Source organism: Bufo gargarizans, chromosome 2 (genome assembly GCF_014858855.1).
Source record: "Bufo gargarizans isolate SCDJY-AF-19 chromosome 2, ASM1485885v1, whole genome shotgun sequence".
NCBI lineage: Eukaryota > Metazoa > Chordata > Amphibia > Anura > Bufonidae > Bufo > Bufo gargarizans.
Window position 1 is genome coordinate 438747403 of NC_058081.1, and position 72089 is coordinate 438819491.

Genomic DNA, 72089 nt, shown 5'->3' on the forward strand with positions numbered 1-72089 from the left:
AGGTGGCTACTTTGAAGAACCTAGAATATAACATATTTTTTGTTGTTTCACACTTTTTTGTAATGTATATAATTCCACATGTGTTAATTCATAGTTTTGATGCCTTAAGTGTGAAGCTACAATTTTCATAGTCATGAAAATAAAGAAAACATTTGAATGAGAAGGTGTGTCCAAACCTTTGGTCTGTACTGTACCTATACCTTATTACTTACTCTACTTCTTTCACATACCTATTTATCCCTGTCTACCCTTCAAATGTTCTACCCATCTTTCCTCCACTTGCATCGGAGTATTACATTGTGGTGTATAGACCAGATTTGGTCTCTCCCGGAGACAAAAGATCTCCCATACTGCTACCTCCTATTGAGGATACTTTGTGATATTGTTCAGGGTTCTGTTCATATTGTTAAATATTGCCAGTTAATGTTTTTTGTTCTTCCCTTCGTCTTAGACATCCTATTCCAATTTAGACTCAGAGGCATCCATTCAGGTGACATGATTTACACTCTGCATCCACCACTTAGTCAATGGGGTAAGACTTGCTCTCGCACACATCAAATTTATATTGGCCAGTGAAAACGGAGATCTAGAATCATGGCCATTAAGCAACAGGATAACTCTGTTACCTCAGATGATGTCGGTATTGCTAAAGCATTCCACGCCTATTACTCTGACCTTAATAATATCAATAGTTCTGACACAGTAGCTATAAAAAATAAAAAGAAAGAACTCATGGCTTCCTTTTTGGATAAACTCAATCTCCCTTCTCTCTCAGCCGACCAGGCGTTATCTCTGTGCAGCCCTATCACAAAACCTGAACTAATGACAACCTTGAAGAACATGGCCAAAGAGAAAGCACCTGGCCCAAACGGCCTCCCTTTACTATATTATAATACTTTCTCAGAACTCCTGGTACCATATTTGCTAAATTCTTAAAACTGAGCAATTAGAGGCACACCTTTCCTACCCCAGACACTATTAGCACATATCTCATTGATACTCAAACCTAAGAAAGACCCCACTCTTTGCTCAAATTATCACCCCATCTCACTGTTGAACCTTGATGTGAAGAATTTTGCAAAAATATTAGCCTCTAGGATTAAACCACTTTTACAGTTACTTATACATCCCGATCAATGTGGTTTTGTCCCCAACAGGGAAGGAAGGGACAATACATATAAAGTAATTAATGACATCTCTCTTACCAAGAAAAGAAATTCCTCACTTGTCTTGTTAAGTAAAGATGCAGAGAAAGCCTTCAACAGGGTGTCCTGGTCCTTCCTACGGAGCACCCTGTCTAGGTTTGGTTTCCACACGATCTTCATAGATGCCATATTCGCTATGTATGCCTCGCCTGGTGCCCAAATAAAAGTAAATAACATGTTGTCACCAACGGTCCACATCAACAATGGCACCAGACAAGGTTGTCCCCTGTCGCCGATCATTTTCATACTGTCGCTGGAACCACTCCTCCAACATATACGCCAATCACCAGATATACTTGGTTTAAAATGTAAGGAAATCGAGATAAAACAAGCTGCTCACACAGATGACATTCTAATGATGATCTTGAACCCAATACGAGCTTTCCTAGTCCTGATACGAGCCTTTGACTCTTTTAGTTTTATTTCCAACTATAAAATAAATCCAACTAAATCTCAAGCTATGGGTATCAATGTACACACTACAGTAAATTACAAGCCACTGTCCCATTCATTTGGACAAAAGATTACATCAAATTTTTTGGGATCAATGTCACCCCCAATTTAGATTGATTATATAACGCAAATTACCAGCCTCTATTGAAAAGTATCCCTGATCTATTAAAATCCTGGCAGGAGAAATATATTTAACTCATTAGTGATACCGAAGTTCACCTACCTCCTACAAACACTGCCTATTAAACTGCCCAGAGAGTTTTTTGAACAATTCAGGAAGATAAGCTCTAGATATATAAGGGGAAATATTAAACCCAGGCTGGCATTTAAGATCTTACAATTGCCCCCGAATAAAGGCGGAATTGGATTACCTTCCATACAGAGGACATATAATGCCATTCATTTAGTCAGAGTACTGGATTGGGTAAGGAGACCTCCACATAAGCAATGGATTCTGTTGGAAGAGGAATTAGTAAACACACCTCTGAGATCTCTGGTCTTTTCAGACCCAAAAGACTTACATACACGCCTTACTCACTGGTAGTTTACAAATTTTACATGACAAGATCAGACAGTATTGTCTAGAATTCCCTTCCCCCTTGAAGTTAGTAACTGATTGCTTACACAGGGACAGGGAAATATCACAAACACTACCCGTCAACTAACTGAATGCAAATTGAGATTGGAAGATCTATTAGATGATAATGGGGTGTATTTAAGCAAAACGGACATATCTTCCAGGCTATCTATACCTGAATTGCATATTATGCAATATGAATACTTGAAAGCACAAGTTAAGTCTTTTCTTGCTCATCAAAGGTCCACAATTAACCTCTCCTGGTACGAAAAACTCTTAACTCAGATAAAACATCCCACAAAAATGATCGCCAATGTCACGAGACATCTCAGTACACTTGACGCACCTAACTCTCTATATTATATTAGAGAATGGGAAATTGATCTAAAATGGATATTCAGCTTCGATGTACTTTGTTCTGGAGGAAATAAAAGAAGATTTCCTCCAGTGAGGTGAGTGCCGCCTGTTTACTTTTTTGTCTATTTTTGGGATGAGCACCGCCAGGTTACTGTAGTTTGCACCCGATATGCAAATGTCACATTGCCTGTTGGCAGAGGAAGTTAATGTCATGGTGGGGAGTGGGGGAACTCCCCACCGTACAATGTAAAAGGAATAGGAGTAGCAGCTAGACAAGGCTACCAAGAAAAGGGAGCTAGTCACCTCCTATAGCATCCCTAAATCTGGCCCTGTTCTCCTAACTGTATGAGCCAACCCTTAAGGTAGGAGGGCCCATACACTGGAAACCCTGAAATCCCTGAATATCCCTGAGGTTAGGAGACAGGGACAAGAGACAACCAGGTTCATTCAAGACACGGATGAACCAGAGTCTCCACAGGCCTAGCTGCAGGGAAAAGTGGATGACTGAATACAGCAACAGAGTCGGCAGGCAAGAACACCAGAAACACACTTAACTGCCTCAGCCACCATGACTGGAACTCGTGCAAAAGTACAGGTGCCCACACACCAAATAGGACACCGTACAAACAACACCACACACAGGTATCCAGCACACCTGATACTGCCTGGTCCCCATACAGCAAGGTGCACGGCAGCCCCAGGCAGCACTGCATCCAGACTTATGGTTCACCCCTCTGGGAAACCAGCCCCCTTCTGGAGGTATCAACATACCGGGTGACGTATAGCATACATAGAAGCCACTTCACCACATTGGCCGGGGGCTCGGCGGAGCTGATGTTCTGTTTCATCCTAATGAGAAAGATTTCATAATAAGGATTTGGAGAAGGGGCAGAGGGATAGCAGAGCAGGGAGAGGCTGGTGCTGCTACTAGGGGGTCATACCATGGGGGAGTAATAAAGCCCACCATAATGCCCCCCCCCCCCGTAGAAATAATTCTCCCTATAATGTGACAGTGCAAAAAATACCCCCTTGTAATGCCCCAAGTTGAGCTAATGTCTCCCATAATGTGCCAGTATAAAATACCCCTATATAGGGCCCCCAGTAAATGCCCCCATAGTGCTCCTCTCCCCCCTTCCTCCTAGTGCCCCCCATAATGTACCAGTATAAAATGCCCCATATATAGTGCCCCAGTAGATGCCCTCAGTGTCCCCCATAATTTGCAAGTATAAAATACCCCTTCTTAGTGCCCCCGTAGATGACTCCATAGTACTCCTCTTCCCCCTTCCCCATAGTACCCACCATAATGTGTCCCAGTATAAAATGCTACTGTACAGAGCCCCCCATATAAAATACCCCTTCTTTGTGGCCTCAGTAGATGCCCCTATAGTGCCCACCAATAACGTGCCAGTAACAAGTGCCCCCATCACGCGCCAGTAACAAGAGCCCCCCATCACGTGCCAGTAACAAGAGCCCCCATCACGTGCCAGTAACAAGAGCCCCTATCACGTGCCAGTAACAACAGCCCCCCATCATGTGCCAGTAACAAGAGCCCCCATCACGTGCCAGTAACAAGAGCCCCCATCACGTGCCAGTAACAACAGCCCCCATCATGTGCCAGTAACAACAGCCCCCCATCACGTGCCAGTAACAAGAGCCCCCATCACGTGCCAGTAATAAGCCCCCATCACGTTCCAGTAATAAGCCCCCATCACATGCCAGTAATAAGCCCCCCATCACGTGCCAGTAATAAGCCCCCATCACATGCCAGTAATAAGCCCCCCCAATGTGCCAGTAATAAGCCGCCCCCCCAATGTGCCAGTAATAAGCTGGCCCCCCAATGTGCCAGTAATAAGCCGCCGCCCCCCCAATGTGCCAGTAATAAGCCGCCGCCCCCCCCAATGTGCCAGTAATAAGCCACCCCCCCAATGTGCCAGTAATAAGCCGCCGCCCCCCAATGTGCCAGTAATAAGCCGCCCCTCCAATGTGCCAGTAATAAGCCGCCCCCCCCCCCAAATTTGCCAGTAACACTGTTGTAAATGGAAGTGCTCATATCCCTGTGCCCGACTGCAGCGGCTCACTTGTGGGGGAAACGGGCATTTTAGTTGGGGCAGCACAGCATGATGTAGGGGGGCCGTGGCCCCCTCTGCCCCCCCCCGGCGATGCCACTGCTCATCTCCCTGTGCCCGACTGCGGCGGCTCACTTGTGGGGGGCACGGGCATTTTAGTTGGGGGGGCACAGCATGATGTAGGGGGGGCCGTGGCCCCCTCTGGCATCCCCTTGGCGACGCCACTGTTTGTGTAACTCTGAGCATACATTAATAGTGTCCCCATAAAGTGTTATTGTTTCTTCACAGTAGTTCTACATCCAGACTGCTCCAACACTGTAAGAATGCACCCTTAGTGCCTCCCACACTGTAAGAATACCCACTTAGTGCCCCCCATAACAGAACGATTACAGCAACACCACATATATATAGTTTTTCTCACCTTTTAATGCAAAAAAAAAAACTTATCTTGTCATTGCTGTATTCTGACCACCATCTACCAAGATGTGTGAAGGCTCATTAAAACGGATCTGATTTGCCTAAGCAGGTACCCTGCAGGATAACACTGATAGATATGAAATCCTTGCATCCGAAACGAAAATGACCAGGAGGAAAGTATTAGCACACCCGTAAACATATTAAAAGGTGCATTCAACAAACATATAGGGAAACTGGCAAAACAAAACTCTGACGGACAATGAACACAAGAGGGGGGGGGGGGGAGCACAGAAGAATACAAAGATTGAAACAACCAACTTATCACGACAATAGGCTCCGAAATTCCTGGGATTCCTGGAAGGAAAACCACGGGGCCCATGCATCAAGGAAAGCTTTGTGCTTAGCTCATAACTGCAAAGTAAGTTCCTCCATTCTCCGGATCTCCTCCACCTTTTGGATCCAGCAGCCAATTGTCAGAGGTAAATGGAGCTTCCACCTCGCAGGGATGCGCAACCTAGCCGCTATCACCCAGGAGCACAGACAAGTTTTACAAAATACTCTCATTGGCAGATCCGATAAGAATAATAAAAAGAAACCAGGTGTATTTGGTACCGTAAACTGAAAAATTGAGGACAGTGCTTTATGAATCGACTGCCAGAAAGGGCTGAGTTTTGGGCATTCCCAAAAAAAGTGAGTCACAGCTCCAGCAAATAGGGTACGCGGATGGGAACATTTTCTGTAATCTTACCGGAATATAGTACCATCTGGACATTATCTTATATCTCGCTTCCTGGAACCTACTCGCCATGGATGACCTGTAGAGCAGACAGAATAGTTTTGACCATTGGTCAGGGGGGACGTCTACTCCCAGTTCTTGAGACCACTTCAACACATATGGGGGCAGGTAGTCCTGTCGAGGAGCAACCAAGGTCTGGTAACACTCAGATAGGGAATGTCTATATGCGCCCGACCCAACACATGCTTTCTGAAAAGAGTGACCTGTCATACCCTGTGGAAGCCGGAATAGAGAATAGAAAAAAATGTGCAGGGATCTGTCAATTTCAATATCTCGTCATACGTAAGCCATCTGCCCGAGGTTTTAAAAATGCGCCATTGCAAAAACGGTCCTCCCCGACAACTCGCCGGGAAACTGGGATTTCCTAGAACGGGGAACAATGGTGAGGGTGAGATCAAGGAATTTTCTTTGACCTTATGAAATTGTGCAATGGTGGGACTGATTGTGGGGTGGTTAGAAAGAGCTGAAGGGAGTTTCATATCTACCCAGGGCAAGGAGGCCAGAGGAGAGCTTGAGCACAGTTGTTCGATCGAGACCCAAAGTTTGAACAGTGTGTATTGACACCAGTCCACTATCCTATGAAGCAAGGAGGCTGAGTAATATTTATGTAAGTCAGGTACTCCTAATCCTCCTTTGTCCCTTGGGATGTGTAAGAGAGGTCCAGCTAGTTTCGGGCTCCCCCTAGCCCAGATAAATCTGAATAAGTCCCCGTGGATCCTATCGAAGAAGCTAGAGGAGAGTCTAATGGGAGGGTCTGAAAGAGGTATAATACCCATGTAAGGATGTTCATTTTAAAAATAGCACATCTTCCAAACCACGTGTGTAGTCCCTTCGACTGCCTTTTAAGATCTTCCCTAATCCGATCTCGGTGAGGGATAAAATTCCTGTGGTACAGCTCCTTCAGATCCAAGGGGATATAAGTGCCCAAATATTTCACTGCTCCGGTAGCCCACTTAAATGGGAAGGAAGCGACTAGGTCAGAAACAAGAGTATCCGGTAGTGATATATTCAAGGCCTCTGATTTCTGAAAGTTAATCTTCAGATTAGTTCGGAAAATAAATCCTGGGGTTAGTAAGCGTGAACATTCGGTCATCCGCATAAGCTGCTATCTTAAATTCCTTGCCCTCAACCGAGAGTCCCAATATATTCTGATTCTGCCGGATTGACCTCAGGAGTGGTTCCAGAGTAAGAACAAAGATCGGTGGGGAGAGGGGGCACCCCTGGCGGGTCCCATTCCGTATCGCAAAAGACGAAGAGAGCACACCATTCACCTTTGTGGCTGCAGACGGAGATTCATATAGAGCTCGGATCCATGTCACCAAAGGACCGGTAATGCCTACATAGCGCAACACCGCAAACAACCAAGGCCACCCCACCCTGTCAAAGGCTTTTTCAGCATCTGTGGACAAAAGACAGAGTGGGGCATCTCGGATCTTGGCGTTATGAATCAGATTGAGTACTTTAGTGGTGTTATCTCTCACCTAACGCAACGGAATGAAACCCACCTGGTCATTGTGTATGAGTTTAGAGAGCAGCGGAACCAGACGTGTGGCCAGAATTTTAGCGAACAATTTAAGGTCCATGTTTAAAAGTGAAATGGGACGATAGTTGCCGCAGAGGGTGGGGTCCTTTCCTTCCTTAAGTATTACTGTGATATGAGCATGTGACATATCTGCAGGGAGTGAATGCCCTGTGCTGCGTACATTAAGTGCTTTTGCTAGTGGGGCCTGGAGAAGAGGTAAAAATCTCTTGTAGTAGGAGGCAGGGAGGCCATCAGGACCCGGGGTCTTACTGGGTTGCATAGTTTTTAAAGCCTCTGCTATTTCCTCGGCAGAGATCGGTCTGTCTAAGTCTAGGAGGGTGTCTGTAGATATCTTCAGCATACCTGAGTCAGCAAGATACTTGTCCATTGCCGAGCGCAGAGACCCATTAGTGGTGTTGGGCTGTGGAAGATTGTATAAGGATTGATAGTACTGAGCAAAGGATTCTGCAATAGCGACGGGGTCATTAAGAAGGGACCCTCGGGCAGTGGCTATACGGGGAACATAATACCTTGCTCTTTGCTCTCTGAGTAATCTGGCTAGCAATTTACAACTTTTGTTTCCGTACTCAAAAAAGTGCCTACGGCTCTTAGCTAGAAAGGTTTTCGTACGTACATCCAACTTCTCTTCGAGCTTACTTCTGGCCAAGAGGAGGAAAGTGCGCGCAGCCATCGCATGAGACTTTTTATGATCATTTCCGCTAAAATCTGAGAGATTTCAGCTGCCCTTTCTTGCTTACGTTTCGCTCCATGCTTGATGAATTCCCCACGGATTACACATTTGTGGGCTGCCCAAACCAAGACAGGTGACATATCATCAGTTTGATTGGTTTCAAAGTACTGAGAGATCGCCGTATGAACCTCCTGAGCAACCTCCAGATCCGGCAGTAAAGAATCATTGAATCGCCACTGCCAAGATTTCAGAGCAGGGTGAGGGGATTTCAAGGAAACATGGAGCATCACGTGGTCCGAAAAGGTCAGTGGGTCTATTACTGATGAATCTAAGAGGGATACCGCCGAGTGTCTCAGTAAAAAAAAGTCTAAACTGGAATAAGTTTCCCTCGCTGCTGAATAAAACGTGAAATCTTTGACCTCAGGGTTAAGTACCCGCCATGCGTCTACTAACTGATGGGTATGGAGAAGCTTTTTGATGCCCCGAAGCTATGAGTGGGAGAGGTCCCTCTAGAAACATCTACGACAGGGTCTAACGCCACATTGAGATCCCCCCGACCAACAGGGTGCCATCCGCAAAGTCATCCAGGCAAGACAAAATCCCATTTAGGGCCTTGAGTTGTTTGGTGTTGGGCAGGTATACATTTGCCAGGGTGTACAGTTGTCCTGCTAGCCGTCCCTTAAGAAATAGAAAGCGACCATTGTCGTCAGTGCGAGCATCAAAGAATTCCCATGGAACATATCTGGCAATGAGTATGCTTACTCCCCTCGACTTTGACCCAAAAAAACAGCTATTATAGGTATCCGGATACCTAGGGGATTTAAGCGATGGCAAAGCATCCCTACGGAAGTGGGTCTCTTGAATAAAAGCTACTTGTACCTTCTTGCTCCATAGTGCTTCTCAGGGGTAATTCAGCCCATTGGCGTTGATAGACGCAAACTGGACAATAGTCATGAATCTAATCTGCTGAGAAGGAGAGAGTGAAAAATACGAAATAACAGACAGAGAAGACAAAAGGGAAGGACAAGACAAACAGAGAAGACTTTACAATATAACCCTAACCGGCTAGTCCAGAGAGGGTAAAACAAAACCTGCAGAGTCAAACTCCCCAGAAAAAGGTGGGAAAAAACCCCACCATGCGTTTCTTGGAAGGCTCGGAAAGAGTCGATCAAGATTCGCTGACCTAGTTGGAGAGAGGAAGAGCAATCAGGGAATGTGTCCCAGTCCCCGGACCCAGGTCATATAAATCTGAGTGGCCATTAAGAGCAAGACAGCTAGTGGTGAACAATAACAGCATGCCCTCACAACATGGGTGAGAGAGTAGGATTCGGAAAATCCTTCACAGTGGCTCTGAGAGAGCCAATTACTGGCTATGACAAGAGAGGCCTTCAAGACCCATCACAGACTCGCTAATCTGAAACAGAGCGGGTAGTACGATCTCGTCCCCCCACTGGCACACCTTGAGGCAATGCCCGACTGTCATCAATACCCTGGAGACTAGATGAGTCAGAGACAAAAGAAGTAGGGATCAGGACGTCCCACCAGTTCGTTAGTAACACAAAAGGGACATCCAAAAAGCGGGACAAGTCCTCTGCATGGTCCGGTGAGAGAAGAGCAAATGTAGTTCCCATCGATACGTGGCCCCAGCCTCAGTGATAACTTGAAGGATCGGCTTCAGAGTACGCCTCATCATCAAGGTTCTTCTAGACACATCCGGTAAAGTGTGGATTTGGGAATTTAGAAAAGGCACCGGGCCTCATCTCCAGGCATTCTGTATCAAGTCCTCTTGATATGGACACGACATAGCGCGTCTCGTGGGTTGAAGGCACCTACACGTCGAGGGCCCATGACTCGGTGGACCCTGTCCAGTTCAATCTCGGACTCTTCCGGCCTGTCGAGGAGGGTGTTAAAAATAGCTTTCACTGTTTTACGCAATTCTGAAGATTAAATCTCTTTGGAAATCCCTTGCAGTTTAATATTGTTACGGCACCCTCTATTCTCCTGGTCATCAAGTTGAAGCAGCAAGTGTCTGTTTAGGGCTTTCTGAGAGGCCACGCCCACCTCAACCTGTGTCAGACATGAGTCCAGAGAGTTAGAAAGATGCTCCTGGGAGGTCAATTTGGTAGAAATGGCGTTAACGTCAGCTTTGACTGAGGCAATGGCTTTGTCTTGTTTAGATTCGAGCTTCAATAACATCGCCTCTAAGTCCATTTTAGTGGGAAGAGTACTAAGCAGCGACCAAATATCTTGTAATTTAAGCCTTTTAGAGCGTTTACTAGGCGAAGAGGAGGCTGAGGATGCTGAATCAGAGGCATCTGCGGCTGACTGGGTATGGAAGATGTCAGGGGTAACTGGCAAATCCTGCGGCAATATCTGCTCAATTGTGGGGGATTGGAGATGGTGGTAGATTGGAGATGCCTTCAGGGGCAAAGGATGGCAAGGTTTCTGTTGGGGCCATGGGTGGTGTCCCTGTAATATTGGTCTGTAGGAGCGTTAACTGGAGGCCTACTGTATCTAGCGCAATTGTCTTATGGGGGTTTCCCCCCACAGTCTCTGTGTAATTAGAGGGCGATGAGGGCATCTGCGCTCGTCGCATCGCATGGCAGGGACAGTCTGGCGGCAGTCTCACCTCAATTCCTACGCTCCCTGGAGTCGTTACAGGGGGCGAGGAGGCCGATTGTAGCATGGTCCATGTGCCTGGCGTGAAGGTGAAAGAGGCCACTGCGGGCACCGTCAGAGCCCCATTGGAGTTCTGGTCAGTAGTGGCAGGAGAGCCGGAGAGCAGGGGAGCTGGGACTTGAGTAGAATGGTGCCACGCCAGAACAGTTCTGGCGTGGCCGGCCCTTTTGCTTCCTTCGGCGCCATCTTGGTGGAAAAATACACCGCTATCTGCGGTTCCGACGGCACAAAGTGGGTCCCTCTGCGTCCAGAGTGTCTCACCATGCCCATGAGAGGAGAAAAGGGCCACTAAGAGAACTGTAAAAGGTATTTAAGAGGGCCCAGGGTCTGGGAGCTCTGTACACAGGCTGCTCACACGTCCATGCTCAAGCCACGCTATTATGCACACACGTATGCACGAACGCACTATTAGCTAGTAAGTGAAGTGATGAAAATGGTTGGAAGCAACTTTCGAGATGGTGAGGAAAAGGTCCTGATCACGGTAATTGTACATTACAGCACTGTTTTAGATTAAAATTCCATGCATGTCATAACAATAGCTTTATATGCAGATAGAGTTTTTCAAAGTATTCGAGATCATGCAAATCGCCACTATAGACCCAAATATTTTAGTGTAATACATACAACTTCACCTTTAATCAGGTCTGACAACATAATATTGATGGTTGAACTTAGTATTGTTGGGACATCACAGCACTATTTCTGTAGCATGTATGTATTGTGAGGGATTAGCTCTTTTTCGGGGGTCATTCTCACAATTATCTTCGCCGTATTACAGGTCTAAACATGATGTTTATCTTCACAACAACAAAACATAAAGTAACACCTTGCCCGTCTGGGCTCGAACTAAACATGAAATATCCCTACCTCACTTATAGCACCGTTGACACACGGTAATTACATGCGGCTTTTCCAGCCAATAGTCCAGCTCCCTTACAGGCTGTAATAAAGTCAATCCACTACCTTTGGGGATATGGGGTCTAGCTGTACTGCCGACTCTGACCTTGCGACCGTCGTTTCCAAGACCTCACAGAGTCCCCAAAAGTTCAGGCTATCACCTAGCCCTGTGGCCCCTCAGCCAGCCTGGCTGAGACCACTCTTATTGAGCTTCCAGCAGGACTCTGTTGCCCAAAGAATCTCTCCCTCTGACTGACAGTCTGGGCTGGGCTCTTATTCCAGACTTATTGTGTCACCTGGTGCTGCCTCAGACCTGATGACTGACGGGGAAGGCATGGAAACTCCTTATCACGATCGGCGTAACTGTCACATACGTGACACGGAGGGAGGAAAAGAGGGAGGCCCTGCCCTAGTGAGAGGGAAGGTGGTGACCCCTGACTCACCTTGCGGCTGGCGCCTGGCTGCCCTGTCGTCCCTAGACGGGTTCCTCACCCGTACGCCGATCACGTGCCTAAAACCCTGGCTTTCCCTAGGATGAGCCCTAGATAGTGAACAGGGCGGTGGGAACACTAGTCCACACCACTAGCTCTAAAGGAAAACACCAAGGGGAGGACAGACAATACAAACTAAACATATAATCCCAGGTGGGCAACAACAGGAGACAACAAAAGCCCAACAGGGATCCGGAGGGTAGCACTCTGGAACAACAACCAGATTCTCAGCTCCAGTGGGTCAGCATAGATGTCCAGGCAGGAAGCTCTATAACTGGCAACAAGAGAAGTGTGAGAGGAGAATATAAGGAGTTTGGGAGTGGCAGACAAGAAACAGCTGAGGAGGAGAAGCTACGGATCCCTGAGTGAGACAAAAAGGATAGCAAGGCAAACACAGAAAACAAACACTAAGAAACACCGTGATCTTTAGACATAGAGCGCGCAGCCACCCGCTGTGACTTCCTGACCCCGGGTATAACGAAGTCAGACGTGGCTCTTGACACCCTCGTGACAGTACCCCCCCTTTCACGAGGGGCCTCCGGACACTCAGGACCAGGTCTCTCCGGATGAGAGACATGGAAAGCCTGAATCAACCTGTTGGCGTTTACCTCTGACGCTGGAACCCACATTCTTTCCTCGGGACCGTAACCCCTCCAATGCACCAGATACTGAAGAGAGCGGCGGACCCGACGAGAATCAACAATTCTGGATATTTGAAACTCCAGATTACCATCCACAACAACAGGAGGAGGTGGCAGCGGTGATGGTTCTAGAGGTGGAACATACTTCTTGAGCAACGACTTATGGAAGACGTTATGGATCTTAAAAGTCTGAGGTAGCTCCAGGCGAAAAGCCACAGGGTTAATGACGGCTACAATTTTATAAGGACCAATGAACCTAGGACACAGTTTCCAAGAGGGAACCTTCAACTTAATATTCCTAGTAGACAACCACACATAGTCATTCACTCCTAGGTCCGGACCTGGCGACCGTTTCTTATCGGCCATGCATTTGTATTTACCACTCATATTTTTCAAGTTAGCTTGCACCTTGTGCCATACCGATGAAAGAGATGAAGAAAACCGTTCCTCTTCGGGAACCCCAGAAGCCCCCCCCTCTTTGAAAGTACAAAATTGGGGATGAAAACCGTATGCACCAAGAAATGGTGACTTGCCAGTGGATTCCTGACGGCGATTATTTATGGCAAACTCGGCTAACGGTAAATATGATGACCACACCTCTTGGTTTTCAGACGCAAAACACCTTAAATATGTTTCTAGGTTTTGGTTGGTACGCTCAGTCTGTCCATTCGACTGAGGATGGAAAGCTGAGGAAAAGGATAAGTGTACCCCTAAACGGGTACAAAAAGCTTTCCAAAACTTAGAAATAAACTGGGTTCCCCGATCCGAAACCACATCGGAAGGGACCCCGTGAAGCTTCACGATTTCACTGATAAACACCTGAGCAAGAGTCTTAGCATTAGGAAGTGCGGGTAGCGCAATAAAGTGTACCATTTTGCTAAACCTGTCTACTACTACCAAGATAACTGTTTTACCCGCAGACAAAGGTAAGTCAGTGATGAAATCCATTGATAGATGTGTCCATGGTCTATTGGGGATGAAAAGTGGCAATAAAGACCCTGCTGGACGTGTATGAGAGACTTTCGCGCGTGCACAAGTAGAACAAGTAGACACGAAATCTATTACATCCTGACGCAACCTTGGCCACCAAAAACGACGAGACAATAGCTCTAAGGTTGCTTTACTACCCGGGTGCCCAGCAAGTGCCGAATTATGATGTTCCTTCAATAACTCAAGACGCAGGTTTAACGGTACAAACAATTTCTCTGAGGGGCAAGAGGCCGGGGCGTCCCCCTGGGCCTCTAACACCTTTCCCTCTAGAACAGAGTGTACAGCAGAGACAACCACTCCTCTTTGTAAAATAGGTACCGGATCACTAACATTACCCCCTCCAGGGAAACTACGAGACAATGCGTCTGCCTTGGTATTTTTTGCCCCAGGACGATAGGTGATTACAAAGTTAAATCTGGTAAAGAATAGCGACCACCTAGCTTGTCTAGGGGTGAGACGCTTAGCCGATTCTAGGTACAGAAGGTTTTTGTGATCCGTAATTACCGTGACGGGGTGGATTGCTCCCTCTAAGAAGTGACGCCACTCTTCAAACGCCAGTTTAATCGCCAACAGTTCCCTATTTCCAATATCATAGTTCTTTTCTGCTGCAGATAATTTTTGGGAAAAGAAAGCGCAAGGACGCCATTTGCCAGGAGACGGACCCTGAGACAATACAGCCCCCACTCCCACCTCCGACGCATCAACTTCAACAATAAAAGGCTGGGAGTAGAGTTGAGCGAACACCTGGATGTTCGGGTTCGAGAAGTTCGGCCGAACATCCCGGAAATGTTCGGGTTCGGGATCCGAACCCGATCCGAACTTCGTCCCGAACCCGAACCCCATTGAAGTCAATGGGGACCCGAACTTTTCGGCACTAAAAAGGCTGTAAAACAGCCCAGGAAAGAGCTAGAGGGCTGCAAAAGGCAGCAACATGTAGGTAAATCCCCTGCAAACAAATGTGGATAGGGAAATGAATTAAAATAAAAATTAAATAAATAAAAATTAACCAAAATCAATTGGAGAGAGGTTCCATAGCAGAGAATCTGGCTTCCCGTCACCCACCACTGGAACAGTCCATTCTCAGATATTTAGGCCCCGGCACCCAGGCAGAGGAGAGAGGTCCCGTAACAGAGAATCTGTCTTCATGTCAGCAGAGAATTAGTCTGCATGTCATAGCAGAGAATGAGGCTTCACGTCAGCCACCACTGCAACAGTCCATTGGCATATATTTAGGCCCAGCACACACACAGGCAGAGGAGAGAGGTCCCGTAACAGAGAATCTGGCTTCATGTCAGCAGAGAATCAGTCTGCATGTCATAGCAGAGAATCAGGCTTCACGTCAGCCACCACTGCAACAGTCCATTGTCATAAATTTAGGCCCAGCACCCAGGCAGAGGAGAGAGGTCCCGTAACAGAGAATCTGGCTTCATGTCAGCAGAGAATCAGTCTTCATATCATAGCAGAGAATCAGGCTTCACGTCACCCACCACTGTAAGAGTCAATTTTCATAAATTTAGGCCCAGAACCCAGGCAGAGGAGAAAGGTCCCGTAACAGACAATCTGGCTTCATGTCAGCAGAGAATCAGTCTTCATATCATAGCAGAGAATCAGGCTTCACGTCACCCACCACTGTAAGAGTCAATTTTCATAAATTTAGGCCCAGAACCCAGGCAGAGGAGAAAGGTCCCGTAACAGACAATCTGGCTTCATGTCAGCAGAGAATCAGTCTTCATATCATAGCAGAGAATCAGGCTTCACGTCACCCACCACTGTAAGAGTCAATTTTCATAAATTTAGGCCCAGAACCCAGGCAGAGGAGAAAGGTCCCGTAACAGACAATCTGGCTTCATGTCAGCAGAGAATCAGTCTTCATATCATAGCAGAGAATCAGGCTTCACGTCACCCACCACTGTAAGAGTCAATTTTCATAAATTTAGGCCCAGAACCCAGGCAGAGGAGAAAGGTCCCGTAACAGACAATCTGGCTTCATGTCAGCAGAGAATCAGTCTTCATATCATAGCAGAGAATCAGGCTTCACGTCACCCACCACTGTAAGAGTCAATTTTCATAAATTTAGGCCCAGAACCCAGGTAGAGGAGAAAGGTCCCGTAACAGACAATCTGGCTTCATGACAGCAGAGAATCAGTCTGCATGTCATAGCAGAGAATCAGGCTTCACGTCAGCCACCACTGCAACAGTCCATTGTCATAAATTTAGGCCCAGCACCCAGGCAGAGGAGAGAGGTCCCGTAACAGAGGATCTGGCTTCATGTCAGCAGAGAATCAGTCTGCATGTCATAGCAGAGAATGAGGCTTCACGTCAGCCACCACTGCAACAGTCCATTGGCATATATTTAGGCCCAGCACACACACAGGCAGAGGAGAGAGGTCCCGTAACAGACAATCTGGCTTCATGTCAGCAGAGAATTAGTCTGCATGTCATAGCAGAGAATGAGGCTTCACGTCACCCACCACTGCAACAGTCCATTGGCATATATTCAGGCCCAGCACCCAGGCAGAGGAGAGAGGTCCCGTAACAGAGGATCTGGCTTCATGTCAGCAGAGAATCAGTCTGCATGTCATAGCAGAGAATCAGGCTTCACGTCAGCCACCACTGCAACAGTCCATTGTCATAAATTTAGGCCCAGCACCCAGGCAGAGGAGAGAGGTCCCGTAACAGAGGATCTGGCTTCATGTCAGCAGAGAATCAGTCTGCATGTCATAGCAGAGAATCAGGCTTCACGTCAGCCACCACTGCAACAGTCCATTGTCATAAATTTAGGCCCAGCACCCAGGCAGAGGAGAGAGGTCCCGTAACAGACAATCTGGCTTCATGTCAGCAGAGAATTAGTCTGCATGTCATAGCAGAGAATCAGGCTTCATGTCAGCCACCACTGCAACAGTCCATTGGCATATATTTAGGCCTAGCACACAGGCAGAGGAGAGGTTCATTCAACTTTGGGTAGCCTCGCAATATAATGGTAAAATGAAAATAAAAATAGGATTGAATGAGGAAGTGCCCTGGAGTCCAATAATATATGGTTATGGGGAGGTAGTTAATGTCTAATCTGGACAAGGGACGGACAGGTCCTGTGGGATCCATGCCTGGTTCATTTTTATGAACGTCAGCTTGTCCACATTGGCTGTAGACAGGCGGCTGCGTTTGTCTGTAATGACGCCCCCTGCCGTGCTGAATACACGTTCAGACAAAACGCTGGCTGCCGGGCAGGCCAGCACCTCCAAGGCATAAAAGGCTAGCTCTGGCCACGTGGACAATTTAGAGACCCAGAAGTTGAATGGGGCCGAACCATCAGTCAGTACGTGGAGGGGTGTGCACACGTACTGTTCCACCATGTTAGTGAAATGTTGCCTCCTGCTAACACGTTGCGTATCAGGTGGTGGTGCAGTTAGCTGTGGCGTGTTGACAAAAGTTTTCCACATCTCTGCCATGCTAACCCTGCCCTCAGAGGAGCTGGCCGTGACACAGCTGCCTTGGCGACCTCTTGCTCCTCCTCTGCCTTGGCCTTGGGCTTCCACTTGTTCCCCTGTGACATTTGGGAATGCTCTCAGTAGCGCGTCTACCAACGTGCGCTTGTACTCGCGCATCTTCCTATCACGCTCCAGTGCAGGAAGTAAGGTGGGCACATTGTCTTTGTAGCGTGGATCCAGCAGGGTGGCAACCCAGTAGTCCACACAGGTTAAAATGTGGGCAACTCTGCTGTCGTTGCGCAGGCACTGCAGCATGTAGTCGCTCATGTGTGCCAGGCTGCCCAGGGGTAAGGACAAGCTGTCCTCTGTGGGAGGCGTATCGTCATCGTCCTGCCTTTCCCCCCAGCCACGCACCAGTGATGGACCCGAGCTGCGTTGGGTGCCACCCCGCTGTGACCATGCTTCATCCTCATCCTCCTCCACCTCCTCCTCATCCTCGTCCTCCTCGTCCTCCAGTAGTGGGCCCTGGCTGGCCACATTTGTACCTGGCCTCTGCTGTTGCAAAAAACCTCCCTCTGAGTCACTTCGAAGAGACTGGCCTGAAAGTGCTAAAAATGACTACTCTTCCTCATCCTCCTCCTCCTCCTCCTGGGCCACCTCCTGTTCCATCATCGCCCTAAGTGTTTTCTCAAGGAGACATAGAAGTGGTATTGTAACGCTGATAACGGTGTCATCGCCACTGGCCATGTTGGTGGAGTACTCGAAACAGCGCAACAGGGCACACAGGTCTCGCATGGAGGCCCAGTCATTGGTGGTGAAGTGGTGCTGTTCTGTAGTGCGACTGACCCGTGCGTGCTGCAGCTGAAACTCCACTATGGCCTGCTGCTGCTCGCACAGTCTGTCCAGCATGTGCAAGGTGGAGTTCCACCTGGTGGGCACGTCGCATATGAGGCGGTGAGCGGGAAGGCCGAAGTTACGCTGTAGCGCAGACAGGCGAGCAGCGGCAGGATGTGAACGCCGGAAGCGCGAACAGACGGCCCGCACTTTATGCAGCAGCTCTGACATGTCGGGGTAGTTGTGAATGAACTTCTGCACCACCAAATTCAGCACATGCGCCAAGCAAGGGATGTGCGTCAAATTGGCTAGTCCCAGAGCTGCAACGAGATTTCGCCCATTATCACACACCACCAGGCCGGGCTTGAGGCTCACCGGCAGCAACCACTCGTCGGTCTGTTGTTCAATACCCCGCCACAACTCCTGTGCGGTGTGGGGCCTGTCCCCCAAACATATGAGTTTCAGAATGGCCTGCTGACGTTTACCCCGGGCTGTGCTGAAGTTGGTGGTGAAGGTGTGTGGCTGACTGGATGAGCAGGTGGAAGAAGAGGAGGAGGAAGCCGAGAAGGAGGAGGTGGCAACAGGAGGCAAAGAATGTTGCCCTGCGATCCTTGGCGGCGGCAGGACGTGCGCCAAACAGCTCTCCGCCTGGGGCCCAGCTGCCACTACATTTACCCAGTGTGCAGTTAGGGAGATATAGCGTCCCTGGCCGTGCTTACTGGTCCACGTATCTGTGGTTAGGTGGACCTTGCTACAGATGGCGTTGCGCAGTGCACACTTGATTTTATCGGATACTTGGTTGTGCAGGGAAGGCACGGCTCTCTTGGAGAAGTAGTGCCGGCTGGGAACAACATACTGTGGGACAGCAAGCGACATGAGCTGTTTGAAGCTGTCTGTGTCCACCAGCCTAAATGACAGCATTTCATAGGCCAGTAGTTTAGAAATGCTGGCATTCAGGGCCAGGGATCGAGGGTGGCTAGGTGGGAATTTACGCTTTCTATCAAATGTTTGTGAGATGGAGAGCTGAACGCTGGCGTGTGACATGGTTGAGACGCTTGGTGACGGAGGTGGTGGTGGTGGTGTTGGTGGTACATCCCCTGTTTGCTGGGCGGCAGGTGCCAACGTTCCTCCAGAGGCGGAGGAAGAGGCCGAGGCGGCAGCAGCAGAATAGGCCGAGGCGGCAGCAGCAGAAGAGGTAGCAGGGGGAGCCTGAGTGACTTCCTTGGTTTTAAGGTGTTTACTCCACTGCAGTTCATGCTTTGCATGCAGGTGCCTGGTCATGCAGGTTGTGCTCAGGTTCAGAACGTTAATGCCTCGCTTCAGGCTCTGATGGCACAGCGTGCAAACCACTCGGGTCTTGTCGTCAGCACATTGTTTGAAGAAGTGCCATGCCAGGGAACTCCTTGAAGCTGCCTTTGGGGTGCTCGGTCCCAGATGGCGGCGGTCAGTAGCAGGCGGAGTCTCTTGGCGGCGGGTGTTCTGCTTTTGCCCACTGCTCCCTCTTTTGCTACGCTGTTGGCTCGGTCTCACCACTGCCTCTTCCTCCGAACTGTGAAAGTCAGTGGCACGACCTTCATTCCATGTGGGGTCTAGGACCTCATCGTCCCCTGCATCGTCTTCCACCCAGTCTTGATCCCTGACCTCCTGTTCAGTCTGCACACTGCAGAAAGACGCAGCAGTTGGCACCTGTGTTTCGTCATCATCAGAGACATGCTGAGGTGGTATTCCCATGTCCTCATCATCAGGAAACATAAGTGGTTGTGCGTCAGTGCATTCTATGTCTTTCACCGCTGGGGAAGGGCTAGGTGGATGCCCTTGGGAAACCCTGCCAGCGGAGTCTTCAAACAGCATAAGAGACTGCTGCATAACTTGAGGCTGAGACAGTTTCCCTGGTATGCATGGGGGTGATGTGACAGACTGATGGGGTTGGTTTTCAGGCGCCATCTGTGCGCTTTCTGCAGAAGACTGGGTGGGAGATAATGTGAACGTGCTGGATCCACTGTCGGCCACCCAATTGACTAATGCCTGTACCTGCTCAGGCCTTACCATCCTTAGAACGGCATTGGGCCCCACCATATATCGCTGTAAATTCTGGCGGCTACTGGGACCTGAGGTAGTTGGTACACTAGGACGTGTGGATGTGGCAGAACGGCCACGTCCTCTCCCAGCACCAGAGGGTCCACTAACACCACCACGACCATGTCCACGTCCGCGTCCCTTACTAGATGTTTTTCTCATTGTTATGGTTCACCACAACAACAAATATATTATTTGGCCCAATGTATTGTATTCAAATTCAGCGGGATATAAATTTGAGGCCTAGTATTTAGGCGCTGGGTGACCGGTATGGATTTAGTGACAGAATTAGACTTGGAAATGCACAGAAGCGTGTGTGTGAAGTTATTCTGAATGACCCAATGTGCACCTTGAATATTATATACCCTTTTTGGGATAGATTTCAAATAGCTCTGATATAGCAGGAACCACTAAATTATGAAATTGCTAAATTGGGAATTGTACTTCAACCCAGAACAAAAAATGTGCTTTGACGGGCACTAAATAACTTTCCCAGCTACAACAGGACAGCGGTAACGAGAGATTTAGAGGGATTTAAATTTGAGGCCTAGTATTTAGGCGCTGGGTGACAGGTATGGGTTTAGTGACAGAATTAGACTTGGAAATACACAGTAGCGGGTGTGTGTGAAGTTATTCTGAATGACCCAATGTGCACCTTCAATATTATATACCCTTTTTGGGATAGATTTCAAATAGCTCTGATATAGCAGGAACCACTAAATTATGAAATTGCTAAATTGGGAATTGTACTTCAACCCAGAACAAAAAATGTGCTTTGACGGACACTAAATAACTTTCCCAGCTACAACAGGACAGCGGTAACGAGAGATTTAGAGGGATTTAAATTTGAGGCCTAGTATTTAGGCGCTGGGTGACAGGTATGGGTTTAGTGACAGAATTAGACTTGGAAATGCACAGAAGCGTGTGTGTGAAGTTATTCTGAATGACCCTATGTGCACCTTCAATATTATATACCCTTTTAGGGATAGATTTCAAATAGCTCTGATATAGCAGAAACCACTAAATTATGAAATTGCTAAATTGGGAATTGTACTTCAACCCAGAACAAAAAATGTGCTTTGACGGACACTAAATATCTTGCCCAGCAACAACAGTACAGCGGTGGGTAACGAGAGATTTAGAGGGATTTAAATTTGAGGCCTAGTATTTAGGCGCTGGGTCACCGGTATGGATTTAGTGACAGAATTAGACTTGGAAATGCACAGAAGCGTGTGTGTGAAGTTATTCTGAATGACCCTATGTGCACCTTCAATATTATATACCCTTTTAGGGATAGATTTCAAATAGCTCTGATATAGCAGAAACCACTAAATTATGAAATTGCTAAATTGGGAATTGTACTTCAACCCAGAACAAAAAATGTGCTTTGACGGACACTAAATATCTTGCCCAGCAACAACAGTACAGCGGTGGGTAACGAGAGATTTAGAGGGATTTAAATTTGAGGCCTAGTATTTAGGCGCTGGGTGACAGGTATGGGTTTAGTGACAGAATTAGACTTGGAAATACACAGTAGCGGGTGTGTGTGAAGTTATTCTGAATGACCCAATGTGCACCTTCAATATTATATACCCTTTTAGGGATAGATTCCAAATAGCTCTGATATAGCAGGAACCACTAAATTATGAAATTGCTAAATTGGGAATTGTACTTCAACCCAGAACAAAAAATGTGCTTTGACGGACACTAAATATCTTGCCCAGCAACAACAGTACAGCGGTAACGAGAGATTTAGAGGGATTTAAATTTGAGGCCTAGTATTTAGGCGCTGGGTGACAGGTATGGGTTTAGTGACAGAATTAGACTTGGAAATACACAGTAGCGGGTGTGTGTGAAGTTATTCTGAATGACCCAATGTGCACCTTCAATATTATATACCCTTTTAGGGATAGATTCCAAATAGCTCTGATATAGCAGGAACCACTAAATTATGAAATTGCTAAATTGGGAATTGTACTTCAACCCAGAACAAAAAATGTGCTTTGACGGACACTAAATATCTTGCCCAGCAACAACAGTACAGCGGTAACGAGAGATTTAGAGGGATTTAAATTTGAGGCCTAGTATTTAGGCGCTGGGTGACAGGTATGGGTTTAGTGACAGAATTAGACTTGGAAATACACAGTAGCGGGTGTGTGTGAAGTTATTCTGAATGACCCAATGTGCACCTTCAATATTATATACCCTTTTTGGGATAGATTTCAAATAGCTCTGATATAGCAGGAACCACTAAATTATGAAATTGCTAAATTGGGAATTGTATTTCAACCCAGAACAAGAAATGTGCTTGAACGGACACTAAATAACTCGCCCAGCTACAGCACTAGGGACAGATTTAGCTGGATATAAATTTGAGGCCTAGTATTTAGGCGCTGGGTGACCGGTATGGATTTAGTGACAGAATTAGACTGGGATATGGCCAAAAAATAAACAGACTATTGCTGGTTAAATGCACTTGGTGTGACAGCTTCACCCTGATGTAGGCTTTAGCCAAAAAACAACCACACCATTGAGGGTTAAATGCACTTGGTGACAGGCGCAGCTTGCCCCTGATTTTGTATATGGCCAAAAAATGAACAGACTATTGCTGGTTAAATGCACTTGGTGTGACAGCTTCACCCTGATGTAGGCTTTAGCCAAAAAACAACCACACCATTGAGGGTTAAATGCACTTGGTGACAGGCGCAGCTTGCCCCTGATTTTGTATATGGCCAAAAAATGAACAGACTATTGCTGGTTAAATGCACTTGGTGTGACAGCTTCACCCTGATGTAGGCTTTAGGCAAAAAACAACCACACCATTGAGGGTTAAATGCACTTGGTGACAGGCGCAGCTTGCCCCTGATTTTGTATATGGCCAAAAAATGAACAGACTATTGCTGGTTAAATGCACTTGGTGTGACAGCTTCACCCTGATGTAGGCTTTAGCCAAAAAACAACCACACCATTGAGGGTTAAATGCACTTGGTCGCAGCTTGTGCTGGCGCACCACAAGACACAAAATGGCCGCCGATCACCCCAGAAAAATGAGACTGACAAACGGTCTGTGCAGCCTAAAAACAGTGAGCAATTGAGGATCAGCAGCTCAATGATCCACAGCTGCAGATCGATCAGTTAATCAAGTCCTTTGGAGGAGTTAATCTGCCTAATCTCGCCCTACTGTCGCAGCCGCAACCTCTCCCTACGCTAATCAGAGCAGAGTGACGGGCGGCGCTATGTGACTCCAGCTTAAATAGAGGCTGGGTCACATGGTGCTCTGGCCAATCACAGCCATGCCAATAGTAGGCATGGCTGTGATGGCCTCTTGGGGCAAGTAGTATGACGCTTGTTGATTGGCTGCTTTGCAGCCTTTCAAAAAGCGCCAAGAAAGCGTCACAAAAGCGCCAAGAAAGCGACGAACACCGAACCCGAACCCGGACTTTTACGAAAATGTCCGGGTTCGGGTCCGTGTCACGGACACCCCAAAATTCGGTACGAACCCGAACTATACAGTTCGAGTTCGCTCATCCCTAGCTGGGAGACATCAGGTTGAATTAGGACAGGTGCCGAGGTAAATCTCTCTTTTAGAGAGGAAAATGCAATTTTAGCGGCGTCAGACCATTTAGAAAAATCAGTCCCCTTCCTAGTCATGTCAGTAAGGGGTTTAACGATCACTGAATAATTTTTAATAAACTTTCTGTAGAAATTTGCGAAACCCAAAAACCGGTGTAGAGCTTTAAGGTTCTCAGGAAGATCCCAATCTAAAATTGCCTGGACCTTCCCAGGATCCATACGGAAACCTGAAGCAGATAATAGATATCCCAGGAATTGTATTTCCTGAACGGCGAAGACACATTTTTCAATTTTCGCATATAATTTATTCGTCCGTAGAACCTGCAGTACTTGCCTGACATGTACTTCATGTGTTTTCAGATCAGCCGAATAAATTAAGATATCATCTAGGTATATGACTATAAACCTGCCAATGAGATGACTAAAAATATCATTAACGAAATGTTGGAAGACAGCAGGGGCATTGGTCAGACCGAAAGGCATGACTAAATTTTCGTAATGCCCCTCAGGGGTGTTAAAAGCTGTCTTCCACTCATCCCCTTCCTTGATACGAATCAGATTGTAGGCCCCCCTAAGATCAAGTTTGGAGAACCACCTAGCACCCGCAATCTGATTAAAAAGGTCAGGAATGAGAGGAAGAGGGTATGGGTCTCGGACGGTTATCCGGTTTAGCTCACGGAAATCTAGGCAAGGACGCAGGCCCCCATCTTTCTTTTTAACAAAGAAAAACCCTGCAGCCACGGGTGAAGAAGAGGGTCTGATGTGTCCCTTGGCCAGACTCTCGGAGATATAATCTTTCATGGCTTGTCTCTCGGGACCCGAAAGATTATACAACCTGGACTTGGGTAATTTTGCACCGGGAATCAGGTTAACCGGGCAATCATAAGGACGATGAGGTGGTAGCTTCTGACAACCCTTTTCAGAAAAAACGTCCTCAAAGTCCGAAATAAATGTAGGTAGGGAAGCTATGGAGGCGATTAAGCAATTGTTATTTAAGCAATTCTCTCTGCAATGCTCACTCCACTCCAATATCTCCCTGGCCTGCCAATCCACCACTGGATTGTGCGCTACCAACCAGGGAAGACCCAATACCACAGGAGAGGGAAGGGCCTCCAGAACGTAACATGAAAGACGCTCCTTATGGTGGTCCCCTACCCGAAGATGTAAGTTATGGACAACGTGAGTGAGGTTTCTCTGAGACAGAGGAGCAGAGTCAATAGCGAATATGGGAATGGGTCTCTGCAGCGTACAGAGAGACAAACCCATAGTGCAGGCAAAATGGGCATCTATCAAATTTACCCCTGCACCACTGTCTAGAAAAAAAGAAATAGACTCCGTCTTAACACCAAAAACAATAACCGCTGGCAACACAAATTGAGATGTTTGTATGGAGGAAATGTATACCCCCCGGCTGACATCCTCCGCACAGCCTGGGGTTAGTAGTTTTCCGACGGTCTTTTGTTTTTGGGAAAGGAGGGACAGACATTAATGAAATGACCCTTCCCCCCACAGAAAAAACAAGCCCCCCACCTACGGCGAACCTCAGGAGGACGGACCTGACGAGAAGTTCCTCCTAGCTGCATAGGCTCATCCAAGTCAGTACAGACTAACTGCTGCTTGGGAGAGGTTACCGATTGCTCAGGAATTTTCGATCTCTCCCTAAGACGTCTATCTATCCTGATAGAGAGGGACATAACAGCATCAAGGGAAAGGGGGGTCTCATACAGCGCCAGCGCATCCTTAACCCTTTCAGATAACCCAGAGCAGAACTGACTCCTGAGAGCCGGGTCGTTCCACTGAGTATCCGTAGCCCACCTGCGGAACTCTGAGCAATATTCCTCTGCTGGCCGATCTCCCTGTAGGAGTCTCCGTAACTTCGACTCAGCCAGGGCGACACGGTCAGGGTCATCATATATGAGACCCAAAGCCCCAAAAAATCCCTCCACTGACCGGAGAGCCTGGGAACCAGGGGGTAACGAGAACGCCCAGGATTGCGGGTCCCCCTAAAGCAGGGAAATAACAATCCCCACCCGCTGTTCTTCATTACCTGAGGAGTAAGGGCGCAGCTTAAAATATAATTTGCAGGCCTCACGGAACAACACAAATTTGTCCCTTCCCCCAGAGAATCTGTCAGGAAGAACAACCTTGGGTTCTGTAACAACCTGGTTACCCATAGCAACCGCTGGGCTTACGGTCTGCTGCATTTGCTGCTGCTGTTGGAGGACAGACGCCTTCAATCCTGCCACCTCCAGAGACAGGCCTTGAAGCTGTTTTGCCAAAGCAGCAATAGGATCCATATTGGATTCTAAGTAGAGAAAAAAAAAAAAATTATATATATATATATTTTTTTTTTCCTCTAAAAAAAATAAGGGCCAGTTATAATATCACGATCGGCGTAACTGTCACATACGTGACACGGAGGGAGGAAAAGAGGGAGGCCCTGCCCTAGTGAGAGGGAAGGTGGTGACCCCTGACTCACCTTGCGGCTGGCGCCTGGCTGCCCTGTCGTCCCTAGACGGGTTCCTCACCCGTACGCCGATCACGTGCCTAAAACCCTGGCTTTCCCTAGGATGAGCCCTAGATAGTGAACAGGGCGGTGGGAACACTAGTCCGCACCACTAGCTCTAAAGGAAAACACCAAGGGGAGGACAGACAATACAAACTAAACATATAATCCCAGGTGGGCAACAACAGGAGACAACAAAAGCCCAACAGGGATCCGGAGGGTAGCACTCTGGAACAACAACCAGATTCTCAGCTCCAGTGGGTCAGCATAGATGTCCAGGCAGGAAGCTCTATAACTGGCAACAAGAGAAGTGTGAGAGGAGAATATAAGGAGTTTGGGAGTGGCAGACAAGAAACAGCTGAGGAGGAGAAGCTACGGATCCCTGAGTGAGACAAAAAGGATAGCAAGGCAAACACAGAAAACAAACACTAAGAAACACCGTGATCTTTAGACATAGAGCGCGCAGCCACCCGCTGCGACTTCCTGACCCCGGGTATAACGGAGTCAGACGTGGCTCTTGACACCCTCGTGACACTCCTTCCATAAAACTTCCCTAACAGTTAAGAGGCCTGTCACTGCCTCACAACCCCCCCCCCCCTTTGTTCAAGCCCCTAGGTGTGAACACTAGCATCAAATCAAGATGCTTGAGAGTAGGAATTGACATGTTTTAACTGCCTAAATAAAGTACGCTAAAATTGTTTTATTAAATTAAATATTAAAATTGTCTGCAACAAATTAGGCTTGGTAGGGTGAAAGGGGATATCTCAGACTGATGATGCTGATCCCTACAATCATCCCTACCACTAGAACTCCAAAGTATAAGGAGTCAATAGTGTGTAGCGTGTTCCTCTACCAGCCTGGGGCAAAATTATGATATCCATACATAGGTACCTGATTGAAACAGTGAGTAATGTGACAGGTCTCCTGTAAAAGGAGACACTGCACACCACACAATGTCAGGTAACACTAGTAGGATAGTCCAATCCCCAGCCGGTGATAAAACACAGGAACAAGCCACTAGGCTCCTCCAGTCAGCAAGTCAGTCTGTAGCTGTTTCAACAGAAATAATTTGCTCGACGCGTTTCTCTTGTCCAACTTGTTTGTTGGTTCATCAGGAGCAAGTTAATAAGACCACTGTTGTCACTGCATCTCACCCCCTCACACCGGGTGCATCACAGAGCAACAGGGAGCTTAGAAAACATCTGACTATATATAAGCTGCATGCAGTTGATATCATGCATGCAGCCCTATTTTAAACACCAAGCTCACTTTCACCGTTTAGATATTATCCCCTTACACTGGGGATGACGGTTGACAGGGAACTCAGGAGCGTTTTACGTTTTCACATGAGATATGCTGAACGCCACTGATGACGTGCGTGCAGCAAAGAGCCTTCGGCAATGTGGCCGTAACCCGCGCGTAGCGCGGACCTGTTTAAATGGAGGAAACACCTCCCATCTATGAGGCCACCTCACCAGATGCCCAATCCGGAGCATGACACGTCATCCGACTGTGCATCGTTACTCCCGTCGCAGCCGGATGACGCGCATTCCATCCTGTCATCAGTAGAGGACTTGGAAAGTTATCGCTCCACCCACCCATAAATGTCATCTATAGGGGAGGGGGAGAGACTGATGACGGATGCCTTCTCCCTTCACTGCATCATATATTGTGGTAGGAGGGAGGAATTATGTCAGATCTGTAACGATTGCTTGAATTTCACATGTTTAAAGGACATTACTAATAACAAGATGCATAGCCAGCAAAATGAACACTTCCAATATTTTAGTTGTTAAAGGAGGATAAATACACACCTCCCATACTAAGTTGCAATGAAGTGACCATATTGATGGAAAAGGAATGTACAAAAATAAGCACCAGGAATATCCAAATCAATAGATCCAGTATCTATATAGGATATAGCGGATCCCAAGGAGGCCAGCAGTATAACACTCCAAAAATGTCATATCATAAAAATGATTTCATGGCATAATGGAGAGTGATGTCAGCAACTAAAGGTCATTCAATAAAACAGGCAAAAGAAATCGCATCATTTAGGCCATTGGGTTTCACAGTGTTAAGAGTGAATGTCCACTGTGCCTCTTTCTTAAGTAACAGCGTGTCGATGTCACCTCCCCTGGGTGGTGGCCTGACATGTTCTATACCTTGGAATTTAAAACAGTCCAGATTGCCAGGATGGCAAGTGGCCACATGTTGTGCCACCGGGGTATCTCCAGAATTTTTAATTTTTAGGAGATGCTCACCAACACGCTTCCTAAATTCACGTTTCGTTTTGCCTGTATATTGAATACCACAGATACAGGTGGCCAGGTACACCACTCCAACTGTTCTACAATTAATGAAGGACTTGATAGAATATTCGTGTCCTGTAGTAGAACTCTTGAATTTAGTACTTTTCCAGATAGCTCTGCAAGCAACACAGTTACCACACTGATAGGTGCCATTGGGTCTGTTGGTTCCCAGCCACGTGGCATCCCTGGGGGTGACAAAGGCACTGTGAACCAGTTTTTCCCTGATATTGCCCCCTCGTCTATATGTGATCATAGGGCTACTACCTACCAAGTGACCAACATCCGGATCAGTTTTAAGAATGTCCCAATTTTCAGTGAGTAACCTGCGTATCTCGCTGCTTGCTGTATCAAAAGTGCCAATAATTCGTATCTGTGCCTCTTCAGATGTTCTGTTCCTAGGATGCAAAAGTTCTTCTCTATTACATGCTGCTGCATGTTGATATGCTTCCTTCAGAATAGGTTTCGGATAACCTTTATCTGTAAACCGTTCTTTAAGGTCATCAGCCGAGGCCTTAAAGTCGGACCACTGGGAGCAATTACGTCTCATCCTGAGATATTGCCCCTTTGGAATGCCCCTCTTGAGCGGGTAGGGATGTCCACTCTCCCATCTCAAGAGGGCATTCGTGGCCGTCGGTTTTCGGAACACTTTCGTTGCAATATGACCCGAAGGGTCAATCTCGATCGTCAGATTCAGAAAGGTGAGCCATTTTTCATCAATTTCTGATGTAAAAAATAGACCCAGAGAGTTGATGTTCAATCTTGAAACAAAATTCAAAAATCCTTCTTTCGTGCCTCTCCACAAAATGAAAATATCATCAATGAACCTCATCCATAATAATATGGATGAGGTCCATTGCTCCATTTCCTCGTTAAAGACAACCTCCCTCTCCCACCAGCCCAGGTAGAGGTTAGCAAAGGTAGGAGCACAGGGGCTCCCCATTGCCACCCCCCTGAGCTGGCGGTAGAGAGAACGGTCAAACAAGAAAATGTTGTGATGCAGAATGAAATCCAATAATGTGATCACAAAATCATTGTGCTCACAGAATTGCGACCCTCTTTCCAGTAAAAAAGCATTAGCTGCCTCACAGCCTTGCTTGTGTGGGATGGAGCTATACAAAGCTTCGACATCCAAACTGGCAAGTAGGGTATCCTTATCACATCTGATGTCGTTCAATCTTCTGAGGACGTCCATCGAATCCCTCACAAAGGACGGTAGGCTAGACACAAAAGGTCTCAAAATTCTGTCAACATAAACACTTATTCTTTCAGTAAGACTACCTATACCCGACACTATCGGCCTCCCTTTTAAAGGGTTAGTCCCCTTGTGTATTTTAGGTAGACTATAGAAGGCCGGTAGTGTCGGGTAGGCGGGCAGAAGGTATGCCAACTCATTTGCGCTTATTAGCTTACGCCACTTTGCCCTACTGAGAATCTGGCCTAATTCTTTTTTGTAGGCCTCAAGGGGATTGTGATCCAACTTGGCATAACAGATCTTGTCATCAAGAATCCTCTTGCACATCTGAACATAACAGCTGACATCAAGAACAACTATATTGCCCCCCTTATCTGAGGGCTTGATGATCACAGTGGAATCTTGCTGTAGTTGTATTAATGCCAGCTGTTCCTGCTCAGACAGGTTATTAGGATGTGGATTCCGAACATGTAGAGATCTTAGTCGGTCAGTGACGACAGTGAGAAAAACATCTAGAGGCTGTGGGTAGTGGAGGGAACTTCTTAGAAATAGGTTTCAGATCGGTAAACGGTCCTTCCCCTAAATTCCTATCACTTTCCATCAGAAGATCTGCAAGTAATCTAACATCAGGAAGATCCTCCTGATCTATACCCAACTTTTCACACTCTTCCTTATCATGGGTGCAAAAAAACTTTTTCCATTTCAGTTTTCTAATAAATAAGTTAATGTCTTTCACCCATGTAAAAGGATTACATTTACACTCAGGTACAAAGGATAAACCTTTACTTAAGACTGTTATTTCCACGATAGTCAAGGTCCGTTTAGAAAGGTTGATAATTTGTGAAGTGTCCACTGGTTCACACCTCTTTATTTGCCTTTTCTGTTTCTGAATGAATAATCGCTTATGAATTGGGTCGGTTCTAGAGATCCCAAAGGTGTAACTAAAAAACCTCCTCGATGTCCTCTCTCACTGCCGTCACGTCCCCTACCACGAGGAATTGACATGGCCTACAGTCTTCCCCTTAGCCCCGTGGCCCCTCAGCCAGCCTGGCTGAGACCACTCTTATTGAGCCTCCAGCAGGACTCTGTTGCCCAAAGAATCTCTCTCTCTGACTGACAGTCTGGGCTGGTCTCTTATTCCAGACTTATTGGGTCACCTGGTGCTGCCTCAGACCTGATGACTGACAGGGAAGGCAAGGAAACTCCTTCCATAAATCTCCCCTAGCAGTTAAGAGGTCACCTGTCACTGCCTCACAACCCCCCCCCCCCCTTTGTTCAAGCCCCTAGGTGTGAACACTAGCATCAAATCAAGATGCTTGACAGTAGGAATTTACGTGGCCTACAGTCTTCCCCTTATTCTGCCAGTCCCAGGACAAGAGCGTTTGGTTTGTCACAAACATGAATTTATTCCGGAGAAGATAAGACCTACGGGATTTTCTTGCCCATCTCATGAGCAGGTACTCTCTTTCATGAGCGAGGATGATGCGCTTTCGCACCCGGGGTCTCTCTCTTTTCTTTTTTCTGTTCCTCTCTACATTTGGCATTCAGTGTCTGGAACTTCTCTCAGAAGATGTTTTTATATGACCGGCGGGCTCTCTTTTTATATTTTCTGGCTTCTGCACATGCTCCTCATGTCCTTTCTTGGACTGCTTCAACTCTTGACTGAACTGTTCCCAGTCATGGCCGTGTCCCGTCCCTTTCTCATATGCCTTGTGGGTCTCCTTCAGCAGAGCAGGCTTATCCCAGCTCGCTTCTTTTACGTGCCTCAGATTCACTTCTTCCTTCTTTCCAGCAGTGGTTTTCCCCACTCTGGCGGTAGTTTCAGAGACCTCTGCTTCTTTAGTGTTTTTTTTCCACTTCGGCAGCTGCTCCTTCGGTCACTGCAGCACCTGAGGACTTCACGTCCTCCAACACCTCGGCCTTAACTTCTTCAGCCTTGGTTTTCTTGGACCCGGCATCATATACTTTTCCTCTTTCTCATCGAGGTAGGAGGTACCGGGGATACCGGGGTCTTCACCAGACTCGTCGACTTCTGGCATTTTCTCCAGAGGCTCACTTAGGACACTGTTCTCCTTTTGGGAAGAATTCAGGAGAGCCAGCCCACAGTAGTAGACAGGATCCACATGCTGGTCGTCCATCTCCTCATATTCCTTCCCTAGCAGGCTGCTGGCTATTTGGAAGGCCTTGCAAGTGGAGGGGACCTCTTTTGGGACCAGGTCCTGGCTTCCCACTGCCATGAGTCTCTTGGCTTCTGCATCCACATCAGCCCCATCAACGGGTTCAGCAGAAAGATCTTCCGTCTTCTCTGCCTCGGTCAGCACCGCAGCGCCACCATCTCCAGACCCCTTTTTAATAGGCTCTGGCTTAGACTTCTTGGCTTCTTGTAGAGGATTCTCCTCTTTGGTTTTCTAATTTTCATTTGATAGAGCCAAGCTGTCATCTCGAGAAGCTCTTGCCTCTAACTCTTCAGGCTTAGTCTTCTCCAACTCATAGACGTTCTTCCCGACGTCATCCTTTGAGCTCAAGATCCTCCATCTCTGCTCTGAGTTGTTTGTTCAGCCTCTCAAACTCATCTCGCTCCTCTTGTGCTTCTTGAAGGGCTCTAGCCAATGAGAGGAACTTGGTCACTTTTTCCCGAGCATCTGCCTTCGCTCGGTCATGTTCTTCAGCATATCAGGCCAAGATGTGTTTCTCTTCAGCCCGGGGCCGGTTAAACTTCTTCTGTTTCTTCTTAGTTTTTCACAACAGTTTGCTGGAAGCGCCCCACTCTTGGGCCTCCTGGTCCAGCTGCTCCTCACTGGGTTCTGCTGCAACAGATATAGAAGTATCACCATTCTCTTGGAGACCCTGTGGGGGTTCCACCCAGAGTCCCTTTAAGCACTTACCGCTCACCATGTCAGGTATAATGCTTGTCTGGTCGCTACCAGTAACCACCTCAATTTTGCAAGACCTAGACATGGTAGCTTCCCTCTCGTAGTTGCTAACGGTCACAGCACACACATCACCTATACCACTCCGGTCATTATTAACCCTGACCTCTAGGGCTACTGATGAGCTATTCCCCACCTGGGACACCTCCCCAGCAGCCAAAGAACCCTGTGGTACGTGTGGTACCCCCTCTAGTACTGCCACACATTTCTGTCCGTTCACCACCCTGGGTTTACCCAGCTGTAATTTCTCAACATTTATCAACTCTTCTGCCTTTTTTATAATTTTTCCTCCAGGGGGCGCTATTCCCCCGACCACATCCTGCAACCGAAAAGGCATGTCATTATCATCACCTATTTCACAAGACATTGCCAGAAAATTTAGACTAAAACCAGAATCACAGGTGCATATCCATGTCACGAGGGTGTCAAGAGCCACGCCTGACTCCGTTGTACCCGGGGTCAGGAGGTCGCAGCGGTTGGCTGCACGCTCTATGTCAGATAGGGAAGTTTCCTTATTGTAGCTTTCTGGGTTTGCTTTACAAACCCTTTTGGCTCACTCAGGGATCCGTAGCTCCTTCTCTCAGCTGTTCCTTGTCCAGCACTCCCAATCCTCCTTATATTCCCCTCTCACACTTCTCTGGTTGCCAGATATAGAGCTTCCTGCCTGGACATCTATTATGACCCACTGGAGCTGTGTTGCTGCGTTCTCTGAGTGTTGCCTTAGAACGCTACCCTCCGGATCCCTGTTGGACCTTTGTGGACAATTGTTGCCGTCCACCTGGGTGTTTGTGTTTGTCTGTGTTTGTCTGTCCTCTCCCTGGTGTTTCCCTCTTAGTGCAGTGGTGAGGACTAGCGATCCCACCGGCCCGTTCATTATCTAGGGCTCATTTCAGGGAAAGCCAGGGTTTAGGCACGTGATCGCCGCACGGGTGAGGAACCCGTCTAGGGACGTCAGGGCAGTCAGGTGCCAGCTGCAAGGTGAGTTAGGGGTCACCACCTTTCCCTCTCCCTCAGGCAGGGCTTTCCCTGTTTTCCTCCCTGTGCGTGTTGCCGGTCATTACATTATATCTGGCCCTTATTTTTGTGTAGGTAAAAAAAAAAAAAAAAAAAAAATTTTTTTTTTTTAACCACTTCAGCCCCGCTAGGTGAAACCCCCTTCATGACCAGGCCACTTTTTACACTTCGGCACTACACTCCTTTCACCGTTTATCGCTCGGTCATGCAACTTACCACCCAAATGAATTTTACCTCCTTTTCTTCTCACTAATGGAGCTTTCATTTGGTGGTATTTTATTGCTGCTGACATTTTGACTTTTTTTGTTATTAATCAAAATGTAACGATTTTTTTGCAAAAAAATGACATTTTTCACTTTCAGCTGTGAAATTTTGCAAAAAAAACGACATCCATATATAAATTTTTCGCTAAATTTATAGTTCTACATGTCTTTGATAAAAAAAAATGTTTGGGCAAAAAAAAAAATGGTTTGGGTAAAAGTTATAGCATTTACAAACTATGGTACAAAAATGTGAATTTCCGCTTTTTGAAACGGCTCTGATTTTCTGAGCACCTGTCATGTTTCCTGAGGTTCTACAATGCCCAAACAGTATAACTACCCCACAAATGACCCCATTTCGGAAAGTAGACACCCTAAGGTATTCGCTGATGGGCATAGTGAGTTCATAGAACTTTTTATTTTTTGTCACAAGTTAGCGGAAAATTATGATGATTTTTTTTATTTTATTTTTTCTTACAAAGTCTCATATTCCACTAACTTGCGACAAAAAATAAAAAATTCTAGGAACTCACCATGCCCCTCACAGAATACCTTGGGGTGTCTTCTTTCCAAAATGGGGTCACTTGTGGCGTAGTTATACTGCCCTGGCAATTTAGGGGCCCATATGTGTGAGAAGAACTTTGCAATCAAAATGTGTAAGAAATGACCGGTAAAATCCGAAAGGTGCACTTTGGAATATGCGCCCCTTTGCCCACCTTGGCAGCAAAAAAGTGTCACACATGTGGTATCGCCGTACTCAGGAGAAGTTGGGGAATGTGTTTTGGGGTGTCATTTTACATATACCCATGCTGGGTGAGAGAAATATCTTGGCAAACGACAACTTTTCCCATTTTTTTATACAAAGTTGGCATTTGACCAAGATATTTTTCTCACCCAGCATGGGTATATGTAAAATGACACCCCAAAACACATTCCCCAACTTCTCCTGAGTACGACAATACCAGATGTGTGACACTTTTTTGCTGCCAAGGTGGGCAAAGGGGCACATATTCCAAAGTGCACCTTTCGGATTTTGCAGGGCATTTTTTACACATTTTGATTGCAAGGTACTTCTCACACATTTGGGCCCCTAAATTGCCAGGGCAGTATAACTACGCCACAAGTGACCCCATTTTGGAAAGAAGACACCCTAAGGTATTCCGTGAGGGGCACTGCGAGTTCCTAGAATTTTTTATTTTTTGTCACAAGTTAGCAGAAAATGATGATTTTATTTTTTTTCTCTTTTTTCCTTACAAAGTCTCATATTCCACTAACTTGCGACAAAAAATAAAAAATTCTAGGAACTCGCCATGCCCCTCACGGAATACCTTGGGGTGTCTTCTTTCCAAAATGGGGTCACTTGTGGCGTAGTTATACTGCCCTGGCAATTTAGGGGCCCATATGTGTGAGAAGTACTTTGCAATCAAAATCTGTAAAAAATGACCGGTGAAATCCGAAAGGTGCACTTTGGCATATGCGCCCCTTTGCCCACCTTGGCATCAAAAAAGTGTCACACATCTGGTATCGCCGTACTCAGGAGAAGTTGGGGAATGTGTTTTGGGGTGTCATTTTACATATACCCATGCTGGGTGAGAAAAATATCTTGGTCAAATGCCAACTTTGTATAAAAAAATGGGAAAAGTTGTCGTTTGCCAAGATATTTCTCTCACCCAGCATGGGTATATGTAAAATGACACCCCAAAACACATTCCCCAACTTCTCCTGAGTACGGCGATACCAGATGTGTCACACTTTTTTGCTGCCAAGGTGGGCAAAGGGGCACATATTCCAAAGTGCACCTTTCGGATTTTGCAGGGCATTTTTTACAGATTTTGATTGCAAAGTACTTCTCACACATATGGGCCCCTAAATTGCCAGGGCAGTATAACTACGCCACAAGTGACCCCATTTTGGAAAGAAGACACCCTAAGGTATTCCGTGAGGGGCACTGCGAGTTCCTAGAATTTTTTATTTTTTGTCACAAGTTAGCAGAAAATGATGATTTTTTTTTTTCTCTTTTTTCCTTACAAAGTCTCATATTCCACTAACTTGCGACAAAAAATAAAAAATTCTAGGAACTCGCCATGCCCCTCACGGAATACCTTGGGGTGTCTTCTTTCCAAAATGGGGTCACTTGTGGCGTAGTTATACTGCCCTGGCAATTTAGGGGCCCATATGTGTGAGAAGTACTTTGCAATCAAAATCTGTAAAAAATGACCGGTGAAATCCGAAAGGTGCACTTTGGAATATGCGCCCCTTTGCCCACCTTGGCATCAAAAAAGTGTGACACATCTGGTATCGCCGTACTCAGGAGAAGTTGGGGAATGTGTTTTGGGGTGTCATTTTACATATACCCATGCTGGGTGAGAGAAATATGTTGGCAAAAGACAACTTTTCCCATTTTTTTATACAAAGTTGGCATTTGACCAAGATATTTATCTCACCCAGCATGGGTATATGTAAAATGACACCCCAAAACACATTCCCCAACTTCTTCTGAGTACGGCGATACCAGATGTGTCACACTTTTTTGCAGCCTAGATGCGCAAAGGGGCCCAAATTCCTTTTAGGAGGGCATTTTTAGACATTTGGATCCCAGACTTCTTCTCACGCTTTAGGGCCCCTAAAAAGCCAGGGCAGTATAAATACCCCACATGTGACCCCACTTTGGAAAGAAGACACCCCAAGGTATCCAATGAGGGGCCTGGCAAGTTCAAAGAAATTTTTTTTTTTTCGCATAAGTTAGCGGAAATTGATTTTTTTTTGTTTTTTCTCACAAAGTCTCACTTTCCGCTAACTTAGGACAAAAATTTCAATCTTTCATGGACTCAATATGCCCCTCAGCAAATACCTTGGGGTGTCTTCTTTCCAAAATGGGGTCAGTTGTGGGGTGTTTGTACTGCCCTGGCATTTGAGGGTCTCCGCAATCATTACATGTATGGCCAGCATTAGGAGTTTCTGCTATTCTCCTTATATTGAGCATACAGGTAATGAGATTTTTTTTTCCGTTCAGCCTCTGGGCTGAAAGAAAAAAATGAACGGCACAGATTTCTTCATTCGCATCGATCAATGTGGATGAAAAAATCTCTGCCAAAAAAAAAAATATGGAGGGGAAAGGCGTCTGCCAGGACATAGGAGCTCCGCCCTACATCCATACCCACTTAGCTCGTATGCCCTGGCAAACCAGATTTCTCCATTCGCATCAATCGATGTGGATGAATAAATCATTGCCGGGATTTTTTTTTTAATATATATATATACATACAAAGTGCTTGCCAAAGCATAGGAACGCCGCCTCCTCCTCAGCTCGTATGCCTCGGCAAACGTATCTGTCACTGCAGAGGAGAAAATCCCGTCTTGCAGCGCCGCATACACCGACTTGCGTGTAATCTGACAGCAGCGCAATGCTTCTGTCAGAATGCACATCGGTGCTGCAGCTAGTAGATCGGTTGGTCCACCTGGAAGGTAAAAAGAAAAAAAAAAAAAAAAAGAAAAAAACAGGCCACAACGCAATAATTTTTTTAACTTTGGAACAGAACATGTAACTTTAACTTTTGGAACTAAACATTAACCTGTTTGCTTACCTGTTTTTTTTTTTTGTTTTTTTTTTGTTTTTTTACCTTTATAGAACAAACCTCTCCTTCCCCATGGGTCAATGTGCAAAGCGCAAATCGCCCAAAGATGTGGCGAAGTGCGTTATGCACTTTGTCCCATGTGAAAGGAGACGTTTGCAGCAGCAGTGCGTGAATGGGCCCTAATAGCCCTGTGTGCCTGTCCTGGTGAGATGATCCCTATGCTAATAGTGTACCTGTGAGTGGTACTTCCGGAAACACTCTCCAAAGCATAGGGCAGGGTGGTCCGGACAGTCAGGACAGAAATAGCGGGTGTCACGCCTTATTCCACTCCTGCTACAGACACGACATCTTTTTCGGGGTGACGGTTGGGTTGAGGTACCAGGAACGACATTGGGGAAATGTCGCTCGTGTAGACGGCTAACTACACTGGTGGTTAGGGCCACGGAACCTCCTGGATACAGGAGGTTCTCAATGATCTCTTCCTGAAATTTGAGGAAGGATCCAGTTCTCCCAGCCTTACTGTAGAGAACAAAACTATTGTACAGAGCCAATTGAATTAAATATACAGGCACCTTCTTATACCAGCGTCTGGTGCGTCGGGAAACTAAATACGGAGACAACATCTGGTCATTGAAGTCGACCCCTCCCATGTGGAGGTTATAGTCGTGGACTGAGAGGGGCTTTTCAATGACACGGGTTGCTCGCTCAATTTGTATTGTCGTGTCTGCGTGAATGGAGGAGAGCATGTAAACGTCACGCTTGTCTCTCCATTTCACCGCGAGCAGTTCTTCGTTACACAGTGCGGCCCTCTGCCCCCTTGCAAGACGGGTGGTAACGAGCCGTTGGGGGAAGCCCGCGCGACTAGTTCGCGCGGTACCACAGGCGCCAATCCGTTCTAGAAACAAATGCCTAAAGAGGGCCACACTTGTGTAAAAATTGTCCACATAAAGATGGTACCCCTTGCCGAATAAGGGTGACACCAAGTCCCAAACTGTCTTCCCACTGCTCCCCAGGTAGTCAGGGCAACCGACCGGCTCCAGGGTCTGATCTTTTCCCTCATAGACCCGAAATTTGTGGGTATAGCCTGTGGCCCTTTCACAGAGCTTATACAATTTGACCCCATACCGGGCGCGCTTGCTTGGGATGTATTGCTTGAAGCCAAGGCGCCCGGTAAAATGTATCAGGGACTCGTCTATGCAGATGTTTTGCTCTGGGGTATAAATATCTGCAAATTTCTGGTTGAAATGGTCTATGAGGGGCCGAATTTTGTGGAGCCGGTCAAAAGCAGGGTGGCCCCTGGGACGGGAGGCGGTGTTGTCACTAAAGTGCAGGAACCGCAGGATGGCCTCAAAACGTGCCCTGGACATGGCAGCAGAGAACATGGGCATGTGATGAATCGGGTTCGTGGACCAATATGACCGCAATTCATGTTTTTTTGTCAGGCCCATGTTGAGGAGGAGGCCCAGAAAAGTTTTAAGTTCGGAAACTTGGACTGGTTTCCACCGGAAAGGCTGGGCATAAAAGCTTCCCGGGTTAGCGGTGATAAATTGTGTGGCATACCTGTTTGTTTCGGCCACAACTATGTCTAAAAGCTCCGCAGTCAAGAACAGCTCAAAAAATCCCAGGGCCGAACCGATCTGAGCCGTCTCAACCCGAACTCCAGACTGGGCAGTGAAAGGGAAAACTACAGGTGCGGCTGAAGTTGGGGACTGCCAATCAGGGTTTGCCAGCACCTCTGGGATTCTAGGGGCTCTACGGGCACGTCTTTGCGGTGGCTGCGACGGGGTCACTACTGCACGTGCCACCGTACCAGCTTCAACTGCCCTTCTGGTGCTCGCTACTTCACCAGGTTGTACGGCAGTGCTGGTACTAGGTCCAGGGAGGGCTGGGCTGCTGGTGTATGCCTCACCACGTAATCCGACAGCACCAGCCCCACTCTGCTGCTCTTGAAGCGGATCCTGCGCAACCTGCGGTCTAGCGACACGGGGCCGGGTACGCCTGGTGCTATCAGGGACCTCAGCCTCCACGTCCGAACTTTGGGTCAGAGAGCCACTGCTTTCTACAGGTTCGTATTCTGACCCGCTGGATTCATCAGATGAGGGTTCCCACTCCTCATCCGACTGGGTCAGAAGCCTGTAGGCCTCTTCAGAAGAATACCCCCTGTTTGACATGTGGGCAACTAAATTTAGGGGTATTCCCTGAGACTACCCAAGAAAAAAAAAGCAAGCCTGTCTTACAAAGGGGAGGCTAGCGAATTACCGGAGGCCGCTGCGGTTGATAAAAAATATCAAAACAGATTTTTTTATCACCGCAGTGCGTGTAAAGTGAATGTGCAGTGATCAAAAAAAATTTTTTTTTTTTGTCACTGCGGTGGGGCGGGTGTGGGCGAACGCACGTGTGGGCGACCGATCAGGCCTGATCGGGCAAACACTGCGTTTTGGGTGGAGGGCGAGCTAAAGTGACACTAGTACTATTATAGATCTGACCGTGATCAGTTTTGATCACTTTCAGATACTATAAAAGTACAAATGCTGATTAGCGATACGCTAATCAGCGAATAACGGACTGCGGTGCGGTGGGCTGGGCGCTAACTGATCGCTAACTACCTAACCAAGGGACCTAAACTATACCTAAAACCTAACGGTCAATAACAGTGAAAAAAAAAAGTGACAGTTTGCACTGATCACTTTTTTCTTTTCACTTGTGATTGACAGGGGGTGATCAAAGAGGTGATCAAAGGGTTAATTGGGGTTCAGGGGGGTGATCAGGGGCTATAGTGTAGTGTTGGTGTACTCACTGTGAAGCCTGCTCCTCTGCTGGATCCAACCGACGAAAAGAACCAGCAGAGGAGCAGGCAGCCATATAACAGATCATATTTACAAATATGATCTGCTATCTGGCACTTTGATTGGATTTTTTAAAAATCAGCAACCTGCCAGCCACGATCATTGGCTGGCAGGTTGCTGACGAAATGGTCCTGAAAGAAATGCCGGCGCGAACTGCGCACGCGCGGGCGCATACTCGCGTCATCTCACGTCTCGCGAGATGACGCGTATATGCGTGACTGTGCGCAGCCCTGCCACCTCCGGAACGCACATGTGCGTTAGGCGGTCCGGAGGTGGTTAATCTACTTAGAATCCAGTATGGATCCAATTGCTGCTCTGTCCGAACAATTTCATGGCCTGTCTTTGGAGGTGGCAGGATTGAAGGCGTCGGTCCTCCAGCAACAGCAGCAATTACAACAGACCGCAAGCCCAGCGGTTGCTACTGGTAACCAGGTTGTTGTGGAACCCAAGGTCCCTCTCCCTGACAGATTTTCTGGGGGAAGGGACAAGTTTTTGACTTTTCGTGAGGCCTGTAAACTATACTTTAAACTGCGTCCTTACTCCTCTGGTAATGAAGAACAGCGGGTGGGTGTTGTTATTTCCCTGCTGCAGGGGGACCCGCAGTCCTGGGCGTTCTCTTTACCTACTGATTCCCAGGCTCTTCGGTCAGTGGATGAGTTTTTCGGGGCCTTGGGTCTCATATATGACGACCCTGACCGAGTAGCACTGGCTGAATCAAAATTACGGAGACTCCTACAAGGAGAGCGGCCGGTAGAGGAGTATTGCTCTGACTTCCGTAGGTGGGCTACGGATACCCAATGGAACGACCCGGCTCTCAGGAGTCAGTTCTGCTCTGGGTTATCCGAAAGGGTTAAGGATGCGCTTGCATTGTATGAGACCCCCTTTTCCCTTGATGCAGTTATGTCCCTTTCTATCCGTATAGATAGACGCCTTAGGGACAGGTTGAAAAAACCGGAGCCATTGGTAACCCCTCCCAAGCAGCAGTTAGTCTGTACGGACTTAGACGAGCCTATGCAGCTAGGAGGAACTACTCGTCAGGTCCGTCCTCCTGAGGTTCGCCGTAGGCGTGGGGGTTGTTTTTTTTGTGGGGAGAGGGGTCATTTCATTAATGTCTGTCCTTCTTTCCTCAGAAACAAAAAACCGTCGGAAAACTACTAACCCCAGGCTGTGTGGAGGATGTCAGCCGGGGGGGTATACGTTTCCTCCATACGTACATCGCAATTTGTGTTGCCAGCGGTTATTGTTTTTGGTGATAAGACAGAGACTATTTCTTTCTTTCTAGACAGTGGAGCAGGGGTAAATTTGATAGATGCCCATTTTGCCCGCACTATGGGTTTGTCTCTCTGTACACTACAGAGACCTATTCCCATATTTGCTATAGATTCTGCTCCTCTGTCCCAGAGAAACCTCACCCACATCGTTCATAATTTACACCTTCGGGTAGGGGACCACCATAACGAGATGCTCTCATGTTTTGTTCTGGAGGGGCTTCCCGCTCCGGTAGTGCTGGGTCTTCCCTGGTTGGTAGCGCACAATCCAGTGGTGGATTGGCAGGCCAGGGAGATATTGGAGTGGAGTGAGCCGTGCAGAGAAAATTGCTTAAATAGCAATTGCTTAGTCGCCTCCATAGCTACCCTACCTACATTTGTTTCGGACTTTGAGGACGTTTTTTCTGAAAAGGGTTGTCAGAAGTTACCACCTCATCGTCCTTATGATTGCCCGGTTAACCTTATTCCCGGCGCAAAATTACCCAAGACCAGGTTATATAATCTTTCAGGTCCAGAGAGACAAGCCATGAAGGATTATATCTCCGAGAGTTTGGCTAAGGGACACATCAGACCCTCTTCTTCACCCGTGGCTGCAGGGTTTTTCTTTGTTAAAAAGAAAGATGGGGGCCTGCGTCCTTGCCTAGATTTTCGTGAATTAAATCGGATAACCATCCGAGACCCATACCCTCTTCCTCTCATTCCTGACCTGTTTAACCAGATTGCGGGTGCTAGGTGGTTCTCCAAACTCGATCTTAGGGTGGCCTACAATCTGATTCGTATTAAAGAGGGGGATGAGTGGAAAACAGCTTTTAACACCCCTGAGGGGCATTATGAAAATCTAGTTATGCCTTTCGGCCTGACCAATGCTCCTGCCGTCTTTCAACATTTCGTTAATTACATTTTTAGTCATCTAATCGGCAGGTTTGTGGTAATATACCTAGATGATATCTTAATTTATTCGTCTGATCTGAGAACACATGAGGAGCATGTCAGACAAGTACTACAGGTCCTACGGACGAATGAATTATATGCTAAAATTGAAAAATGTGTTTTTGCCGTTCAGGAGATACAATTCCTAGGTTATTATTTATCTGCGTCAGGTTTCCGTATGGATCCTAGGAAGGTCCAGGCAATTTTGAATTGGGATCTTCCTGAGAACCTCAAAGCACTACAACGGTTCTTGGGCTTCGCAAATTTCTATAGGAAATTCATTAAAAATTATTCGGTGATCGTAAAACCCCTTACTGACATGACTAGGAAGGGGACTGATTTTTCTAAATGGTCTGACGCCGCTAAAGTTGCCTTTTCCTCTCTAAAAGAGAGGTTTACCTCAGCACCTGTACTAGTCCAACCTGATGTCTCTCAGCCTTTTATTGTTGAAGTCGATGCATCAGAGGTGGGAGTGGGGGCTGTACTGTCTCAGGGTCCGTCTCCTGGCAAATGGCGTCCTTGTGCTTTCTTTTCTAAAAAACTATCTGCAGCAGAACAGAACTACGATATTGGCAATAGGGAACTGTTAGCTATTAAACTTGCGTTTGAGGAGTGGCGTCACTTTTTAGAGGGGGCAGTCCACCCCGTCACTGTGTTTACGGACCACAAAAATCTGCTGTACCTCGAATCAGCTAAGCGTCTCACCCCTAGACAGGCTAGGTGGTCGCTATTTTTTACCAGGTTTAACTTTGTGATTACCTATCGTCCTGGGGTAAAGAATACCAAGGCTGATGCACTATCTCGTTGTTTCCCTGGAGGGGGTAATGTGAGTGATCCGGTACCCATTCTACAAAGAGGAGTGGTTGTCTCTGCGGTACACTCTGCTTTGGAGGGGAAGGTGTTAGAGGCCCAGGGGGACGCCCCGGTCTCTTGCCCCTCAGAGAAATTGTTTGTACCGTTGAACCTACGTCTCGAATTATTAAAGGAACATCATAATTCGGCACTTGCTGGGCACCCGGGTAGTAAAGCAACCTTAGAGCTATTGTCTCGTCGTTTTTGGTGGCCAAGGTTGCGTCAGGATGTATTGGATTTTGTGTCTTCTTGTTCTACCTGTGCGCGCGCAAAAGTTTCACATACACGTCCTGCAGGGTCTCTATTACCACTCGTCATTCCCAATAGACCATGGACACATCTGTCTATGGATTTTATCACTGACTTACCTTTGTCTGCGGGTAAAACAGTGATTTTGGTAGTAGTAGACAGGTTTAGCAAAATGGCACACTTTATTGCGTTACCCGCACTACCTAATGCTAAAACTCTTGCTCAGGTATTCGTCAGTGAGATCGTGAAGCTTCACGGGGTCCCCTCCGATGTTGTTTCGGATCGGGGAACCCAGTTTATTTCTAAGTTTTGGAAAGCTTTTTGTACCCGTTTAGGGGTACACTTATCCTTTTCCTCAGCTTTCCATCCTCAGTCGAATGGACAGACTGAGCGTACCAACCAAAACCTGGAGACATATCTAAGATGTTTTGTGTCTGAAAACCAAGAGTTGTGGTCGTCATATTTACCGTTAGCTGAGTTTGCCATAAATAATCGCCGTCAGGAATCCACTGGCAAGTCACCATTTCTTGGTGCATATGGTTTTCATCCCCAATTCTGTACTTTCAAAGAGGGGGGTCTTCTGGGGTTCCCGAAGAGGAACGGTTTTCGTCATCTCTTTCATCGGTATGGCAGAAGGTGCAAGCTAACTTGAAAAATATGGGAGGTAAATACAAATGCATGGCTGATAAGAGACGGTCGCCAGGTCCGGACCTAGGAGTGAATGACTATGTGTGGTTGTCTACTAGGAATATCAAGTTGAAGGTTCCCTCTTGGAAACTGGGTCCTAGGTTTATTGGTCCTTACAAGATTGTAGCCATCATCAACCCCGTGGCTTTTCGCCTGGAGTTACCTCAGACTTTTAAAATCCATAATGTCTTTCATAAGTCGTTACTCAAAAAATATGTTCCACCTCTAGAACCGTCACCGCTGCCACCCCCTCCTGTTGTCGTGGATGGTAGTTTGGAATTTCAGATATCCAAAATTATTGATTCTCGTCGGGTCCGCCGCTCTCTCCAATATCTGGTGCACTGGAGAGGTTACAGTCCTGAGGAAAGAATGTGGGTTCCTGCGTCTGAGGTAAACGCCGACAGGCTAGTTCAGATTTTTCATGCCTCTCATCCTGAGAGACCTGGTCCTGAGTGTCCGGAGGCCCCTCGTAGAGAGGGGGGTACTGTCACGAGGGTGTCAAGAGCCACGCCTGACTCCATTGTACCCGGGGTCAGGAGGTCGCAGCGGTTGGCTGCACGCTCTATGTCAGATAGGGAAGTTTCCTTATTGTAGCTTTCTGGGTTTGCTTTACAAACCCTTTTGGCTCACTCAGGGATCCGTAGCTCCTTCTCTCAGCTGTTCCTTGTCCAGCACTCCCAATCCTCCTTATATTCCCCTCTCACACTTCTCTGGTTGCCAGATACAGAGCTTCCTGCCTGGACATCTATTCTGACCCACTGGAGCTGTGTTGCTGCGTTCTCTGAGTGTTGCCTTAGAACGCTACCCTCCGGATCCCTGTTGGACCTTTGTGGACAATTGTTGCCGTCCACCTGGGTGTTTGTGTTTGTCTGTGTTTGTCTGTCCTCTCCCTGGTGTTTCCCTCTTAGTGCAGTGGTGAGGACTAGCGATCCCACCGGCCCGTTCATTATCTAGGGCTCATTTCAGGGAAAGCCAGGGTTTAGGCACGTGATCGCCGCACGGGTGAGGAACCCGTCTAGGGACGTCAGGGCAGTCAGGTGCCAGCTGCAAGGTGAGTTAGGGGTCACCACCTTTCCCTCTCCCTTGGGCAGGGCTTTCCCTGTTTTCCTCCCTGTGCGTGTTGCCGGTCATTACAATCCATGAAGCAAACATAATTACAAAAAACAAAATGGCTGCACAACGTTATATATATATATATATATATATATATATACAAACAATAGAGCTAAGAAATGGGGGTCATTCTAGATAAAAGAGGTACAATACCGACTATAAATGAGTATACTGCCTCACACAGAAGTGTTTACACCTCTCCACAAATCAACAACATTCCCTCATGTATGAGTGTATTTATATTACCAACAAATCCATCAGTCCCAGTTGTCACCATAGTTTCACATCTAGTGAGTACTACCTGACAGTCCTCATTAGCAGTATGTTTGTCCAGTGTATTTGACCCTTAACCAGTCTCCGGTTTCAATATCATGCTACCTCTTACCCGGGCTAGCATAGGGTCTTTAATTTGTGCCACCCCAAGCCTAGCCTTGGTCACGGGCATTTTAGGCAATGCAACAACCTTCTCCCATGCAGATTCCTGTGAGGGAGCAACCGCAACAGGCTTACCTGCCTGTTCAGACACTGCATTTTCCACATAGTCACATCCTTTTGCAACAGTTCCTGGCCTCTGCGACTTATTACCTATCGGCCAGCAGGTAGCAACTGTTGGCAGCTCACTGTCACGGGGTCTGCCAGACCAATAAACACAGGAACATTCTTACCGCCTGACGTAGTGGATTCGGTAGTCTCGGGAGATGAAGATATTCCCAGGACATCTCTACCATGATCGCCAGCCTACTCTTGGTTCCTGGTATCCCGAACACCGGAAGACTCCTTACTGCAACCGTTGCCACCGGAAACCGCATGGCCTGGAGTCCCCACTTTTCCTGGACGGTCACTCCAGCTGCACCCTTTAGGATTCTGTGCACAGTCGCAGGCATTATAGAATCTCTGGAAAACCGTACTGTTCTCTATCTTCTTGTCTTCCCAATGGTTGTCCTTGGCTACAGCATACATTCGCTTTTCCACCGGAACTCTGACCACAGAATGTGAAGTACGCTCACTTTACAATATCTGCCAAAATATGGGAAAATCCTTGCCAAGAACGAATTCTGACCTCAGGGTCTCGCACTTTAACAGCTCCCACTGCATGGAGCCATAGTCCATCACGAAGGTCAGTGACACCTTCGTTTTTGTCTCTGGCCCTCTTGTTATAAAGTCCAGAATTTCGGGCAGGACCCGAGATACTTGCTGGTGGGAGTCTAATATAACCCCCAGCGGGATTCTCCCGATCACCAATTCGCAGGACTTTTCCCACGGGCTCCACCATTTTGCAGCCATTTTCACAGATCAGTTTCTTTTACTGCGCTTTTGGCCCTTTAAATCGTCGCACAGTTTGGAACACAGAAAAAAAAGTCCAGATTATCACCAGCAGCACCTGCTCCAACGAACAAACAGGCTCCTGAGTTGTTATTGCCTCTAGCAACCATGTTGCCTTTTACTTTTCAGCACGGACGCTTGCCCGCCTCATCCACCAATTGTCACAATTATCTTCACAACAGCCGGATTGCAGGTCCAAACATAAGGTTTATTTTCACAACAACAAAACATAAAGTAACACTTTGCCCGTCTGGGCTCTAACTAAACACAAAATATCTCTACCTTACTTAAAGCACCATTCACATGGTAATAACATGCAGATTTTACAGCCAATAGTTCAACTCACTTCCAGGTTGTAACAAAGTCAGTCCAGTACCTTTGGGGATATGAGGTCTAGCAGTTCTGCCGACTCTGACCTTGCGACCGTCGTTTGCCAGACCTCACGGAGTCCCCAAAAGTTCAGGCTATCACCTAGCCTGGCTGAGGCCACTCTTACTGAGCCTCCAGCAGGACTCTGTGTTGCACAAATAATCTCTCTCTCTGACTGACAGTCTGGGTTGGTCTCTTATCCCAGACTGATTGTGTCACCTGGTGCTGCCTCAGACCTGATGACTGACGGGGAAGACATGGAAACTCCTGCCATAAATCTCCCCTAGCAGATATGAGGCCTGTCACGGAATCACAGTATGTAAAGCAGAGAAATCTCTCTCACATGCATATTGCATATTTATTTTCCTGCCATGAACTATATATATATATATATATATATATATATATGTATAGAAAAATAGCGCACACTATATACCCCACACTATATACCCCACACATACCCAGTCTATAGATTCAAGTTTTTGTCCTGTTGGTCAAGAAAAGCTGTCTTTGTCTGACCGCAATAATTTGCTGGTTCATTTAGCGTTACCCAGGGTGCACCACGGGGAGGCGAACCAGCTATACACCCTATACTGTACTGTCACTTTACTAGACAGGAACATCTGCTCAGCTGGCCAATATACGATTGCTCAGACCCCACACAAATACAAAAGCAATACAATTCGATCTTATAACGGTAACTTTACGAACGTGTGCCGGCCGTATTGCGGTCCACAATACACGGCCACCGGCTGTGTGCACCATGCATCACGGATCACGTACCAATTCACTTAAATGGGTCTGCGATCCAGAAGATGTGGTGCAGAACCCACGGAAGCACCTCCGGGGGCTTCTGTGGTGTTTCTCGCTGTGTGTCAAGACAGCTAGGTAAGCGCGGAAATAACTAAACACGGGAAAACAAACAGAACAAACGGCTAGGCCCAAAAGCTAGGGAGAAAAGGGTCACCTCCTAGTGATCCCTAAAAACTTTCCCTAAACTGCTGTGCCCATGTGCATACCCTAAGGGTGGATATGCACATGCCCTCGTGCCTAAAACCTAAACACCCTAGGAAAACCCTAAGCAGCAGGAAAAAGAGAAGAGGCAACCTGCTTCTTCAAACCATGAGGAAGCAAGTTTCTCCCTAGTGGCATAGATAAAACACACAAAGGGAAATAAAGGAGAGGACTTATCTTGAGCAGAGCGGGAGCAGACGATCCACCACAAATCAAGAGCTCCCAAGAAAGAACTATAACCCGCACAGGCCACTGGGGGGGGGGATAATTAGCCTCACTAACAATGAAACCCAGTAAACCTGAGGGAAGGTGGATCCAGCTCAAAGCCAAATCAAAACAAGAAGTCAGACATGTGCAGCCAGTCTGACAGATCTCCGCACATTCACTGGGTAAAGCGTGACACTGTGCCTTCGAACCACAAAAAATTAGTTAGTGCACTATTTTTTGCAGAGCGGACAGATCACGGACCCTTTCAAGTGAATAGGTCTGGGATCTGTCTGCAGCAGATGCAAGGATGTTGCCCATGTATTGGGGACCGCTATTGTCCCTAATGCACGGAAGGGCCGACACACGTTTGTCTTCCTTAGCCCTAACTCAAATATGTGACCTTTAAATACTTCAATTGTTTTTGCTGTGTTGTGAATAACATTATTTTCAATCTGTATATGTAAACAATTTGGGATTATATGCTTGCTTCTTTCTCCTGCAGCGCATGTTGGAGCGGGGGCCCATGACAAAAACAAGCGGATTGTGAGGGGGATCCGCTTTGAACTGTGGTGTGAATTTCAAACCAGCCACCAGAAGATGGCCATTGTCAAAAATGGTCTTATCTGAAGAGGAGGCACGGGGAGCAGATCCGTGATAGAAAATGCCCAGGTACAATGCTTACATTACTTTTGTATCTTCCGCCAACAGTATGTAATGTAGATATAAAGTTATGCAAATAATTATTTCATCCCTTTACAAATAATTACTTAGTACTACCTGGTGTGGCAATTACTAAATCAGCCGGTTACGGTAACATAATACATCTCTATATATATATATATATATATGTATATATACAGTCAGGTCCATAAATATTAGGTCATTGATACAATTCTAACAATTTTGGCTCTATACACCACCACAATGGATTTGAAATGAAACAAACAAGATGTGCTTTAACTGCAGACTGTCAACTTTAATTTGAGGGTATTTACATCCAAATCAGGCGAACTGTGTAGGAATTACAACAGTTTGTATATGTGCCTCCCACTTGTTAAGGGACCAAAAGTAATGGGACAGAATAATAATCATAAATCAAACTTTCACTTTCTAATACTTGGTTGCACATTCTTTGCAGTCAATTACAGCCTGAAGTCTGCAATGCATAGGCATCACCAGATGTTGGGTTTCATCCCTGGTGATGCTCTGCCAGGCCTCTACTGCAACTGTCTTCAGTTCCTGCTTGTTCTTGGGGCATTTTCCCTTCAGTTTTGTCTTCAGCAAGTGAAATGCATGCTCAATGGGATTCAGGTCAGGTGATTGACTTAGCCATTGCATAAAATTCCACTTCTTTCCCTTAAAAAACTCTTTGGTTGCTTTTGCAGTATGCTTTGGGTCATTGTCCATCTGCACTGTGAAGCACCGTCCAATGAGTTCTGAAGCATTTGACTGAATATGAGCAGATAATATTGCCCGGAACACTTCAAAATTCATCCTGCTGCTTTTGTCAGCAGTCACATCATCAATACAAGAGAACCAGTTCCATTGGCAGCCATACATGCCCATGTTATGACACTTCCACCACCATGCTTCACTGATGAGGTGGTATGCTTAGGATCATAAGCAGTTCCTTTCCTTCTCCATAGTCTTCTCTTCCCATCACTCTGGTACAAGTTGATCTTGGTCTCATCTGTCTATAGGATGTTGTTCCAGGACTGTGAAGGCTTTTTTACATGTCGTTTGGCAAACTTCAATCTGGCCTTCCTCACCAATGGTTTACATCTTGTGGTGAACCCTCTGTATTCACTCTGGTGAAGTCTTCTCTTGATTGTTGACACACATACACCTACCTCCTGGAGAGTGTTCTTGATCTGGCCAACTGTTGTGAAGGGTGTTTTCTTCACCAGGGAGAAAAAATTTGGTCATCCACCACAGTTTTCCATGGTCTTCTGGGTCTTTTGATGTTGCTAAGCTCACTGATGCGTTCCTTCTTTTTAAGAATATTCTAAACAGTTGTTTTGGCCATGCCTAATGTTTATGATATCTCTCTGATGGGTTTGTTTAGTTTTTTTCAGCCTAATCATGGCTTGCTTCACTGATAGTGACAGCTCTTTGGATCTCATCTTGAGAGTTAACAGCAACAGATTCCAAATGCAAATAGCATACTTGAAATGAACTCTGGACCTTTTATCTGCTCATTGTAATTGGGATAATGAGGGAATAACACACATCTGGCCATGGAACAGCTGAGAAGCCAATTGTCCCATTACTTTTGGTCCCTTAACAAGTGGGAGGCACATATGCAAACTGTTGTATTTTCTACCCCGTTCATCTGATTTGGATGTAAATACCCTCAAATTAAAGCTGACAGTCTACAGTTAAAGCACATCTTGTTCGTTTCATTTCAAATGCATTATGGTGGTGTTATAGAGCCAAAAATGTTAGAAATGGGTCGATGTCCCAATATTTATGGACCTGACAAGCAAGGTATAGATGTAGGATATAACCAGCTGATTATGTAAGTTTTAAACACATAAAAATATATATATACGTGTGTGTGTATATACAGAAACTGTAATCATTAATCTGTATTCCAGTAAAAGGCCCCGTCCATCATTACACTACAATCATCCCCCACTTAATTGGGATTTGTTATTGAGTTGTTTGTAAAAATTCTGAACATTGTGTGATTATAAGTGTTCCCCTTCCATCCGTCCACCACCGATCTTCTAAAGAGGATCTGAGGGCGGTGGAGTTCTCTGAGGAGGAGGAGGAGGACGGAGAGCAGGCCTGACCCTTTAGGCAGCAGGATGCACCTCCCCCACCTGAAGTGGGCGAAGTTGTGGAGGTCGAGTCAGAAGCCTCCCAGGCGTTGCTTCCCCCACCCCCATGCCCAGTTAATGAAGAAGAGGAGGAGGAAGTCACCCCCCGACCAGAGGGTAAATATGTGTACACATCAAAATAATTCTGTACCCATAACATTTACAGAAACATTAACCCTTTCTACCCCATGTCAGTTTTCAACATCCTTTCAAGTCCATTTTTAGCAAATCTGTCATGTGTCACTTTATGTGCTATTCATTTTAAAACGCTTTTACTTATCCAGGCCATTGTGAGATTTTGCAAACTGTAAACATGCAGCAATGTTTTTTTTTGGACAGCAGTGGCTTCCTCTGTGGTATCCTCCGATAAAATCCATTCTTGTTTAGTATTTTACGTATCGTAGATTCGCTAACAGGGATATTAGTATATGCCAGAGACTTTTGTAAGTCTTTAGCTGACACTCTAGGATTCTTTTTCAACTTATTGAGCAGTCTGCGCTGTGCTCAGCAGTAATCTTTACAGGACGGCCACTCCTAGGGAGAGTAGCCGCAGTGCTGAACTTTCTACATTTGTAGACAATTTGTCTTATTGTGGACTGATGAACAGCAAGGCTTTTGGAGATATTTTTATAACCCTTTCCAGCTTAATGCAAGTCAACATTTATTAATCGTAGGTCTTCTGAGAGCTCTTTTGTGCGAGGAATCATTCACATCAGGAAATGCTTCTCCTGAAAAGCAAACCCAGAACTGGTGTGTGTTTTTTATAGGGCAGGCAGCTGTAACCAACACCTCCAATCTCATCTCATTGATTGGACTCCAGTTGGCTGACATCTCACTCCAATTAGCTCTTGGAGATGTCATTAGTCTAGGGGTTCAGATACTTTTTCCACCTGTACTGTGAATGTTTACATGAATGTTCAATAAAAACATGGTAACATTTAATTCTTTGTGTGCTATTAGTTTAAGCAGACTGTGATTGTCTATTGTTGTGACTTAGATAAAGATCAGATCACATTTTATGACCAATTTGTGCAGAAATCAATATCATTCCAAAGGGTTCACATACTTTTTCTTGCAACTGTATGTTGGATAAAAAAACATGGCTATCGAAATCCCCCCTCTTGAAAAACCCACTAATGATTATAGTTGAAATTCAATAACACGTGGTCGTCACTGGTGTTGAATTCCTCAGAGGCTGCAACAATTATTCATTCACCGTACAGAAAAGAAGGCCAGTGTACTACAGGCTCCAAAAATTTTGCATTTAGTGTACATAAAAGAACTAAGAAGTAAGTATGTGGCTGGAGGTAGATTACACGGTCATGGGATATCAATTTTACTGAAGGCCAGTACAAATACAGGTCAAATACATATGTTTAAAAGAACTAAAAATATTAAATTGAATTAAAAACATGACTAACAAAATCCCCCCTCTTGAAAAAACCCTAATGATAATGGTCGTCACAGGTGTTGAATTCCTCAGAGCCCCAAAACATTAGGCATTCAACGGACAGAAAAGGCCTTTTATGCCGCTGTATTTACCTAAGACAGTGACCATTATTTGTTCTTTGTGGTGGTGGATATTTGTGGGCTGTCATGATAAAATTCAATTAAACGTGGTCGACTCGTCACGTGTGTTGAATTCCTCTGAGATACAATTTATTAAATAAAGTCCCTTTTAGGAACCCTCGGGATATTATTAATAATAATGCATCAATGGTCTATTAGGACCAAAATCCCTGTAGGGGTCCCTAACTGAAAATAAAAATATTTCTTTATTGGTTACTGTTTTAAAATAAAATTTGAAAGAAACAAACACACTACAGAAAAATAAGCTATTAAAATTGTCAGTGTCAGGTATTGTATAGGGCACAATTAGAGTGTGTAGTTGCGTTCGCCTTTTATTAAGTGTAGCCCCTATAGGGTGCAGTTCCTCCCACTCATTTTTGTGGGGTAATATTCACACTTGCAATCCTCGTGCTGATACCTTATTTGTAAGCACAAGCGGTGTAGTGGCAGATTTAGCGCTCCTGTTAAGGTCCTATAATCATTCAGCCTTTATACTCAGGTAGAACATTAGTGAAACAATGTTACTAAACTTGTATCTATTTGCAGGGCTGCCTCTGATACACTCAGGTCACTTGCTCTAAGCTATACTCTCCGCTTTTGTGCTTCTGACTACTCTATTATATCCATAGAGGTCATAAATTCACACTATGATGGCTGATGTGGCTCGCTCTATTCCACTCCTCAATATCTAGTGCTGCCTCTGCAGCGTACTATTTAAATGCATCTCCCTAACATTCCTGACACTGTTTAAAATTCAAGGCGTCATACCACCCCTCCCGACATGTTTCGCCACTCTCGGTGGCTTCGTCAGGGGATGTGGGGTATGTGGACGTCGCGCGCTAGTCCGGACCCTCCTAAATACCGTTCGAAGTCCCGCCCACCTGTCCATACTTCCCTGCAGCCAATTACAGTGGCCGCTCTGTGTAAGGTCCTCAAGTCACAGCACCAAATAACTCTCTGACGCACATCCTGTGCGCTACTCTCCTCCCCCTTTTGTGACTCACAACTCTCGTTACACTTGGTTCGTCATATGACTAATGGGGCGGTGCCAACCGAGGCGAAATGGGTGAGATCGTCACTTCTCTCCACCTTCTATTCTCCCCACCCCATCTCCTCCTCCATGCTTCCATTTTTAACCCATCCCTGTCCCTCACTGACGTCCTATTTTTACTGCATGCCACCTTACTGTATAAAACAATAAAAGACAGGATCAATCTGCGATTTCCATTCTATATCAGAGGGGGGACAAGTAGCGTTTTTAGAGCATGGGGAACGATCTAACAGTCTCAGTAAAAGGTCCATTGATATTTTATTTTCATTATAAAGTGTAACGTCCCCACTAGATTTCGTTCGTGGGGATATATTGTGTGTGTCTACAGGGGCCAGTCATCTGACTTGTACTTGGACCTTTATCAGAGCTGCCTAAATGTCAGCCATCCACCATGCTTTATACATATCCAAAAAAGAGCCCTTTTGCTCCAATTAATCTCTATCCATGGGTATGATGCTGTGGCTATCTCATTTGGTATGGATTAAGTAGTGTTCTAATGGTCGGACAACGATTGTTCCTCAATTAAACTAGGGTCTAAGATGATATTTTTCCTAATTTGTTGTTTCAATATTTTATATCAAAAATTGTTTTTATTTACAATCAAATTCGTATATTTACTTAAGCTGTGCTATGTCAAATGAAGGCCGTATATGAGAATCCCTCATTCAGGCCGCCCGGACTCATGGTCTGTAGTCTGTGTATCCATCTGGCCTCCTCCTGCAGAAGCTTTGTGTCTAGATTACCACTCCTAGGTCCCAGGGTTTTTCTCTCCAATCCCCAGAACTTTAGGACCTCCAAATTTCCACCATGTACATATGTTATATGTCTATAGAGTGACGTATCTTTACCCGTATTGATGGTACTGATGTGACCAGATATTCTACGTCTCAATTCCTGAGTGGTTTTGCCCACATATAATTTGGGGCAATTACATGATGCAATGTAGATGATACCACTACTTCGGCAATTAAAGAACTCTCTGATCACATAGGTACGTCCATCTATGGGGTTTTTTAATTGTTTTACTTTGGGTAAGTATTTACAAAAGGTACAGTTCCCGCAGGGGAAGGATCCAGTTATACTGGACTTCAACCAACTTGCGTTTGTCATTTGTCTTTCAGGTAGGAAGCTATGAACGAGTTTATCCCTCAAGTTTGGTCCTCTCCTATATGTGACACTGGGATATGATGGTAATACATCTCGCAGTTGTTCATCACTGGTAAGTACCTTCCAATATTTCTTTAGAATCTTCATCACCTGTTGGTTACCACAGTCATAAATCCCTATGCACCTGATCCTTTTGTCTTTTCCTTCTTTCTTCTGATTGGTTTTGTATTCCTGAGATAGTAATTCATCCCTATTTGTGCTTTTGGCACGGTTGAATGCCTTTTTCAGGCATTTGCGTGGGTAACCCCTGCTCCTAAATCTATTATAGAGCTCATCGGCCTCTTTCTTAAACGTCTCATCGGTGGCACAGTTCCTTCTGGCTCTCAAATACTGCCCCGTTGGTATTCCTTTTCTTAATGCCACTGGATGCCAGCTTGTCCAGTGCAGGAGACTGTTTGTAGAGGTGGGTTTTCGAAAGATTTCTGTTAGGATTTGCCCATCCGCATCCTTCTGGATCAAAAGGTCCAGAAAACATATTTGATTTGGGTGAATTTCAAAGGTAAAGTGCATGCCAATGTCATTGTGGTTGAGTCTTTCCACAAAGGTGATGAATTTGTCTCCCCCCCCCTCCCAGAATACCAAAACATCGTCGATGAATCGTCCCCAAAATAAAACGTGACTGGTGAATGGTGCCATGCTGTCTGTAAAAACTATGGTGTCTTCCCACCACCCCAAAAACAAATTTGCAAAAGTCGGAGCACACGGAGTCCCCATAGCGGTACCCTTCATCTGTTGATAAAAGGTACCGTTACAGAGGAAATAGTTGTGAGTTAAAATAAATCTTAGTAATAATAAAATGAAATCATTGTGCTCCTGAAAATTGGTGCTGTTAGTATCCAGAAAGTGCTTTATAGCCCTCTGAGATACATACCTTATTCATTTTTAGAAATGTGAGGTAGTCCACACTGTCGTGAGCTAGGCGAGTGCGCTTATCGGTCACGATCCCCCCTGCTGTGCTGAACGCCCTTTCGGACAGGACACTGGACGAGGGGCAAGCCAAGAGTTCCTTGGCAAATTGTGCCAGCTCTGGCTGCAGGTCAAGCATGCACACCCAGTAGTCAAGGGGTTCCTCGCTTCTCAGAACGTCCACATCGGCCGTTAACCCGATGTAGTCGCACACCTGTCAGTCTAGGCGTTCCCTAATGCTGGATCCGGAGGGCGGCTGTCGATGGGTTGGCTTCAAGAATGATCACATATCCAAAGTGACCAACACATTTTTAAACCGCCCTCTTCTTGCATGCGCTGTTGGATTGGTACCCCCAGCTGTTTCTCTGTGAGTGAAAATTCCGCTGCCGGTGCTGGTAAAAGCAGAATGCAGCATTTCGCGAAGCAAGGCCTGGAAGTGCTGCATTCTGACAGGCCTCTGTGATGCTGGTAACATGTCCTCCATTTTGTTTTTGTACTGGGGGTCTAAGTACGTTGCCACCCAGTACTGGTCCTTGCCCTTTATGCTTTTTATACGGGGGTCCCTCTTCAAACACTGGAGCATGGAGGACCCCATTTGCACTAAACTGGAAGCCGTGGAGTGGCCTGGCTCCTGCTCATCGTCCAGGATAATGCCGTCCTCGAGTCTCCTCCCCCCCCCAGCCACGGACAACAGCAGGGATCCCAGAAAAGTTTAAATCATGCTCTTCTTGCTCCTCCTCCGCCCCAGCACCATCCTCCTCTGACTCCTCTTCAGACTCCTGTTGACTTGTCTCAGATGGAGAAGCCACCCAGGAATTAATTCAGCATTGCGACTACCTCATCTTCATGCTCCTGCTCCTCGACGGCTTGATCAATGACACGACGCAATGCACGCTCCAGAAAGAAGGCTTAAGGTATCATGTGACTGATGGCTCTCTGGCTGCGACTGACCAGTTTAGTGATCTCATCAAATGCGTTGTGCATGAGCAGCCACTGGCGTGGTGGAAAAAAACCAAGCTCCCAGAAACTGTCCTTCCACAGAGTTCATACAGGTAGTTGTTAACTGAACGTTTCTGCTGGAGCCTATCAAGTATATACAAAGTGGAGTTCCAGCGTGTCGGGCAGTCACAAATCAGACATATTATGGGCAGGTCATGGCCGTGTAAGATCTTCTAAAATTGCCAGAGATTTTCCTGGCCTGCCGCAGGACTTCCTGGACCCTAGGGTATTTGGCAATGAATCGCTGAACTATTAAGTTCAGGACGTGTACCATGCACGGCACGTGTGTCATTTTGCCCTGTTTCAGCACGCTCAGCAGATTGGCACCGTTATCGCACACCACTTTGCCAACTGTCAAATTGAGCGGGGATAGCCACTGATTGGCCTGTGACCACAACGCTGAAAGGAGTGCAGGACCAGTGTGGCTCTTGGCTTCCAGGCACAAAAGCCGCAGCATAGCATGCATATGCAGGTGCCTTCTTAAGGCGGTCGTCCTTAGGTGTTTGTTGGGCTTACCGCGACTTATGCATCGACAGCACAGGCTGCAGATGGCAACACTATTGTCAGCAGCGGACACGTTATAAAAAGCCCATGCTGCCGAGTCATGTGCCGGTGTCCTGGGAGCACCAGATGTGACCGTGCATGGTGGATGGCTCGTTCCAGATACATTAGGAGTCTGCTTTTTGCCTCCCGTGCACTGTAAGTTCTGCCTGCTTCTCCTCCTTCTCCTCCCTTTCTGATGTTCCGTCTCTCCCTCTAAACTCCCCTCCTCTTACTCTCTTGTGGGCACCCACGTGACGTCCATTGACACATCATCATCGTCACCTTCACCACCACTGAGATTAGGGATCTCGGAGTAGGCAGCAACAGTGGGGACCACCCTCTTGGGCTGATCTGGATATACAAACTACAGATTGGCGTGGAAAGCAGGAAGTGCTCAACCCCATATGCAGTGGTGCATCTATACAGGGGAGCAGATCCTGCACTTGTGGTCTGCTGCTAATGGCAATCCCCAGCAAAAATGCATACAATGGAGGATGCCTGCAGTGGACCACAAGTACCACAATGAACATCCTACACAGGATAGCAAATGTGTGGATGTAATAAACAGTAAAAATAATATAACAAGAACAGGTACACACTGCGGTCTTACTAACCCTTGTACTGGTGTAAAATTGAGAGATTAGCCAACATATCCTGCTTGGAGGACATGTCTGAGCCCGAGCACCGCGCTAAGGTTTCTCAAGTAGCTCGGGACCTAATGCTAAACCTACCTGGGTGGTATGGCAATACCAGGAGCCAGTGGGCAAATTACAGGAGAGCAAGGTCCGACTCACAGTCAATCTCCCAGTAACCTCCAGCATGAGACCATGCATACAGTGAGAGGAGGGAGAGAGCTCTAAGCCCCACCCAAGACTGGCTGATATAGCCCGGGCCTCACATGTGCACCAGAATGCTGCCTGTGGGTGGAAATAAAGGCACATTCAGACTAGGAGTTCATAAACCTCCAAAAAATACAATATACAAACTACAGATTGGCGTGGTATTAGAAAGCAGGAAGTGCTCAACCCTATATGCAGTGGTGCATCTATACAGGGGGATGCACTTGTGGTCTGCTGCTAATGGCAATCCCCAGCAAAAATGCATACAATGGAGGATGCCTGCAGCGGACCACAAGTACCACAATGGACATCCTACACAAGATAGCAAATGTGTGGATGTAATAAACAGTAAAAATAATATAACAAAAACAGGTGCACACTGCGGTCTTACTAACCCTCATACTGGTGTAAAATTTAGAGATTAGCCAACGTATCCTGCTTGGAGGACATGTCTGAGCCCAAGCACCGTGCCAAGGTTTCTCAAGTAGCTCGGGACCTAACGCTAAACCTGCTCTCTCAATTTTACACCAGTACGAGGTTTAGTAAGACCGCAGTGTGCACCTGTTTTTGTTTTGTTATATATATATTTTTTTTAAACATTATTTTTGTGGTGATATATTTTATTTTTCAATTAATAATCACATATAATAGATTAGACAAAAGCATATCTGGTACATATCAGGTAATTTCAATCTTTTAACAGTAGACATGGAATGATAGTACAGTAGAGCAGAGATGTACCCATTGGAGTATTCTTTTCCTTCTATATTAGATTACAAGTTATAAGTCATAAATAATAACTAAACAATAACTCCCCTCCCCCACCTCTTCCTGTCTATCTTACTCTGTGCCTGCCTAGTATCGCCCCTTGTTCATAATAGAATATCCTACGGTCTGTTGCTTTTTTCCAAGTATATGTATAATACTATTCAGAGAAAAGTGTGTGCCAAGGATCTGATGGTCTAAATTTTAGAGACCACTCCGTATGCTGAAAAAGTCGTACTATTTCCAGAACCTTCTCTTTCTTGAGCAAAGATGAAATATATGGTGTCCATCTTCCCCAAAATTATTTGGTTACTTTAGATTTGCAGTATTTGGTTTCTATTTACTCCAAAGTTAGACATCTCGTGGTCATTTGAAATGTCTCAGATATTTGTGGGATGCCTGAGTGTAACCAGTGTTTCAACAGGCTTCTTTTGGCCGCTAGCAGAATCACGTGGAACACTGGTGGAAACTTAACCTTACATGTTTCTGTCTGTGTGTGGAACAGAAATAATATCGGGTCTAAAGGGAGTGCAATATGAGTTTTAGTTTCGATCAATGAGAGTATTCCAGAAATCCTTTTTCTTAGGACAAGACCACAGACCATGCGTCACATCTGTGTTCGGCTTTGACACTTCGGGCAATGGGTTAGTTTATTCTCATCAACTTTCGTAGGGTCTCTAGGAACATGGAAACCATATATCGTTCTATGCATGACTTTGAATTGCGTCTCCCTCCAAATTTTGCTACCTATATGTTTGCAAACTCGCTCCCATCCCTCTAATATATCATCTGGAATAGACAGTTTTGGGAACTCCTTGCGCCAACATTTGAATAACCCTATATCCCCTTTTTTCGATATTACCTAATTTATAAAGCTATAAATGTTGGCCAAAGAGGTTGTCGTCCCACCTATAGTGACAAGGGAGTCAATTGGATTTGCCCCACATTCTTTGGATAAATCTTGCGCTCTAGGTCTTAAAAAAGCAAGGAGATGTTGGTAAGCTAGAAAATGGGAACTTGGGATGTTATACATATCTTGGACTTCTCTAAAAGTCAGATATCTTTTTTCCATCTGATTCCACATGTGTTTGACTTCCTTAATCCCCCATTCTGCCCAATAAGAAAATTGTTTATTTATTGATAGGGCCCGAAATTCCGGGTGCTTCCATAGCTTCTTGTGTTTAGACAGCTGCACCGGGAGATTAAAAAATTTCCTGACTGCTTTCGAGGCAGCTATTGTGTCACGTATCAAAACGCTGAGTTTAAGTGTCTGGGGTAGCAAGGAGTACTTTGTATGTAAATTGGCATTTAGGCTTCAAGGGCTAGCATGCTCCGCTTCAATCTGCAGTACAGAATAATGTGAGGTGCCCCGTAGCCAATCTAAGCAGTGTCTCATCAGACTTGTTAGATAGTATTGTCTGATGTCTGAGAACCCGACTCCTCCCCTAGTTTTTGATCGGGAGAGTGAGCTAAGCGATATTCTAGGTCTCCCGGATTTCCATAAGTTTTTGAATATCTGCGTGTCTGATTAGAATTGGCAGCGTTTGCATAGGATATGGTAATTTACTGAAGCTCATCATTTTTAGAAGATGGCAACGACCCAAAAATGAAAAAAGGTAGATTTAATCATGATTTTAGTTCTGTTATAATTTTTATAAATATTGGAGGCTAATTGAGGGAGTATAAGGATTCTGAAGTTTTGCCAATACGTGTCCCTAAATATTTTATGAAAAGTGGTGCAATGGAAACTGGGGTATCTCTTAATGCGGCTTTGCTGAGAGTTCGGGCCGGGGTCAGGTCTAGTATTTCGCATTTGGTTAAGGTTTTTTTGAAGCCGGATAATTTCTCGAAGCGCAAGAGTAGTTAAAAAAATGGTGGAAGTACTACTTGAGGTTGTGATAAAAATATAAGAGCGAGATTTCCTATTTCGATCCCTGGTATTAAATCAGATTTCGCAATCTGTTTGGAGAGCGGTTCTAGGGCTAAATTGAAGAGTAGAGGCAACAAGGGACAACCCTGCCTTGTACCCTTCTGCAAGTTGAAGGGCTGTGATAAGTGACCTGGGATAGCAATCCTAGCCGTAGGGGCATTATACAGAGAGGAAATATAGGTCCTAAAGTGGCCTGTGAACCCCATGGCATCTAGTACCTTGTTGAGCCATAACCAGCTAACGTTGTCAAAAGCTTTCGCCACATCTATAGCGAGCAGAGCACTGGATGGGTAGAGATGTGGCGATATTTTAATGGCATCTAGAATTGCCAGTACCTTTCTTATGTTATATACTGCCGATCTACCCTTGATAAAACCTGTCTGATGGTTTGACACGATTTTGATCATGATCACTGATATTCTGTCCACCAATATCTGTGAGAGGTAGTTAAGGTCATTATCAATTAGCGAGATTGGGCGATATGATGATGGCAAGGTACTATCTCTGCCTGGCTTCGGTAGAACTTTGATATACACTGTGTTCATATCTAAGGGTCCCTCTAAGATTTGGTTATAAAGAAATGTAAGGGTTGGGAAAATTTTGTGGGCTAATATTTTATAAAATTCGTTTGTTCAGCCATCTGGGCCTGGGGCTTTACCGTTTTTCGAGTGTCCTATGGTGTTCAGGACTTTTTCTTCCGTAATGGGCCAATTAAGTATCGCCAAATCTTCTTCCGATACCCGCGATAATGAAGTTAGATATTGATGTGAATCTTCAATTTGCGCATCTGAGGTGCTAGTGGTGTAAAGGGACTTGTAGAAATCTCTTAATATCTCCACTATCTCTTTAGGGTTATGACATGTTTTTCCTTATGGATTTTTTAGGGTGGAAATTATAGAGGCATGTTTCTGTCCCTTGGCTAAAGAAGCTAGAAGTTTACCTGATTTATTACCAAATTTGAATAGATGGGCTTCCCTTTTCAAACCGTAGAACTCCTCTTTTTGTTTTAGCCAGCTTTCATACTCTGTCTTTGTTGCTACCCACTGTTGTTTATTTAAGGAGGAAGGGTGTACTTGAAACTGGGTATAGGAACTCCGCAATGCTTTCGATAGGTCTTGTATCTTAGTATGAATGGTCTTTTTTAGACCCCTAGTATATGTCAATATCTGGCCTCGTAACGCTGATTTCCCAGCCCTCCAGAGCAGTTGGGGGTCACCACTCTGAGAATTAGCATCCCAATACTCAACCCACCAGTGTAGGAGCTTCTCAGAAAACTGTTCATTCTTAGACATGTCAGAGGGAAATCTCCATAAGAAATTGAAATAACTAACTCCCCTATGTCTATGGAAGCTGTTTTCTGTAATATTCTGAGACAAAGAAATAGTCAAGCCTCGACCAAGAATTGTGTGCTGAGGAGAAGTGTGTAAACTCCCTCCCTTCTGGATTAAAGCTACGCCATACATCGGTCAAACCCAAACACAACAGCACTGTCTGCATTGTTTTGTCTCTGTGTTTGGGAGTTATATTGTTTGAGCGGCGATCTTCTTTATGTGACATTACCGTGTTCATATCTCCTGCAATGATTTTGTTAGCTATCGTATCTTTGAGTAGCATCTCCCTCAACTCCCCAAAGAACTCAGTATTGGTGTCATTGGGACCATGAATATTATAGATGCTCCAAGAATCTAACGGGGAGCTGAGAAGAATGTGTAATAAGCGTCCCTCCCTTCCTTCAAAGTGTTGGACCTTCATATGAGATAACTTTTTATGTAGTGAGACCAAAACTCCACCTTTTTTCCCTGCGGCAGGAGAACCCAAAACCCTTCCCACCCATAACCTCTGCATACGGGTATAATCCTCTGCGTGGAGAAGCATTTCCTGTAATAAGGCGATATCTGCCCAAGTCGCCTTAGGTCTCTCAGCACCATCAGTCCCTTCTGCAGGGATTTCAAGCCCTTTACCTTCCCACGTGACTAACCTCAGCATTTTGCAAGCTTAATAAGACACTGATATAGGACAGATCTCACATAACCGTGCAGGCAGAGTAATTTTTGTGTAACATAGACAGTTTCCCCACAACATACTAAATTAAACTCACTAACATAATTACAATATAACAAAATAAAGTCCCTTTTGAGACAAAAATCACTGACTTCACTTCTTCCCAGCATGGCCTCCTAGTCTACCTCCCGGTACACACTTTAATAAGAGTACCCACCTGTCTTGCTCTGACTGGGGAAAATGCTGGGAATCGGTGTATCATAATACATTCTGAAAACTCTTACAGAGTATGGTGTATTACAACATCAAATTTAAACATTTGCAAAAGAATGGTGATTATACGCTATCACTGGTGACACTCAATGTTCATGTTCCCGCTGGATTCTTTTGCGATATTCCCTGGAAGCCTGGTCATCAATTTCGGTGCTGCCCGGCGTGGGAGTCGAGGGAGACGGGTTTGATGCAGATCTGTGCCGGTTGTTTCCTCGCTGTTTTGAACTGTCCCCCATGAGAACGCCATCTTGGATCACCACTCTGGCCTCTTGTGGAGAGTGGTAAGTGGAGTAAGATCCATCCGAAGAGTATACCCGCAGAATGGTGGGAAATAGCAGAGCAAACTTGACTTGCGAGTGAAAAAGATCAGAGCAGATGGTGGAGAACTCCTTTTTCTTTTTAGACACTGTGGCCGAGAAGTCTTCAAAAAGTAGCACTCGATGGCCCCTGATCTCCAGCGGACTCTGATGGTGTTTATAGGCCCTGAAAATCGCAGCCTTATCGGAAAAGTCCAGGTATCTGGTAATTACTTGCCGGGGCGCTGCCTGAGTGCTGGATGAAAAGTGGTATCCGACTCCCCACAATTTTGTGCGGCCAGAGGTGCCCCAATTCTGTGCGTTCTTTCCACCTTGCACGCGGAAGGGAGATTAAGCGCCTTCTCACATAAGATCCTTAGGTCTTGCGGTGGGATAGATTCTGGTTTTTCCATGAGCGATTTTCAAGATCTTCTAATTTATCGCTCATTCTCTTATTTTCTTTGAGCAAGGTATCATTGGCGCATACAAGGCGGCATTGTTCATCTTCCAATTTGGTAACTCTGTCCTCTACCTCAGTCAAACGCTGACTATGCTCTGTCAGTTCCTTCTGCAAATTTGATAAGGAGTCAGATACAGTGCTGGATAAAGAGTCTTGCAGGTCAGGAAGGATTCTAGCTGCAACCTCCAGTGCCAGCCGCTTATAATCAACACTCAAGGTGTCATTAATAAGTTTACAGTCCTTCGGGTAGTCCTGTGACCCTTGGGTCTGTCGGAGGGACGGGATCCGCCATCTTAGGTGGTAGTGTGGTTGCGCCTGCTGATCTGAGCCACTCAACCAAGTCTGGGGCGTCCTTTGACGTAATCACACACACCTTCTGCAACTTCCTACTTAGGCTGAGGCCTGGGACAACTACCCAACCCCTAACACCCCTGCGGAATGGCCTGCCTCTTCCTCTACCAGTCATTTTCAAAATTATCCTGTGAAAAAAGTCCCTATAGAAGACGAGTATTTGTGGAAGCAGGTATATCACACCCCTGCCTCAATCACTTTTTTGGGGGGGCAGCTGGTATATCACACCAGTAGAAATTATTTGTTTCAATAGTGTTTGTCACTCTGTGTAGCTAAGGTAACGCAGCAAAACCGCAAACAAATGCTGCACTACCCAAATGCACTATATAGAAAGTATATATTTGGTATATGACACCCCTGCCTCAATCAGTTTATTTAGGGGGCCAAATGGTATATCACACTAGCAGAAATTGTTTGTTTCAATAACGTTTATCACTCTGTGTAGCTGTAGCTGGAAAGTATATTATTGGTATATTACACCCCTGATTCAATCAGTTTTTTTGGGGGGGCAACTGGTATATCACACCGGTAGAAATTATTTGTTTCAATAGCATTTGTCACTCTGTGTAGCTGCGGTAATGCAGCAAAACCGCAAACACATGCTGCACTACCAAAATGCACTATATAGAAAGTATATTATTTGTATATAACACCCCTGCTTTAATCAGTTTTTTTTGTGGGGCAACTAATATATCACACCAGTTGAAATTATGTTTCAATAGCGTTTGGCACTGTGTAGCTGCAGTGACGCAGCAAAACCGCAAACAAATGCTACACTAACTAAATGCACTATATAAAAAGTACATTATTGGTATATAACACCCCTGCTTCAATCAGTTATTTTGGGGGGCAACTGGTATATCACACCAGTAGAAGTTAGTTGTTCCAATAGCGTTTGGCATATACTTTCTATGTTACAAAGTATATTATAAGTATATTACACCCCTCAGTAAGTCACACCTATATATAGCACACCTATGCAAGTCCTTAAAAGGACTTTTGTGGCCCTATTAGCTAGTGTTTGGTGTCCCTAACAGTCTGTCCCTGCTCCACATAGCAACCAGATGCAGACGGCTGTATTATCTGAACAGGACCGTCATGGACGTAATGAACGTCATGTGAAAGTAGCCTTAACCTCAGACTCAACACTGCAGGATAAGGACAGGCACTGCAGGATAAGGACAGCAGCAGCAGGTACATGTTAACAGTCGAGTATACGGCCTACACATAGCTTGGCCTAACTCGGCAAGGCAGGCAGTAGCATCAGCTAAAGGTAATGGTGTACTATAAGGCCTACACATAACTCAGCATGATCAGGACAGACAGCAGCAGGTACATGTGTCACGGTCCCTCCTGTGAGAGAGGTGAGAAGATCGGATAGACTTGTTGAATGTGAGGCTATCTGACAGGTCTCTCTGTTTTCCTCTATGTATTTTGTTGTTTGGTAGAATATCACCGCTCGCTATCAGTGATCAGGCTTTATTTAGATCCGCCTCACACTCTGACCATGCGGTTGATAGTTTCAGCTTGGATTTGCTAGTGCTGGTTTATCTTGGCTCTCCTGCTTCTCCATACATTTGTAAGCTAAGTACTTGTTGCCTTCACTGTTTCTTATTATCTGGAGTGTGTTGTTTCTAGGCCTCAGGGAGACACAGGTTGCTTCATTCTGGAAGAGACCAGCTGTCTCATCCCCTGCTAGGTATCCTAGGGCTCATCAGTTTTAGCAGGGCTTTAGGTATCTGGTGTATGAATATTTCCACCATCAGGATCTGCTCATACTGTCTGGAGTTAGGGGAAGGCCTAGGGATTACTAGGAGGTCACAATCCCTCTTCCTTAGTTCCTCCGCACGGCCATTGCACAGTTTCAGAGACCACAGGCGGTGGGTTCTGGAAGTGGGAACCAGGCCTGCCCTGAACTGAAGGTTGCTCTCTCAGATAGGTTTTCTGGGGGAAGTGACAACTTTGTTCGGTTCAGGGAATAGTGCAAATTATATTTCAGACTGTGTCCTAGCTCTTCTGGGCATGATAGTCAGAGAGTGGGGATTATTATTTCGTTGCTGAAAGGTGACTCTCAGTCTTGGGCTTTCTCTTTGCCGACTGGTTCACAATCCCTCTGGTCAGTAGATTAATTTAAGAGCTCTGTGACTTATTTATGATGACCCAGATCGGGTTTCCCTGGCCGAATCTAAGTTACGTTGCTTGCGGCAGGGAGAGTGTTCAGCTGAGTCTTATTGCTTTCAATTTAGGAGGTGGGAAACTGATATGGAGTGGAGTGACCCAGCTCTCCATAGTCAATTTTTTCAAGGACTTTCTGAGAACCTGAAGCATGCCTTGGCATTTCATGCAAATCCAGAGTCATTGGAGGCGGCCATGTCTCTGGCGGTGCACATTGATAGATGCGTGAGGGAGAGATCTAAAGTTCCTGTCACTCGGGACGTATTATCATACAGGGAAGTGGTCTCTTCTGACACTCTGGGTAAAGAGACACTCGAGCTCGTGTCTGGTGATGAGCCAATGTAATTGGGTCAGGTCACACCTGGACCAGGTGATAAAAACTTTAGGGTTAAGAAAAGACTTTATGGTCAAGGAGAACATTTTGTTAACATATGTCCTTATGTTAAAGGGATTCTGTCACCAGTTTTTTGCCCCTCCATTAAAAATATGGTTATGTTCAGGGAGCTTTAGTGATTCCTAATGTGGTCTTATAACAGAAATCTGTAGGCTCATTTTGTCTAAAAAACGTTATAACTAACCTGTCATTCATCCAACTAAGGTGCCCAAGGGGATGCTTATGTCTTCCAGATGCCGCACGCACCCGCCGCCGTTCGTGCCCTGCTCCTCCTTTTCTGACATCAGCGCTGCCTCAGAATCCTTTGTTACGCCTCCGGCTCTCCCTCACTCCCCCCTCCTTCTTCTCTAACATCTCGCGCGTGCGCACAGGCTGGCGCCAGTGTTCAGGTCATCGGGAGGTTGAGCGAAGTGCCGGCGCATGCGCACTTCGCTCCATGAAGCCGAACGGAGAAGTCCGCGCGTGCGCACCAGCTACGTGAGAATGCACTTTTGTCTTTTACCGGTAGTACCCGATTTCTACTGCCTGCCAGGGTGGCGCTAGATTCCAAAACTGTGGAAATGGAATTATTTATTGACAGCGGGCAGGGGTTAACTTAGTGGATGGCCAGTTTGTCCGTATGCATGGTTTGACAACAAGCGCATTAAACAAAAATATTTCTGTGTTTGCGATTGATTCTTCCCCTCTCTCTCAAAAGTGTCTGTCTCAAATGGTGCAGGACATTCGCCTATAGGGGGGAGATTCTCCAATTGAAATCATTTGATGTTTTGTGGTGGAGGGTTTGCCTGCTCCTCTGATGTTAAGTTTACCATGGTTAAGCAAACATAACTCTACTATCGATTGGCAAGCGAGACAGATTCTCAATTGGAGTGATTTCTGCCTTGACAACTGTCTTAGCACGTCGCTTTCTGTTGTAACTACTAAAATGTTATTTCTAGAGTTGAGCGAACACCAGGATGTTCGGGTTCGAGAAGTTCGGCCGAACTTCCCGGAAATGTTCGGGTTCCGAACCCGACCCGAACTTCGTCCCGAACCCCATTGAAGTCAATGGGAACCCGAACTTTTCGGCACTAAAAAGGCTGTAAAACAGCCCAGGAAAGAGCTAGAGGGCTGCAAAAGGCCGCTACACGTAGGTAAATCCCCTGCAAACAAATGTGGATAGGGAAATGAATTAAAATTAAAATAAAATAAATAGAAATTAACCAATATCAATTGGAGAGAGGTCCCATAGCAGAGAATCTGGCTTCACGTCACCCACCACTGTAACAGTCCATTGTCATATATTTAGGCCCAGGCACCGAGGCAGAGGAGAGAGGTCCCGTAACAGAGAATCTGGCTTCATGTCAGAAGAGAATCAGTCTTCATGTCATAGCAGATAATCATGCTTCAAGTCACCCAACACTGGAACAGTCCATTGACAGTTATTTAGGCCCTGGCACCCAGGCAGAGGAGAGAGGTCCCGTAACAGAGAATCTGGCTTCATGTCAGCAGAGAATCAGTCTGCATATCATAGCAGAGAATCAGGCTTCACGTCACCCACCACTGTAACAGTCCATTGTCATATATTTAGGCCCCGGCACCCAGGCAGAGGAGAGAGGTCCCATAACAGAGAATCTGGCTTCATGTCAGCAGAGAATCAGTCTGCATGTCATAGCAGAGAATCAGGCTTCACGTCACCCACCACTGTAACAGTCCATTGTCATATATTTAGGCCCCGGCACCCAGGCAGAGAAGAAAGGTCCCGTAACAGAGAATCTGGCTTCATGTCGCAGAGAATCATTCTGCATGTCATAGCAGAGAATCAGGCTTCACGTCACCCACCACTGTAACAGTCCATTGTCATATATTTAGGCCCCGGCAACCAGGCAGAGGAGAGGTTCATTCAACTTTGGGTTGCCCCACAATATAATGATAAAATGAAAATAAAAATAGGATTGAATGAGGAAGTGCCCTGGAGTACAATAATATATAGTTAAGGGGAGGTAGTTAATGTCTAATCTGCACAAGGGATGGACAGGTCCTGTGGGATCCATGCCTGGTTCATTTTTATGTCAGCTTGACCACATTGGCTGTAGACAGGCGGCTGCGTTTGTCTGTAATGGCGCCTCCTGCCGTGCTGAATACACGTTCAGACAAAACGCTGGCCGCTCGGGCAGGCCAGCACCTCCAAGGCATAAAAGGCTAGCTCTGGCCACGTGGACAATTTAGAGACCCAGAAGTTGAATGGGGCCGAACCATCAGTCAGTACGTGGAGGGGTGTGCACACGTACTGTTCCACCATGTTAGTGAAATGTTGCCTCCTGCTAACACGTTCCGTTTCAGGTGGTGGTGCAGTTAGCTGTGGCGTGTTGACAAAACTTTTCCACATCTCTGCCATGCTAACCTTGCCCTCAGAGGAGCTGGCCGTGACACAGCTGCCTTGGCGACCTCTTGCTCCTCCTCTGCCTTGGCCTTGGGCTTCCACTTGTTCCCCTGTAACATTTGGGAATGCTCTCAGTAGCGCGTCTACCAACGTGTGCTTGTACTTGCGCATCTTCCTATCACGCTCCAGTGCAGGAAATAAGGTGGGCACATTGTCTTTGTACCGTGGATCCAGCAGGGTGGCAACCCAGTAGTCCGCACAAGTTAAAATGTGGGCAACTCTGCTGTCATAGCGCAGGCACTGCAGCAAGTAGTCGCTCATGTGTGCCAGGCTGCCCAGAGGTAAGGACAAGCTGTCCTCTGTGGGAGGCATATCGTCATCGTCCTGCGTTTCCCCCCAGCCACGCACCAGTGATGGGCCTGAGCTGCGTTGGGTGCCACCCCGCTGTGACCATGCTTCATCCTCATCCTCCTCCACTTCCTCCTCATCCTCGTCCTCCAGTAGTGGGCCCTGGCTGGCCACATTTGTACCTGGCCTCTGCTGTTGCAAAAAAACTCCCTCTGAGTCACTTCTAAGAGACTGGCCTGAAAGTGCTAATGACCCCTCTTCCTCCTCCTCCTCCTGGGCCACCTCCTCTTCCATCATCGCCCTAAGTGTTTTCTCAAGGAGACATAGAAGTGGTATTGTAACGCTGATAACGGAGTCATCGCCAATGGCCATGTTGGTGGAGTACTCGAAACAGCGCAACAGAGCACACAGGTCTCGCATGGAGGCCCAGTCATTGGTGGTGAAGTGGTGCTGTTCCGCAGTGCGACTGACCCGTGCGTGCTGCAGCTGAAACTCCACAATGGCCTGCTGCTGCTTGCACAGTCTGTCCAGCATGTGCAAGGTGGAGTTCCACCTGGTGGGCACGTCGCATATGAGGCGGTGAACGGAGACAGGCGAGCAGCGTCAGGATGTGAACGCCGGAAGCGCGAACAGACGGCCCGCACTTTATGCAGCAGCTCTGACATGTCGGGGTAGTTGTGAATGAATTTCTGCACCACCGAATTCGCAGAAATGGCAAGGGATGTGCGTCAAACCGGCTATTCCTAGAGCTGCAACGAGATTTCGCCCATTATCGCACACCACCAGGCTGGGCTTGAGGCTCACCAGCAGCAAACACTCGTCGGTCTATTGTTCTATACCCCGCCACAACTCCTGTGCGGTGTGGGGCCTGTCCCCCAAACATATGAGTTTCAGAATGGCCTGCTGACGTTTACCCCGGGCTGTGCTGAAGTTGGTGGTGAAGGTGTGTGGCTGACTGGATGAGCAGGTGGAAGAAGAGGAGGAGGAAGCAGAGTAGGAGGAGGTGGCAACAGGAGGCAAAGAATGTTGCCCAGCGATCCTTGGCGGCGGAAAGTTGTGCGCCAAACAGCACTCCGCCTGGGGCCCAGCCGCCACTACATTTACCCAGTGTGCAGTTAGGGAGATATAGCGTCTCTGGCCGTGCTTACTGGTCCACGTATCTGTGGTTAGGTGGACCTTGTCACAGATGGCGTTACGCAGTGCACGCTTGATTTTATCGGATACTTGGTTGTGCAGGGAAGGCATGGCTCTCTTGGAGAAGTAGTGCCGGCTGGGAACAACATACTGTGGGACAGCAAGCGACATGAGCTGTTTGAAGCTGTCTGTGTCCACCAGCCTAAATGACAGCATTTCATAGGCCAGTAGTTTAGAAATGCTGGCATTCAGGGCCAGGGATCGAGGGTGGCTAGGTGGGAATTTACACTTTCTCTCAAATGTTTGTGAGATGGAGAGCTGAACGCTGCTGTGTGACATGGTTGAGATGCTTGGTGACGCAGGTGGTGGTGTTGGTGGTACATCCCATGTTTGCTGGGCGGCAGGTGCCAAAGTTCCTCCAGAGGCGGAGGAAGAGGCCGGGGCGGCAGCAGCAGCAGAAGAGGCCGAGGCGGCAGCAGCAGAAGAGGCCGAGGCGGCAGCAGCAGAAGAGGTAGCAGGGGAAGCCTGAGTGACTTCCTTGTTTTTAAGGTGTTTACTCCACTGCAGTTCATGATTTGCATGCAGGTGCCTGGTCATGCAGGTTGTGCTAAGGTTCAGAACGTTAATGCCTCGCTGCAGGCTCTGATGGCACAGCGTGCAAACCACTTGGGTCTTGTCGTCAGCACATTGTTTGAAGAAGTGCCATGCCAGTGAACTCCTTGAAGCTGCCTTTGGGGTGCTCGGTCCCAGATGGCGGTGGTCAGTAGCAGGCGGAGTCTCTTGGCGGCGGTGTTCTGCTTTTGCCCACTGCTCCCTCCTTTGCTACGCTGTTGGCTCGGTCTCACCACTGCCTCTTCCTCCGAACTGTGAAAGTCAGTGGCACGACCTTCATTCCATGTGGGGTCTAGGACCTCATCATCCCCTGCATCGTCCTCCACCCAGTCTTGATCCCTGACCTCCTGTTCAGTCTGCACACTGCAGAAAGACGCAGCAGTTGGCACCTGTGTTTTGTCATCATCAGAGACGTGCTGAGGTGGTATTCCCATGTCCTCATCATCAGGAAACATAAGTGGTTGTGCGTCAGTGCATTCCATGTCTTCCAACGCAGGGGAAGGGCTAGGTGGATGCCCTTGGGAAAACCTGCCAGCGGAGTCTTCAAACAGCATAAGAGACTGCTGCATAACTTGAGGCTCAGACAGTTTCCCTGGTATGCATGGGGGTGATGTGACAGACTGATGGGCTTGGTTTTCAGGCGCCATCTGTGCGCTTTCTGCAGAAGACTGGGTGGGAGATAATGTGAACGTGCTGGATCCACTGTCGGCCACCCAATTGACTAATGCCTGTACCTGCTCAGGCCTTACCAT